General features: G+C 42.8%; 2 protein-coding genes, 1 long non-coding RNA gene and 1 pseudogene across 11 annotated transcripts; 1 reads left to right on the forward strand and 3 right to left on the reverse strand.

The window, feature by feature from the left end:
* Window positions 1–7,039: 7,039 nt before the first annotated feature.
* CRYGA (crystallin gamma A) lies at window positions 7,040–9,754 on the reverse strand (the record flags this gene model as incomplete). Its single annotated transcript, XM_003776064.4, has 2 exons — window positions 7,040–7,329; window positions 9,500–9,754. Coding segments are annotated over 2 exons (528 nt in total), but the record flags the coding sequence as incomplete, so codon positions are not given.
* Window positions 9,755–11,649: 1,895 nt separating this feature from the next.
* On the reverse strand, window positions 11,650–36,402 carry C11H2orf80 (chromosome 11 C2orf80 homolog). 9 transcript variants are annotated; one of them, XM_054548572.1, is made up of 10 exons: window positions 36,106–36,188; window positions 34,060–34,195; window positions 33,113–33,227; window positions 31,141–31,222; window positions 29,131–29,213; window positions 27,398–27,485; window positions 26,924–26,995; window positions 18,287–18,374; window positions 17,238–17,356; window positions 11,650–12,107 (listed from the first exon to the last, which is right to left on the reverse strand). In XM_054548572.1, the coding sequence occupies exons 3-10, from the start codon at window positions 33,151–33,153 to the stop codon at window positions 12,099–12,101; spliced, it is 582 nt and encodes a 193-aa protein (XP_054404547.1). In that variant the 5' UTR covers window positions 33,154–33,227; window positions 34,060–34,195; window positions 36,106–36,188; the 3' UTR covers window positions 11,650–12,098.
* Window positions 26,917–30,459, forward strand: LOC129058109 (uncharacterized). The gene is made up of 3 exons (XR_008522970.1): window positions 26,917–27,022; window positions 29,390–29,579; window positions 30,192–30,459. It is a non-coding gene; the product is annotated as an uncharacterized LOC129058109 (long non-coding RNA).
* Window positions 36,403–60,831: 24,429 nt separating the features above from the next.
* Window positions 60,832–68,731, reverse strand: LOC112132346 (translationally-controlled tumor protein-like; annotated as a pseudogene).
* Window positions 68,732–71,714: the final 2,983 nt, after the last annotated feature.

Here is a 71,714-nt window from a genome sequence, read left to right on the forward strand (position 1 = left end):
GGTGGTTGATGTATCTGCTCCAGCAGAGCATGCAGCCCTTGCTGTCCACCTGTATACACCAGGTTGCCGCAGCTGAAGCAGGACTGCAGATCACAGTGGTCACTGTTGCACTCACAAGTGGTCATTTACAACGGAATATGCCAATAGTAGGGAAATCTTCCCCAGAACATGTTACCATGAGTTCATGACAAGCCCCTGTTCTAAACTCAGCTCACTGTGGCCAGAGGACTGAGGATGCAAAAGCCAGGGTTGTTCATCAGCTGTAACAGAGACTTGGGAGAGAGAGAGAGAGAGAGCTTGTGCATATTTTAACTTTTATCCTTCATTGTGTTATAGCTGTGTATCCTTTCTATAATAGCGCTTTGGAAGTCTTTGAAGCATTGGAAAAGGAAGGCCAATATATAAAGAACAAGTTAGAAAAAAATGTCCTCATCCTCACTGTTTTATTGAACTCTTATGGTTAAGTACAGAAGCAGTGAGAGTAGATAAAATTCACTCTGAAAACTGTAGGTTTATCTGATTTAAATTTTGGCAGCCAAGAAGGGCAAACCAGGGAGAACGTTTTTCTTATTTTGCCTTCTAGATTCAGAATGTCCATGAAAATTTGGGCCTACGGATGGGAGTTTTTCCCTAAGCCTAGAACACCTTCCCTTCCCCTAAAGCTTGCCAAATCCTGCCCAATATTCAAGGCCGCCCAGGGTCCTCTTCTTAGGAAATCGCTTCTGAGATCCAGCCCTTACTCCTCTCTCCCTTCTCTGAACTCCAACATCACTTCATTATTGCCCAGCTTCTTTTAAATATTGTCTTCCTCATGCAGTTTCTCCTTTTCCAGGTTTATTCTCTTCAAAAGTTTTTTAAGCTCAAGGATAAGGATTATGCCACACTTCTCTATTCCCGATAATGGCTTATTAATTAATTGGACAGATAAATAGAGCCCTGGTGATTCCTATTCTATTCTGGAAAACAATTACTCTCCCATATGAGGTCACCCCATTCAAGTTCAAAGACACAGAAGCCACATGTGTTCAGATATGGGCTTTCTCCTGCTCACTCCTCTACCACATCCACTGCTTCTGATACTCTTCTTTCAGTTCTCTCCAGTCTCTGGTGATCTGGGAAGCCTGAAGGTAAATAAAAATGACACAGAAGCCTGGCCAGCTGGTGTAGATAGATCATGGGGCGACGTCCCTGGGAGGTGGAAGCAGGTACCTAGGATGGGTAAGCACACAACCAGGGCCGTCAGAGTAAGGCCTCAGAACTTACCTCGCATGGTTAATGTAGAGGGACAAGAGAGGTGGGCTGACCAAGAGTGAGAAAATGAAAAAGAAAAGGTGATAAGCAGCATTTTTGTGGAGGGAAATAATGAAAGAGATTCCCAGCCACTTCCTTGTATTTTAGAAGATGGATGGGTCCATGGAATGAGACATTGGGTCTTGAATGCAGCAAAACGTGCTTTATTGGCTGATAACATCTCTTTGTGTTTTCAGAATGGGGAGTGAAGACAATGCGGGAGCCTTTTATCACAAGGATTTGAATACTGAGTGTAACTCTAAAGTTATACACAAGCTTTTTTCCTTTAAAAATAAGTGCAAAACTTTTCCTTAAAAAATACAGGCCTTATTTAAATCAGAAAAATTCACCCATTTAAGGCCCTCTAGAATGGTTAATATAAGCTTGTATATCAAAATATTTGAGTGGATCTAACAAAACCCTGACTTTTTCCAAAAACAGTCATTCATTTAGAAGCCATTAAAGTTAACTGAGGTCTTTTAGAGGCCTCAGTGGGAAAGTTCATTACCCTCTCTCCCCTCCCCACACACAAATATTATAGTTTATAATCTGATTTTTCCTGTAGCTTTTGCAGACTTCTTTTCCTGGCTCTCTGATAACCAGCTACATATCTTCCACATGAAGCCTCCTGAGTTCATCAGTACATCATTGCATCATTGACACGACCCTGCTGAACTATGCCACGTCTGCCTTTGCTTAAGTGGGTAGGACTGAACCTGCAGCAAACTTTGGAGCACTCATTTGGCTCACAATGATAAAAATAATAATACTTAATAATAGCCTACTGTATCATGAGTGTGTAGTATGTTCCAGACATCATATCAGGAATCTTATACAAGCTGTATCATGTAGCCAACTCAGTCCAATTAACACCAGGACTACCCCTAATATTTGAGAGATATTATGCTTAGAGCATAAATAGAGTCCCCCCCCACCACTCCATGAAGTATCCTCCTTTTTTCCCACTCTCTCACATGTCCAAGTTCTATCCATATGCCCCCTCCTCAAACAGCAGCCCGTGGCTATCAGCGTGTCTGGGAGGTTAGGCCTGGGGAAGACTCCCTCTTAAGTCTCGGAAGTGATCTTGGGTCTAAGTGGAGGGAATTTTGAAGATCCAGGTATAAAGAGTGTGGTCTAGAAGGAGAGGTGTGGGAATGTCCCATGGCCGCACAGGTTCCTGCCCCACTGGGAAGAGTTCAGCTACAGGAAACCAGAGGGAAGTTCTCTGAAGCACCCAGTCCAGTCTGGGGGGCCTGGTCCACCAAGTCTAATCACAGTACTGATCACTAGGGAGAAACGAATGCGAAAGGTACACATAGCTAGTGAGTGAAAGAACTGGGAATAGAACTCAAGTCCATCTGCCTCAAGGCCTAAGCTAATTGTCTCTTCATACACTGATGGTTTGTTTTAGATGTTATCTCTTCAGGTGTGCATATCTTATATCTTCTCTAAATTATACACTTGTCATAGTAGGTCCATTGTCATGCTTTTTTTTTTTGAATTTCCACAAGGTCTGCACCCAAATAACCTGTTCAATCCCTATAAATTCTGTGCATCTTGGGCTTTAACAGGAATTCCAATATATTCTAGTGGATTGGCCAATTTATTAATTGGTGGAAGGCTGATTTCTTTTCTCTTCCTTTTCTTTTGTTTTTTGTTTTGTTTTATTTTGTTTTTTGAGACAGGGTCTTGCTCTGTCATTCAGGCTAGAGTACAGTGGCATGACCACAGCTCACTGCAACCTCTACTTCCTGGGCTCAAGCAGTCCTCCCACCTCAGCCTCCTGGGTAGCTGGGACTACAGGTGTGTGCCACCACACTCGACTAATTTTTTGTATTTTTTGTTAGAGACAGGGTTTTGCCATGTTCCCCAGGCTGGTCTCAAATTCCTGGGCTCAAGCAATCTACCAGCCTCAGCCTCCCAAAGTGTTAGGATTACAGGCATCAGCCACTGCATCTGGCCCGGAGTTAATTTTTATGTATGGTGTGAGATTGGGGTCCAGCTTCATTTTGCATGTGGATATCCAGTAGTCCCAGCACTATTTATTAAAAAGATTATTTATTCCCCATTGAATGGTCTTAGCATCTTTGTCAAAGATCAGTTGATAAATCTCCACCCAGGGGTATGTAAAATAAAAAAAAAATCAGTTGAACATAGACATATAGGTTTACTTCTAAACTCGCAATTCTATTCCATCTGTCTATATGTCTATCCTTATACTAGTACCCCACTATCTTGATTACCATTGTTTTGTGGTAAATTTTGAAATTGGGAACTGTGAATGTTCCTGCTTTTTGTTCTTTCTCAAGGCTGTTTTTTCTATTCTGGGTCCCTTGCAACTCCATATGGATTTTAAAATCAGCTTATCAATTTTTACAAAGAAGTCAACTGGGACAGAGCATTATTTTTGCTTATATAAATTTGGGAAAAAAACTAACATTCTGGAATTGCAGCTCAATATTTTTTATTTGAGATATAATTTACATACCATACAAATCACCAATTAAAAGTGTACAATTTAGTGGCTATTTGTGTATTTACAGAGTTGTTCAACCAATGCCACAATCAATTTCAGAACATTATCATCACCCCCCCAAAAAAATCTTTTACCCATTAGCAGTCATTCCCTATTTCTCCCCAGTTACCACTCCCTTTTTCCACCCCAGCGCTAGGCAACCACTAATCTTCATTGTCTATTTGCTTATTTTGGAAATCTGATAAAAATGGAATTATAAAATATGCACTCTCCAATGGGTTTCTTTTTCAGATAGCATGTTTTAAAAGTTCACCATATTGTAACATGAGTTGACACTTAATCCCTTTTTTTTTTGAGACAGAGTTTCACACTGTCTCCCAGGCTGGAGTGCAGTGGCACGATCTTGGCTCACTGCCACCTCCACCTCCCAGGTTCAAGCAACTCTCCTGCTTCAGCTTCTGGAGTAGCTGGGATTACAGGCACCCGCCACCACGCCCAGCTAATTTTTTGTATTTTTAGTAGAGACGGGGTTTTACCATGTTGGCCATGGCTGGTCTTGAACTCCTGACCTCATGACTCCCCCTCCTCAGCCTCTCAAAGTGTTGGGATTACAGGCGTGAGCACCACACCGACAGATACTTAATTCCGAGTCTCGCTCTGTAGCCCAGGCTGGAGTGCAGTGGCACTATCTCTGCTCACTGCAAGCTCCGCCTCCTGGGTTCACGTCATTCTCCTGCCTCAGCCTCCCAAGTAGCTGGGACTACAGGTGCCCACCACCACGCTCGGCTAACTTTTTTGTATTTTTAGTAGAGACAGGGTTTCACCGTATTACCCAGGATGGTCTCCATCTCCTGACCTCGTGATCCACCTGCCTCAGCCCCCCAAAGTGCTGGGATTACAGGCGTGAGCCACCGCGCCCAGCTATGTTTAACCTTCTGAGAAACTGCCAGACTACTTTCCAAAGCAGCACATCATTTTACTTTGTTTTTTGTTACATTTTTTCCCACCAACAATGTATGGGACTTTCCACTTTTCACATCCTCACCAACACATTATTAGCTTTCTTTTTGATTATGGCCATCCTAGTAAATATGAAGTAGTATCTCATCTTGCTTTTTATTTCATAAAGAACTCCACTAACGTAAAATTCATATGCAAAGAACGTGCAGCTCTATTATAGTGGAAAAATATCCCAGAGATATGTAGGATAGCAAACATTAATCACTCACTCTGCATATAGTTGAGTCCTTTTTTTTTTTTTTAAAGAGAGGGTCTCACGTTGTCGCCCAGGCTGGTAGTGTTGATCTCCTGGGCTAAAGCAATCCATCCACTGTGGCCTCCCAAAATGCTGGGATTATAGGCGTAAGCCACTGCGCCCAGCCAGAGTCTTCAGTAATTTAGTCTTGATAAAAATTCATATTGGAGTCTAACACGAAGATGACCACATTGTGATACTGAATTTGAGAAGACACTGTGGATATATTAAATTCTTACATTTGTATAATAATTTAACGGTAACAAAATTTGCTCACAATCTTTTCCCATCATTTCATTGTGATTATCCTGGGATTTAGTGAAGCAGGAATTTATTATCACTTACAGTTTTCAGTAAGGTAATTTAGGCACAGAAATGGTAAGAGGTGATGTGCTCAAAGAGATAAGCTAGGAAGTGGGGTGACCAACCATTTGGGTTCACCTGACACTGAGGGGCTTTCTGGGATGGAAGAATTTAAGTGCTAAAATTGGGAGAGTTCCTGGAAAATTGGGCTGGGTTGGTTACTCTACTAGTAAGTGGCAGAGGTAGGCTGTTTAACTCTTGGTTTAACACTTTTGCTACCAGATTGCCTAGTGAAGCAGGCTTGCCCTTCTCTACGTGGAAGCTCTCTTTAGAACTCCTCTCTTCAGCTGGGCATGGTGGCTCACGCCTGTGTGGGAGGCCGAGGCAGGTGAATCACCTGAGGTCAGGAGTTTGAGACTAGCCTGGCCAATATGGTGAAACCCCGTCTCTACTAAAAATACAAAAATTAGCAGGGCATGGTGGCACACACCCGTAATCCCAGCTACTCAGGAGGCTGAGGCAGGAGAATCGCTTGAGCCCTGGCGGTGGAGGTTGCAGTGAGCCGAGATCATGCCACCGAACTCCAGCCTGGGCGACAGAGTGAGACCCTGTCTCAAAAAACAAAACAAAAAATTCTTCTCTTCATTCTTCATGCATTTTTTTTCTCTCTCTCTGTTTTTTTTTTTTTTTTTTTTTGAGACGAAGTCACTCTATCGCCCAGGCTGGAGTGCAATGGCACGATCCCAGCTCATAGCAAGCAGGCTCCGCCTCCCAGGTTCAAGCAATTCTCCTGCCTCAGCCTCCCGAATGGCAGGGACTACAGGCATGCACCATCACGCCAGGCTAATTTTTTTGCTTTTTTTTTTTTTTTTTTACAGAGACGGAGTTTCACCATATTAACCAGGCTGGTCTTGAAATCCTGAGCACAAATGAGCCGCCCGCCTCGGCCTCCGAAAGTGCTGGGATTACAGGCTTGAGCCACTGCGCCCAGCCCGCATTTTCTCTTGACTAAAACCTTACCTGAGACTTCAGCTTCCCTAATCCTTCCAGCAATCCCTTCTGTTTGGCATTCCAGCCACAGCCACAATGGGTCCTGTATTTTTTCCTTTCTGTGAGTTCTAAAGTATTTTTTGTTATGCTCATTTTTCTTCTTTCCTTCAGATTGTAGGTCATGAAAGGTAGAAATTGTCGCTTCTCTCTCCTTTCCATGATAGGAATGGATATTCTGTAAATACCGTTGCCTGACTAGGAAATGAGTGGACATCCAAAACATCTTTCAGGGTCAGGTAAGTTGCCAGGGGTCGCCATCTATTAGAATTCAGTTATTATTTAAAGATAAGGGCCGGGCGCGGTGGCTCACGCCTGTAATCCCAGCACTTTGGGAGGCCGAGGCGGGCGAATCACCTGAGGTCGGGAGTTTGAGACCAGCCTGACCAACATGGTGAAACCCCGTCTCTACTAAAACTACAAACTTAGCCGGGTGTGGTGGTGCATGCCTGTAATCCCAGCTACTTGGGAGGCTGAGGCAGGAGGATCAATTGAACCTGGGAGGCAGAGGTTGCAGTGAGCTGAGATACCGCCATTGCACTCCGGCCTGGTGACAGAGCAAGACTCCATAACAAAACAAATTATAAAATAAATAAATAAAGATAAACAAGAGCCACTTAGTGCAGGGAACACAATTTGTATATTTATTGTGTTTCTATGGGGATCATAACAAGGCAGGCACAGCTTAGTACAAATTGGTGACCCGTCTCAAAGAGCCGACTTTGGCATCTGCACCGCCCCAGTCGTGGTACCTCCTGTAGTCCCCAGGCCTCAGCAGATACTGCCGCCCCCGGTAGTTGGGCATTTCATAGAGGACCCAGCAGCCCTCCAGTACGTGGAGGGAATAGATCTCAGGGAGACGGAAGAGTTCTGGGACACAGGCGCAGTCATCAGTGAGCTCAGACATAAGGCCTCGGTAGTCATCTCTCTCGTACAGCCTCAACTTGTGCGAGCTGGTCTGTCATGGCAATAAACAAAAGAAGAAAAATAAACAGCGTGCATCCTTGGGTGTCAATGAAAGTGACACAATCAGTCTGCATCTTCATGAAACATGGCTTTTATTTTATTTTTGAGATAAAGGTCTTGCTGTGTTGCCCAGGCTGGAGTACAGTGGCAGGATCACTGCTCACTGCAACTTTCACCTCCTGGGCTTAAGTAATCCTCCCACCTCAGTATCCCAAGTAGCTAGGATCACAGGTGTGCACCATGACATCCGGCTAATTTATTTTTAAAAATTTTTTTGTAGAGAGGGAGTCTCACTATGTTGCCCAGGCTGGTCTTGAATCCCTGGGCTCAAGTGATTCCCTCACCTTGGCCTCCCAAAATGTTGGGATGACAGGTGTGAGCCACTGCACCTTGTTGAAACATGGTTTTTTAAACCAGATGATAAAGTGTTTCTCCCCTGAACCCACTTTCAGTGTTGTTATTCTAACAAATTAGGAAAAATATTCAAATAAATCTGACCTGATCAATGAACTGGAGATGTTGTGGAAGAAACAAACATTAAAATACAGGGAATACAAGTGTGTTCTTTGTAAGCAACCATCAATACAATTGTAATCAGTGAGTCTGTAGTGAGGATTTCAACTCTCATTTCCATTTTGACTCCATATAATTGAGTCTTAGCAAGCTTGTTTTTCAGTTTTTGCACTTGTAATTTATAGTGATTTATATTTACACTGAGTCCACATGTCTTTTCAAGTGACATTTTGCCAAGTCATTTGTGCCATTTGAGTTTCTTGCCCCAAAGAAATGCCTATTTTATTTATACCTCTTTGTGCATCTGCAAATTTTTCTGGCCTAAATTTGTTTTTTTTTTTTTTTTTTTTTTGAGATGAAGTCTCACTCTGTCACCCAGGCTGGAGTGCAGCGGCATGATCTCAGCTCACTGCAACCTCCGACTCCTGGGTTCAAGCAATTCTCCTGTCTTAGCCTCCTGCTTAGCTAGGACTACAGGCATGTACCACCATGCCTGGCTAATGTTTTGTATTTTGGTAGAGACAGGGTTTCACCATGTTGGGCAGGCTGGTCTTGAACTCTTGACCTCAAGTGATCCGCCCAGCTCAGCCTCCCAAAGTGCTAGGATTATGGGTGTGAGCCACTGAGCCTGGCAGTGATTTCAATTCTTGAATCTCCTTGTCACACCACATAATTTGGTGCCATCAAGAAGTGTAAACACGTGCTGCACGTGATTAAAAAAGATTAAGCAGCATTTTGGTGAGGACCATGTTCTATGAAATCCTAATCAATTGTGTGTCTCTGATATTTGTAAGAAACTAGTTGATAACAACTCCTGGAAATTATAAATCCACACAAGTTGAAACATATTTTCCTAGGTTCTAGTAAGTCCTAGAATGTAGTGAAAAAAATTTCCAATGCAGTCAGAATACATTATACCTATATTGTTATCACATAGTCTGTTAACTTTTCATCATTAAAAAATAATTATCATAGCCGGGCGCAGTGGCTCATGCCTGTAATCCTAGCACTTTGGGAGGCCGAGGTGGGTGGATCACCTGAGGTCGGGAGTTCGAGATCAGCCTGACCAACATGGAGAAACCCTGTCTCTACTAAAAACACAAAATTAGCTGGGCATGGTGGCACATGCCCGTAATCCCAGCTACAAGGGAGGCTAAGGCAGGAGAATCGCTTGAACCTGGGAGGCAGGAGTTGTGGTGAGCTGAGATTGCGCCATCGCACTCCAGCCTGGGCAACAAGAGCGAAAGCGAAACTCTGTCTCAAAAAAAAAAAAAAAAAAAATCTAGATAAACTAGATAGACTTTTCTTTTTTTTTCTTTCTTTCTTTCTTTTTTTTTTTTTTTTTTTACTACTGAATAAGGTGACTTTTATGTAGAAATCAGGGATCACCTAGATGCTACCAAGTTTAATTGAAAGGCTATGTTGTGATTTCCCATGCCCTAAAACAATTATTGATGTCCTTAAGTAAGAAAAATAGAGATTATTATTACTTTTTTTTTTTTTTTTTTTTTTAATGTTTGAGGGTCAGGCCTTGCTATTCTTACTGTGAACACTCATCCTAAGTTGGAACAAACTGACTTTTATAAACAGGAATTGATGGCCATGGATCATTGATGCTTTCACATCAGTCAAGTTGAAGCAAGACTCACATGAGGAATTACACGGCAGGATTGGACCGAGTCGCTGAGGCCCATCCAGTGCTGATAGTCGGGGTACTTGCCTCGGCGCAGGAAGTACTGGTGGCCCTGATAATTGGGACGCTCATAGAGCATCCAGCAGCCGCTGTCTACTCGGATGGAGTTGCAGCGGCTGAAGTAGACCCGCAGGTTGGGGCAGTCACTGATGCAATTGTAGCAGCGACCCTGAAAGTCTCGGTCCTCGTAGAAGGTGATCTGAGGTAGAAATAAGGTGACAGTAGACAGTCAGCTGGAAGGAACATCCCCACACACCACAGACCCCCAATAGACATGGCACAGCACCTCCACAGGCTCACCTTCCCCATGGTTGTTGACAGAGGGTGATTAGCATCTAGTATGATGGGGACAAAGGGGCAACTGGTATATATAGCAGGGAAGCTGCTGTGATGGCAAAAACAACACAAAAGGGACCTGGGGGTGGTGCATAGGGGGATTTCTGTATTCTCTTTTTTTTTCATTTGAGATCATGGGGCAGTGGGCTCTCTCTCTTTCTGGCATTTTCGAGTTGTCCTCACTAGCTCCAGTGAAAGGTATTAAAGTCAGCAGAGCCATTATGACCTTGGAGACAAAGGGCGCACTTCTCATCCTATGCAGCTCACTAGAAATACATTACATGCCCAGCATTCTGCAATGTTTGCCTATGGAAACTGCTGAGATGGAGGTTGGTGGTTCCATCTGAGGTCACTTATGAGAAGCATATGCGTTCCAGAAGGACTTGAAGTGTGAAGAGGCAACAAAAAAAATCCCAGACAGAAAATCCTCTAATTGAAAGACAATTATATTTCTTAAATGGCTTCATCAGTATGATATGGTTTTGATAAAAATACTTTGCATATATTTATGTAGGGAAAACATAAGATTAGAAGTGTGTACTATACCAACATATCAATCATGGTAATCAATGAATGGCAAGATTATAGATCTTAGCTTTATGTTTTTATATTTTGTTTTTTGCTGCTATTTTCTTAATTTTCTATTATATCTGCCATCTTCAGCCAGACAGAAAAAAAAAATTCGATTATAAATATAACAATTTCATGGGATGAAAAAATAATAAAATCAATCTTTAAATGTATGACTTTGAGGTGCTGGTGAAAAGCAGTAAATACTGGAAGCAGGTATATTTTGCCTGGAGATTAAACACTTCTTGAGCTAAAAATGAAAAGATACCCTGAGAGTCTGTGAGAGGCTCAAAGAGCAGAAAAATACACAGGATCTTTTCACTCCCTTCCCCCTGCCACCCTCCTTCTAGCATTGCTTTTGTTTTTTTAAATTAGCGTGATGATTTGCCTGTGTTTTTCCTTTCAATAGTATCACTGTTTCACTGAACTCAAGTGACTGCCTAAGAGCCTTCTCCATTGCTGCCAACCTATTGATTTAGAAGCACTCCTCAGATGTGCAAGGGTGGAGGAAGACTCCAAACCCCAGACTGTCTTTTGTCATTCCACATGTATGTAGGAAGATGAAATCAAACACCTTTGTGCTTTAGACCCACGGAGGGATTCTAAAAGAGTATTTGACCACAGCTAGCAACACATTCACAATGTCATTTGTGAAAATCCTCAGGCAGCATGTAAGGCAAATGCGCAGGTGGTAAAAGGAGAGACAGCAGTAGCTACCGAGAAAAAAATGTTTCCTCATAACTAGCAGAGCTAGGCAAAAGAAAACTGGGTGAAGTCCTATGAAGCTAAACACCTAGCAGTGCATGCAGGGACCACAAGTCGCTGATTCCCTCCTTTGCCTTCCCCTAATTAGCTGCAGGCCTACTGGTAAATCTTACAACCATAATCAAACCCAGTGTGGAAAATGTTGCATTGGTCTCCCAGCCCTGCATGAGAATACACCACCATTTTCAGAAAAAGTCTACAATCTCCATCTGTGTTTTTGTACATGCTGATGCAAACTGTTCTGTAGACAGATGGCACACCAAAACCTTAAGAAATGTATTATGTGTACTGACATTCATGTGATCAAGTTGTTATTACATACATTGATAGGCTATGTGCCTAATCAGCATTTTGGAAAGGTACTAAAAGACCAGAACATTTTCCCTTCTAGTAGTCATTATACTCTACCAAGAGAAAGCCTGTATTCATTTTTCTTTTAATGCTTTATTGAAATGATTTAAATTTTTTTGTCATATGAGAACACAGTAAAGGCAATCAATGACAGATTAATTTTATTTTGGATTAACTCTTTGGAAATCTGCCTCCCACTCCATCACTGTGCAATATTCAATGCCACACATTTGTAAAATGTGCTACAAAGCCAGCTTGCTCTAACACAGAAATACTATATACTCTCTGAATTCTCCAGCAGTCTTCCAGTCACAATGAAGTAGCATAAGATCATAGTTTTTTTAACAAAATATAGCCATGCAATATGCTTCTAAAAGAAGAAAGCTCAACATCAAAAATAACACTTCAGTGCAGTTGTATCAAAAACTAGTTGTAAAGAAAAATGTACTGGCAAGAGCTGTGGTTTTAAGATGATGCTTCTCGTCTGCTCCCAGAGAATCTATTATGAAGTTCCATGGTACAATTCCAATTTTCTAAGTGACCTGCAGAATAAAAGATGATTTTGGTATCAAGCACATCAATTTAACATGGACACTGACATTAGCTTTAAGTCTATAGGAAGTTAAGGTCAAATATCAGATACTAACTTACTGACAAAGATAAATTAGATTAATGTAATTACAAAGGAATTTTCATGGAATTATTCTGATATATTTGGAAATTGAGTTATATTTTCCAACTAAATGCAATGTGTGATCCCATACTGGATCTTATACAGAAGGAAAAAAATGCTTAAAAAGAACATCATTGGGTCAATTAACAAAATTGGTGTATAGAGAGTACATTAAATAAAAGTACCAACAATAGATATTCTGAAGTTGATAACTATTCTGTGTTTATTTAAGAGAATGACTTTGTTCTTAAGAAATACACATAGAGGTACATAGGGTAAAGTGGTAGAGTATGTATAACTTCTAATGGCTCAGAAAAAAATTATATATCTTTGTCTATATAGAGACAAAGACAGAATATAATAAAGCTAACAGAACAAAACATTAACCATTTGTGACTGTATAAAAGGAATATGTGGGTTCTTTGTATATTATTCTTGCAAATTTTCTCTAAGTTTGAAATTATTTTTACATTAAAAAGTTACACTTCTCTTAACCAATCCTACCCAAAGCAAATCAGTTTTTGGCCTTTTAGCAGTTATGTATTATGCTTGTAGGATATTATTTTGAATTTCTGATGTATTGCTTTGGATTTAAATTTAAATTGTCCTCTCTCTATGTCTCATTTCCTTTCACGATAGCATGAATTTCTCATGAGTGGTGATAAACAGAGCGATTATATTATTGCTTGCCACTGTCCTGACACTTTTCTTTTCTTTTTTTTTTTTGAGACGGAGTCTTACTCTGTCACCCAGGCTGGAGTGCAGTGGCGGGATCTTGGCTCACTGCAAGCTCTGCCTCCTGGGTTCACGCCATTCTCCTGCCTCAGCCTCCCAAGTAGCTGGGACTACAGGCGCCACCACGCCTGGCTAATTTTTTCTATTTTTTAGTAGAGACGGGGTTTCACCGTATTAGCCAGGATGGTCTCGATCTCCTGACCTCGTGATCCACCCACCTCGGCTTCCCAAAGTGCTGGGATTACAGGCGTGAGCCACCACGTCCGGCCTGTCCTCACATTTTTCTAAGCCTTTACACGTGTAACTTATTTAGTGCTTGTAACAACCCTATGAGGTAAGTACTATTATGACTTTTTAAAGGGATGAAAAACTAAAGCACAGAGAGATTAGGTAACTCACTCAAGTTATTAAGTGGGTAGCCTGGATTCAAGAAGTATGCTGTATTCTAGCTCTTTAGTATGGTCCTGTTCATTCCAAATTTACTTCCTAGTAATGTGCCCACTACTGACGCTTTCCTAGGACAATGCAATTAAAAAGAAAAATCTTTAAAACTGTTTCCTAGCCAGGCGTAGTGGCTCACGCCTGTAATTCGAGCACTTTGGGAGGCTAAGGTGGGTGGATCACGAGGTCAGGAGTTCGAGACCAGCCTGACTAACGTGGTGAAACCCCATCTTTACTAAAAATACAAAAATTAGCCAGGCGTGGTGGTGCACCCCTGTAATCCCAGCTACTCAGGAGACCGAGACAGGAGAATCGCTTAAACCTGGGAAGTGGAGGTTGCAGTGAGCCGAGATCACACCACTGCACTCCAGCCTGGGCAACAGAGCAAGAGTCTGTCGCAAAAAAACCAAAAAACCAAAAACAAAAAAACAAAAAGACTGTTTCCCAGAACACTGAGGGTTTTGTTTGTTTGTTTTGAGAGAGTCTCGCTCTGCTGCCCAGGCTGGAGTGCACTGGTGCAATCTTGGCTTATTACAACCTCTGCCTCCTGGGTTCAAGCAATTCTCATGCCTCAGTCTCCCTAGTAGCTGGGATTATAGGCGTGCACCACCACACCCAGCTAATTTTTGTATTTTTAGTAGAGATGGTGTTTGCCATGTTGTTCAGGCTGGTCTTGAATGCCTGACCTCAAGTAATCTGCCCGCCTTGGCCTCCCAAAGTGCTGGAATTACAGGCATGAGCCATTGTGTCTGGCCATGATTTTTTTTTTTTTAATAATTTCCTCTTTTCTCTTACTCTATGAAGAAATTTGGTGGCTGGAAATAAATAAAAAATTCTGAATAAGGCATTGTTTTATCCTGAGGTTAAAAAAATTGTTCTTCAGCTAAAAGACATATAATATCTACAAGCCAAAAAGGAAAAACATTAAGCTCAAATATTTTAAATGAAAATCTTCTTCAAATATCAAGCTGTGAAGACATGTTTTTCATCCATTTAATAAAATACTTATTCCTTTAATATAGAAAGAATTCTAACAAACCAGTGAGACATACATATATGTATATTTATATGTATATGTGTAGCAAATATTTAAATATCACAAGAAATATTAACAGTGGTTATTTCTGAAAAGTGGGAAAGGGGTGTGAAGAAGAGGGAGTTCTTTTGCTTTTCGTTTCATATTTTTTGTCTGGCTTGAAAATTTTGCTTATAAGCATGTACACTATTAAAATTTTTAAAACTAGTTTAAAAGATACATTACCCAAGAGTTGGGCCAGGTGTAGTGGCTCAAGCCTGTAATCCCAGCACTTTGGGAGGCCAAGGCGGGCGGATCACAAGGTCAGGAGATCAAGACCACGGTGAAACCCTGTCTCTACTAAAAATACAAAAAATTAGCCGGGTGCGGTGGTGGGCACCTGTAATCCCAGCTACTCGGGAGGCTAGAGGCAGGAGAATGGCATGAACCCGGGAGGCGGAGCTTGCAGTGAGCCAAGATTGCGCCATTGCACTCCAGCCTGGGCGACAGAGTGAGACTCCGTCTCAAAAAAAAAAGAGTTGGAAAAAAATGCCTAAAGTGCACAAATAATAAAGTGTGAAAGAAAAAACACAAATGAGTTTTCTGTCGCTTGATTGTTAAGAAAGGGCCTTTCTGGAAGGGATTCATCTCAGGACCTGGGGCCTTACTAAAACATGGGCATTTGTTCTTTTGACACTCCTGGGCTCGCAAGCATCAATCAGCCTATAGAAAGGTCTGGTCCCCAGAACTGAGCCTTTGATCACTATAGACAGGGCACAGAGATTTGAGAACTGTCACCTAAGGACTATTCGCTTACTACCTACTGCCAACTCGCTAAATAAAAATTGTTACTGAATCTCTGCTGCCTGCAAAGTACTTTATATACTTGTGAGAAATACTAAGGAAATAAAAGATATGCTTCCATCAAGAATCCAACAATCTTCATTGGTTGTGGAAGAAAACATATATGGAACAAAATTATATTTCAAAATAAGATACCAATGAGTAATCTTTAGAGGTAGGTTTTCCTTACATAGGGTCCATTGATGAGGCTTGTGGGGCGTGTCTACAAACTCCTGTTTCAGAGATCTTTTTGTGCGTGTCTGATTAAGTTTAAAGTCTAGATTGTGTCTGTGTGTGTGTGTGTGTGTGTGTGATTTCTGGAGTTGTTATTGTTTTTTCATTGTTTTGTTTTGCTCTCTAAAACTTGCTGCTTCCAAACACGTATAAAAAATGACCTCATTTTTCAAATTCTTCAAAAAATTCTTCAGAAACAAAGATATGGTTCTAGAAAGTCTAATACCTTCGGCCGGGCACAGTGGCTCACGCCTGTAATCCCAGCACTTTGTGGGGCTGAGGCAGGAGTTTGAGACCAGCCTGGACAACATGGTGAAACCCCACCTCTACTGAAAATACAAAAATTAGCCAGGTGTGGTGGTGCATGCCTGTAATCCCAGCTACTCGGGAGGCTGAGGCAGGAGAATCGCTTGAACTCGGGAAGCGGAGGTTGCAGTGAGCTGAGATTGTGCCATTGCACTCGAGTGTGGGTGATGAGCGAGACTCTGTCTAAAAAAAAAAAAAAAAGGAAAAGAAAAAAAAGAAAAGAAAAAAAGAAAATCTAATACCTTCAAATCTTATTATAGCAAATACGTTTGAAGGAAAATTGAATATGCTGATAATTTCCCCAAATAGTGCAGTTGTTCTGTTATCAGAATAACATTTATTAAAACCCTGATATGACCAAAGAATTCAGTCAGTTCCTAAAGCAGTTGCTATGATAAGGTTACATTTCTAATTAATCAGATATAAGGGACAGAGAAGACAGTTTGCCTCTGAAATCTGAATAAATCCTAAGCCTCATGTAGTCCAGTCTATTCAGAGATTCAACTTAAAAATGCATGGTACAACAGCCAAACTAAATAAAAATAAATTTAAATTGTCACTTGTTTCCTGATGCAAACCCAATCATAAGTCAGTATATCAGTTCTCAAAGTTCTCTTCCCCGTTTTCTACCTTCCAGCCTTCCAGCATATCTAACATCTCTCATTCAACAAAACTCTAAAATATCCCAGAATCCCAGACACCCACCCTGTACCACTTTTCTGATTCCCTCTCCGCTCAGCTTTTATTCTATTGATCAGAGAAGTCTCTCTGACTTCTTAAATTTTCTCTTCACTTTGCACATTACAGCTGAGAGCCCAGAGCTGAAAGAACAAAGAGCCCTCCTCCCTTTCTCCTTTCTTTCCAACCCTGTCCATCTCTGACCATTCTCTGAATTCCGCCACAAATAAATCAGGAATCAGATGGACAGGGCAGGAGCAGGGGAGACATTAAGCAGGAAAAAAGAAAATTATTATTACTGAGAGAGGGATCAAGGATAGAAACATTTGGGATACAGATATTAATACAAACTTTCTCCTCAACATGCTTATTTGCATCAACAGAGTAACAGCCAATTAACTTGTGGATAGTATTTTTCAAATGCTGAAAAGATAATAATGGTTAGTATTTATTTGGGGTTTACTTCATGCTAAGCACTGTCTTAACCTTTTAACATGAATAATCTCAGTTAATCATCCCAACAAGCTTAAGAGGTAGGTATCATTATTCTTCCTATTTTGCAGAGGAGGAAACTAAGGCACAGAGAGTTTAAGTAGCTTGCCTGATGTCCCACAGCTGGTAAGCAGTCGGCTGTAGATTCAAACCCAGAGCATCTGACTCCAAAGGCTAGACTTTTAACCATGCTATCAGGAAAGTACTCCCAAAATAGCTGTATCAGTTTGGTCCAATTTACAATTTCACACCTACTTTGTGCTTCGGCTGTGTGTTTGAAAACCTTTGTGATGATTTCCATTCCGTGGCATTTGCTTCCTTTGCAGAGATGCTGGTGGCATTTTTATTTGTTGTTCCCTTTCTTGACTTGACACCTACAGACAGATGCAGTAACCATATCTGTATATAAAACTTTTTAAAAAATGTGTCCATCCACAGTTTTATTTAATTTCATTTCACTAATTAATTATTTTTGAGACAGGGTCTCACTCTGTCACTCAGGCTGGAGTGCAGTGGTTCCATCACGGTTCATTGCAGCCTCCACTTCCTGGGCTCTTAACAATCCTCCCACCTCAGCCTCCTGAGTAGGTGGGACTAGAGGAGGATGCCACCATGGCCAGCTATTTTATTTATTTATTTATTTATTTTATTTATTTATTTTTGAGATGGAGTTTCACTCTTGTTGCCCGGGCTGGAGTGCAGTGGCACAATCTCAGCTCACTGCAACCTCTGCCTCCCAGGTTCAAGCGATTATCTCTCCTCAGCCTCCTGAGTAGCTGGGATTACAGGCGCCCGCCACCATGCCCAGCTAATTTTTGTATTTTTAGTAGAGATGGGGTTTCACCGTGTTGGCCAGGCTGGTCTCAAACTCCTGACCTCGGGTGATCTGCCCACCTCGGCCTCCCAAAGTGCTGGGATTACAGGCATGAGCCACTGTGCCCGGCTTTTTTTTGTAGGGATGAAGTTTCACTAAGTTTCCCTGGCTGGTCTCAAACTTCTGGGCACACAAGAGATCCTTCCAGCCCGGCCTCCCAAAGTGCTGGGATTACCAGTGTGAGCCACCCTGTCCAGCCCACTCACAGTTTTAGATCCTTTGCTTCTGGAGTGCTTTGCTCCCATCACCAAAGCATCTGAGAAATAAGACTTCCTTGATTTCAGTAACTAAGAGCCCCTGGTTCTTTTAAATTCAACCGGACACAGAAATCTAATTCCCATTACAATTTTGACCTTACCTGGTGAGCCTACTTCCTAATTTCCTAGTTTGACTTACATTCCTCTAAGCAGGTGAAAGTAACCAGGCTTACTCTGTTTGCGGGCGTATGCTGCTGCTTTGGGTGCTGTTAACATGGCAAAGGGGTGCAAGGAGAGGCGGAGGGACGAAACTCGGGGAACCTGAAAGGAAAACAGTCCTACTTTTAAAATCTGTCCATCCTCTGTGGCATGAACACCTGCTAGTTACAGCATTTGGCCTGTTTAATCAACTCAGAATTCTTGAGTCCGACGGACAGTACTCACAGTCCATTGATGGGGCGCGTGAAGCATATGAAGGTGAACTTGCACACATGGCCTTTTGTTCCTGTACTTGGTTCCCATTGCCTAGAATGCCCTGTCATGCACAGACGCTCGTCACATAGTTCCCTTTATAGCCATTTCCTCCTTTTCTGCCTAGAGGCACCTACCTCTCTTTTATCATGTAGCTCAAATACCACCCCTTCTGAGAAATGTATCCTGATGTCCTCCCACGCCCACTCTCCCTTGCTGGCCTACCCAATGCAGGATTGTTAGTTCACTCATCTGGCCCAAAGTCTTTAACAGGCACTTTACAGAAGAAGAAATATATCAATAGTTGTCCATTGGTAATCAGGGGAATGCAAATTTAAACCACAGTGAAATACCATAATACACTTAACAGACTGACAAAACTGAAAAAGCCGGTATAGATAACCTGCATTGCTGGTAGAAATAGAATTGGTACAACCATTTTGGAAAGCAATTTAGCTTTATGTAGCGAGTTGAAGATGCTTATACCCATGGCTTAGCAATTTCATTCCTAGGCATATACCATACAGAAACTTTTTTGCTGTACAATGCTTCTTGCTTTTGCAAGAAATAACTTGGCCAGGCGCAGTGGGTCATGCTTGCAATCCCAGCTCTTTGGGAGGCTGAGGTGGGTGAATCATCTGAGGTCGGGAGTTCAAGACCAGCCTGGCCAACATGGCAAAACCCCACCTCTACTAAAAATACAAAAAAATTAAGCTAGTGTGGTGGATGCCTGTAATCCTAGCTACTCGGGAGGCTGAGGCAGGAGAATTGCTTGAACCCAGGAGGCAGAGGTTGCAGTGAGCCGAGATTGTGTCACTGCACTCCAGCCTGGGCAACAAGAGTAAAACTTCATCTCAAAAAAACCAAAACCAAAAACAAAAAAACTCAAGTGCCTGAAATGGAAAAATAGATGACAACATTGTGGTATATTCCTAGAGTGGAATAGTGTATGTAGTGAAAAGAAACTATAGCTATGTTAGTTATGTGCAGCAGTATTAATAAGTTTCTGAAACATAGTGTTGAATGAAAAAAGAAAGCCATTAAATGACACATTTGCTAATATCCTATTTATAAAAACTCAAGGCTGGGAGAGGTGGCTTAAGCCTGTAATCCCAGCACTTTGGGAGGCCAAGGCGGGCAGATCACAAGGTCAGGAGATTGAGACTATCCTGGCTAACATGATGAAATCCTGTCTCTACTAAAAAAATTAGCCTGGCGTGGCGGTGGGCGCCTGTAGTCCTAGCTACTCAGGAGGCTGAGGCAGGAGAATGGCATGAACCCGGGAGGCGGAGCTTGCAGTGAGCCAAGATCCTGCCACTGCACTCCAGCCTGGGTGACAGAGCGAGACTCCATCTCAAAAAAAAAAAAAAAAAAAAATCAAAAAATGTGCAAAATTAAACAATATATAGATTAGAGATGCATATGTGGTAAAACTATAAAGAAGTAAAAGATAGTAATCAACACATAATTCAAACTAGTGGTAACCTAGGGCGAAAGGAAGGGTATGAGACAGGAGACGGTATACAGAGAGCTTTAAAGCTGTTGATACTGTTCCATTTTACACACTTGGATTTGTTTATTTGCTTGGTCTTTGTCCTTTAAATATATATTGGTAAGTGTTCATTTGGACACAATTAATATTGAAAGTGTGTTTTTAATCCCTCGTTTACTATTATTATTATTAATTATTGAGACAGGGTCTCACCCTGTCACCCAGGCTGGAGTACAGTGGCAAGATCTTGGCTCCCGGCAGCCTCCACCTCCCAGGCTCAAATGATCCTCCCATCTCAACCTCCCAAGAAGCAGGGACTGTAGACATACAACACGATGCCTGGCGAATTTTTGTATTTTTTGGTAGAGACAGGTTTTTGCCACGTTTCCTAGGTTGGTCTCGAATTCCTGGGCTCAAGTGATTCTCCTGCCTCAGCCTCTTAAAGGGCTGGGATTACAGGTACTGCGCCCGGCCAATTCCTCATGATTAAGATCTATCAATATTGAACTTTTGTTTAAAACATAGGTCCCTCCCCTTATCATGAAAACATTTTAAAATTTCTGCACAATTCAGTCTGAGTCAGCATCCTCCAAAAAGAGAAGACGCTTGGCAAATTACTGGAGTAAGTGTGAGAGGGTGGAAGCCAGGCCTATCACGAAGGGACCAGGTTGCTATCAGGAGGAAGGAGGCTGGTCATCCCGAGTGGGGGTGAACTTGGAAATAACAGCACTAATATGGAAGGTCCCCTGGTGCCACCATCGTGTGCTCGATACGTGCGGTCTCACTGAGTCCTCAGAGTGATCAGGTGTGTTTGGGTAAGTGTAATCATGCCTGTTTAGACATACCTATTTACATATGCGGAAATTGGGAATCAGAGAGAAATAACTTATCCGAAGACACACAGCTAGCAAGTGACAAAGTTGGGACTGGACACCAGTCTGTTTGCCTGTGACATGCACTGGACTTGGATGTCAGTTAGGATGGACTCGAATGATAGCCAGTCAGACGCCGGGGTCCGGCTGCATGAAGAAAGAAGGAAAGCAGAGGTTCTAGTGCTGTCTGACCACCTGCCTTTGTCTGTTTCCTCTCTCTGATGTGCTCATTTCCACTCTCTCTGTCTCCCTCTTTCTCCACCAAATGGAACTGAAGAATATTTTTATTTTTGTTCGATTTGTTGAAGGAAGATTTATGTTCTCTTTTCTTCAGGTTAAAATCGAATAAGACACCGTCGGGCGCGGTAGCTTAGCCTGCAATCCCAGCTCTTTTGGAGGCCGAGGGGGGTGGGTGGATTAGTTGAGGTCAGGAGTTCAAAATCAGCCCTGCCAACGTGGCAAAACCCGTCTCTATTAAAAATTCAAAAAAATTAGCCGTGCGCAGTGGTGCGCACCTGTAATTCCAGCTACTCGGGAGACTGAGGCGAGAGAATCACTTGAACCCGGGGGGCGGAGGTTGCAGTGAGCCAAGATCGCACCACTGCACTCCAGCCTGTGTGACAGTGAGACTCTGTCTTAAAAAAAAAAAAAAATGAGTAAGACATTTTATATTTATCCGGGGCTAGTTGTCAATAACTCTCACGTGCGTAAGGTCTTTAGTTGAATTTTTTCTATGAGTCCAGAATCCTCAGCAGAAAAAAGCTCCCTATCAGCAAAAAGCAGTTCCCTCTCAGGAGGTAGAACCTGAGGCTAACAGAATTGGTGAGCAATCCCGCGCCTATGACGCCTTTCTACCATCAGGTGGCAGCACATAGTCCCGGAGAAAGCCATCCAGCCTAGCACAGCACCCATATTGTGTCATGCGGCCAACTCCAGTTGCAGGAAATTCTGCATAATCTGATTAGTATTCAACAGAGTTTTAAGCTTTTGCTTGGGAAGGATTTTAGCTGTTGCTTAGGAGACATTTTATCGGAAGGAATCATTCAGATATATGTAGCAATTAAAGAAGAATCTCTGGCAATATCTTTTTTTTAAAAAAACTCTTTCTAGTTAAAACCATTTTTTGAAATTATGTTAAATTCCAAAAGACTCTTTTAAAATAGCTTTAGCGTTCAGTCTTTGAAGTGCTATATTTCTATCGAGAGGTCCTGCTAATTCCTAATTCAAGATGTGGCAAAAGTCCCTGTGTGCAGCTGATGTGTAGCTCCAAGAGTAAGGCCTGAACTGGCGTTCTGGAGGCGGGGAGCTTGTGAGGCTCACGGGGCAGATCCTCAGGCTCTTAGGCTTTTGTATTGGTAACTCAAATTACGCCCTCTGTGATCACTGGTTGTCCAAAAGAGGCAGTTTACATTGTGTTAATAATACACGTGGATGCTTGATTAGCTATTTAATTTTTGAATATTTAGAGCAGTGGTTCTCAATCTCATATGATTTTGCCTCCCTGGGGACATTTGGCAAAGTCTAGAGACTTTTTTTTTTTTTTGAGACGGAGTCTCCCTCTGTTGCCCAAGCTGGAGTGCAGTGGCACTATCTCCACTCACTGCAACCTCTGCCCCCTGGGTTCAAGCAATTCTCCTGCCTCAGCCTCTTGAGTAGCTGGGATTACAGGAGACCACCACCACACCCAGCTAATTTTTGTATTTTTAGTAGAGACGGGGTTTCACCATGTTGGCCAGGCTGGTCTCGAACTCCTGACCTCAAGTGGTCCGTCCGCCTCGGCCTCCCAAAGTGCTGGGATTACACACGTGAGCCATGGCACCCGGCCGACATTTTTGTCACAACTGGCGAGAAGCTCCTTGCATCTAATGGGCAGAGGCCAAGGATGCTGTGAAACATCCCACAATGCACAGGACAGCCCCAGACCTCCATTCCCTGAGTACCAGAACTTTAATTAAAGCTATTATTTGGAGGTTACCATGGGCCAAACACTAAGGGCTTCATTGATTCTAACTTACTTCATTCCCACGACAACCCCATCTTTGCGTCCTTGTTTTTACAAATGAAATTGAGAATTATAGAGGTTAGAACGTTTGCCCAGGATTATTCTGCTTGTAACTGTGGAGCTGGGATTCAAACCCAGGAGGCCAGGCTTTGGAATCCTAGTGCTTAACATTACACAACCTGCCTCTCAGATAATATATCTATATATATACTATATATACACATGTATACATATGTGTATATATATACATATCTGTGTATACATATATTATCTATATACATATATGTATACACATGTATATAGCATATGTATGTGTACTATATCTGTATATATGTGTATACATATACATTTCTGTATACATGTATCTGTATATATGTATACATATGTATACAGATATGTATACATATATTGTAGTGTAGTAATCAATGGCTCGATTTTATATATATACACACATATATATTATATATAGTGTGTGTGTATGTATGTGTTATATAATATACATTATATTATATATTATAATATATATAATCAAGCCATCATTCACATCACATAGCAATAAACAAAATACAAGTGGCCAGACGTGGTGGCTCACGCCTGTAATCCCAGCACTTTGGGAGGCTGAGGTGGGTGGATCACCTGAGATAGGAGTTCGAGAACAGCTTGACCAACATGGCGAAACCCCATCTCTACTAAAAATACAAAATTAGCCAGGCGTGGTAACACATGCCTGTAATTCCAGCTACTCAGGAGGCTGAGGCAGGAGAATCACTTGAACCCGGGAGGCGTAGGTTGCAGTGAGCCGAGATTGCACCACTGCACTCCAGCCTGGGCAACAATAGGGAAACTCCGTCTCAAGAAAAAAACAAACAAACAAAAACTAAAACACAAAACAAATACAAGCCTTTAAAGAAAAGTCAGCCTCTGTGATAATATTATCTCTTTCTGTTTAGAGCTGGTTATTGTCACTGATTGTGAGAATGGGGACTATGTGTCACTGAACAGAGAAGGTGCTGAACAAAGGCTCTTTAATGAATAAATGAGTGATCAGATGGATAGGTAGAGATTGGTTGGTCCACTTCTACATGGCCTGTCTTCCCCTTCTAGCACCTTTATTTATTTATTTATTTTATTTTTATTTTTTTTGAGACAGAGTTTTGCTCTGTTGCTCAGGCTGGAGTGCAGTGGCACAATCTGGGCTCACTGCAACCTCTGCCTCCCAGGATCTCCTGCCTCAGCCTCCCAAGTAGCTGAGATTACAGGCATGCACCACCACGCCCCGCTAATTTTTTGTGTTTTTAGTAGAGATAGGATTTCACCATGTTGGCCAGGCTGGTCTCAAACTCCTGACCTCAGGTGATCCACCCATCTCTGCCTCCTAAAGTGCTGGGATTACAGGCATGAGCTACCACACCTGGCCTTTTAGCAACTTTAAATGAACCTGATTTATCTGAGCTACTCAGACACCCATGTTTGCAAACCTTCTTGACTGATAACCCAGCCAAGCCTGGAGGGGTCCACAGTGCCATCCTCTCCAGGATGTGTTTTTCCATATTAGTTTTTTCGCCATGTGAGTTGGGACTAACTAGTCAGATGTGCTGATGCCTTTCTAGACCTCTCCCAGGTACCAGAAAATGACAGGGAGAAAACAGTGACTGAAGCAGAAGGGTTTGGGGCTCAGGCTTGTATGTATATGTGCTGAGGGGTAGGAGAAAGGGCAGCCTAGAAGGGAGAAAGCTGCAGAAAAAGACAAGCAGGAATAAAGCAGTATGATTTGCTTGGCTATCCAAGGAACACAGAGAGCTGAGCTTTCTTTGAAAACCAAGAACAGCTTGATCTCTGAGGAGCATCAGGCCTGGGGTGGCTTATATCTCAAACAAGGTAAGCTCCAATATAGGATATAAGATCTATAAGAAAAGTAATCTTGGCTGGGTGTGGTGGTGCATGCCTGTAATCCCAGCATTAGGGGAGGTCAAGGCGGGAGGATCGCTTGAGCCCAGGAGTTCAAGACCAGCCTGTGGAACATAGGAAGACCCCCATCCCCCCAATTTTTTTTTTTTAATTGTTTTTTGAGATGGAGTTTCTGCTTTTGTTGCCCAGGCTGGAGTGCAGTGGCATGATCTCAGCTCACTGTAACCTCCGTCTTCTGGGTTCAAGAGATTCTCCTGCCTCAGCCTCCCTGGTAGTTGGGATTACAGGCGACCACCACCACACCCGGCGAATTTTTTGTATTTTTATTAGAGCTGGGGTTTCACCATGTTGGCCAGGCTAGTCTCAAACTCCTGACCTCAGGTGATCCACCCACCTTGGCCTCCCAAAGTGCTGGGATTACAGGCATGAACCACTGTACCTGGCCTACAAAAAAGTTTTTAAAAAGTTATCTTGTCTGACTTGCTCACCACTGTATCCCCTGCACCTATAATTATACTGAATGAACAGATGAATGAATGAATGAGTGAATGAATGAAGTGAGTTGAAACTAGAGGGATCAGAGAGAAAGTTCTGATTTTCACAATGATCAAGGGCATTTGAGTTTCAGGACTACAGTCAGGTTACATATGGATTAAGGTGATAGGAAAGTTGGTTTCGATGTAAACACTTGACTCCTAAGGTGGACCTGGTGGGCTCTTGAACTCTACATGACCCCACTGCTTGCACAATGATCTGCAGTAAAGGAACAAGGGAGGCAGGCTGTGGCCACAGCCCTGCCCCTGCGCGGCCCTCCCTTCTGAATCCAGGTGGGGGCAGGGAAAGCCACAGTGTGAGCAGAAGACCTGGGTGTGAGGGCGCTGGTTCCCCCTTCCCCCCTCCCACTGCATGGCACTCGCCACCTCACCTTCCCTTTCCTCTTTCCTCTTCCCTCTTCTGGAGGTATCCAAAGGTGAAGGGATCAGTAGTTCACCTCTAAATAGCAGTTCATATTTAAATGTTTACTTAGTGTTCATACATTTACACGTGGCAAAAATGGAAGTGGTCTTAAAAATTATTCAGAACACCCATTTATTTATTTTTTTAAAGATCAGTCACATGGAGGCCCAAAGGGGGAAAGGGATGCATCTAGGGTTTCATGGTAGTGGAGTCAGAACTCAAACCCAGGTCTCTGAACTGCCAGGTCATTGCTGCTTCTACTGTTAATGATTTCAAAGTAGTTTCATGGGAGGAGCTGAGAGTGGAGCTCACACCTGTAGTCCAGCTACTTAGGAAGCTGAGGCCAGGATTTCGAGGATTACTGGGTCCCAGAAATTTGAGACCAATAGTGAGACCCGTCTTTTAAAACAGTAGTGTTGTGGGAAAGGAAGATGTATCAGCAGTAAACTAGGGAATTTGTCATGAGAATGAGCCTTGTGGATCTTGTCCTAGTTCTAGAAGATATAGTACATCATAGAAGGGAACAGTGTGGACCTACCAGATCTACATTACAAAAAGTGTAAGTGAGAAATTACATTTATTAGAAACAGAGCAGAGGTCGGCATGGTGGCTCCACCTGTACTCCAGTACTTTAGGAGGCCAAGGCAAGCAGATCACTTGAGGCCAAGAGTTTGAGACCAGCCTGGTCAACATGGCAAAACCCCATCTCTACCAAAAAATACAAAAATTAGCCGGGTGTGGTGGTGCATGCCTGTAGTCCCAGCTACTTGGGAGGCTGACGCACAAGAATTCCTTGAACCCAGGAGGCAGAGGTGCAGTGAGCCAAGATCGCACCACTACACTCCAGCCAGGGTGACAGAGTGAGACTCTGTCTCAAAAAAACCGAAACCACAACAGAGTAAAGTTTGGTCCCCAAGCCTGGTACTCACTGCTGCCCCTTCTCAGCCGTACACAAGATACATTTGTTATTACTGCATGGTCTTATATATATGAAAGGCATTTCACAAACATGTTATTCAAGTAAGAAATGGTTATGTCTGGTTTTGTACATTTTGATGTAAAACTGTTATTTCATAATTGATGTCTGAAAATACAACATTATACATTTATACACTAAATAAATTCTCTCTAAAAATCCCTTCTATTGACAATCCCAGGTCACCCTTACCTTGATGGTACCAGAATCGGCAGAAGAATCAGCCCCATAAATTTTAAAGACTTCCTCAATCGGGATACTGTTCTGTTAAACAACAACAGCAATAACAAAGTATGATCATACCATGGCTTTTCTTTTATTACAAAACAAAGCTAATATAGCTCCAGTATGTCTAAAACTGTGCTTGGGTATCGTAAGTACTAAATACAGTAAATAACTTCTGATCAATGGATAAATCAGTTTTCCAGATACCAATTAGTTATGCCTCTCATTCTTTTCTTTTTTCTTTGCCTCTTAAATAAATGTTTTCACATACAGTGTAGAAGTTAGTCTTTTTATTACTTTAAAAAATGAAACATTTACTACTAGTAACTCCTAAACATTTAGAAAGCATTGGTTGAAAAATAATGTAAATATTCATTACTGTAAAAATGCTCAGAATAGATATGAAATATTCATATAGGCAGATAGTATTCTTTTCCTTACCATTAAGATTCCAGCATAAGATGATAAAATCATAGCTTCTCGTTCTCTACGATTTGGATATATGGGTCTGCCATGGAATGGCATTTTCCTAATGGGGAATAGGAAATACAAGTGGAGGATTTATTCTTGTTCTTTCTGATGCCTGCTAAGGTTGTGATGATAATCGATAAGTAATCTGCAATGGCTGTGTGCTATCTGCTTATTTATATTAAGAAAATTGATGTGATTGTTCCTGCATCGGTGAAACCCACACTTTGAATTTTTAATCTTCCAATAATGATGAGGAATTTGGCCTCATCTATCCATGTTTTCACAGCAATCAAAGATTGGCAGACTGGCCACTGTGGTGGATGTTTATGGTTTTGCAAACCATTATCCTTTCCCCTTCTTGTGACAATTTGCTTTGGGGGAACTACCTAACCCCACTGTAAGCCTATATGCTTCCAGGGAAGCTGACTACACCCCTAGATTCCAAAGATGAAAAACACACTGTGGACTGAGCTGTCAGTGTATTCCACCTCCCCTGCGCTGCCACTGTCCAACCCTAGACAAGCCAGGTAACAGCCACTGAGACACAATTATGTGATTAAAAAAAATATATCCACCCTTCTCCGATAATGAAATAGGTTGAAACTAGGAATGGTGTTCACCCTGAGAAAATGGAATCAAGAGGTAGATCCAGATGACATTGTTTGAGTTTTGAATTAAGCCATGTCTAACACAGTCCTACCCATGGCCTTTTCAGATACAAGGGCAATAAAATCTACTCCCCACCTTTTTTTGCTTAAGGCTGTTCAAATTGGATTTTCTGCTCATTACAGCTAAACCCTAACTGTTACAACTCTCTAGGTTCAGGTGTGTAGTCCAGAGCCATTGAGTAGAAAAAATAATAATAATGGGCCTCCAGAATAAGCTATTTGATCCAGTCCTCATTATTCTTGTGTTCTTACCAATGGAGTGAGTCTGTCTGAACACTCCCTATACATGACAGAAAATGCCGGTAATCCCAGAAAGAAAATTATTCTGCGCTTCAAACAGCTCAGCTCAGATATATGTCTGCCTAAATGCTTAAGAATTTGTTTGGTAGTCCTTAGGAAAAGGTTACAGCCTTTACCCATAGAACTGACTATTTTAAATCACGGCATGTACACAGTAAAGCAGTCATGTTTCTAAGACAGAGCATTCTTTATTTTTGAGATGGAGTCTCACTCTGTTGCCCAGGCTGGAGTGCAGTGGCACAATCTTGGCTCACTGCAACCTCCACCTCCCGGGTTCAAGTGATTCTCCTCTCCTGCCTCAGCCTCCTGAGTACAGGTGTGTGCCACCACGCTGGGCAAATTTTTGTATTTTTAATAGAGGCGAGGTTTTACCATATTGTCCAGGCTGGTCTTGAACTCCTGGCCTCAAGTAACCAGTCTGCCTCGGCCTCCCACAGTGCTGGGATTACGAGTGTGAGCCACCGCGCCCGGCCCCTTAAGACACAACGTTCTGTGTGAGAAAGTCTTTTATCTCACAGAAGTCAATTAGTAGAGATGCAAAACATGGAAACATGTAACTTCTTCAAGTTGGCAACTGTTCAGGTTCCTCAGGTGTCTCATTGAAGAGGGATATTCACCCAGTAGTGTTTTCAAATCAGAGTGCCTCATGATGGAAGATGTTAGGGCTGGAACTTCCTCTATCGTTAATCATAGGCACAAATTAAAGAGGAAAGCAACAAACCTATTTCAACTTACAGTTCCTCCCACTCCAGCCAAGTTAAGTCTTCTGAGGGATCCAGCCATTGCAAAGCAACACTGATGGCCAAGTCATAGTGTGCCTGGGAGCAGGAAGCACAGAGAGCAAAGAAACAGGCTTAGACATTGGCCAAAGTACTCCCTGGACCCAATGACAATGGCACTGCTAAGCCTGTTCTAGTCTGTCATGTCCAAAATGGGAAGGATCATTAGCTTTAATAACCTGATGCTCAGCCAGATTTTTTTTTTTTTTTCTCAGACCTCACAGGGATGAATCAGCCAGAAATATTTTGGGATCTTCAGAAGTTAAATTTATTTCCCACTAGAGCAGTTATCTGATTTCTGTGATTTGGAAAAGAAAGGAGAGAGCAGTGAAGAATAATAAACTTGGAATCAGAAAATCTGGGCCCAAATCTAGGTATTGCCAACAACTCACGGAATATCCTTAGGTGAGTAACTGATGCTTTCTGAGCCTCAGTTTCCCTGAATTTTAAAATAGTAAAAGGTAAGGGTGGGGGAATAGGGCTGCAGGGAACAATTTCTGATTCTGTGAGTAGAATGTCAGAAATGTGCTTCCAGGAGTACAGGGGCAGTGTGGTGGGAATTTGGAGGGATGGGCCGTTTTGTGTCTACCTGGGGAGATAGTAGAATCCTAAGAAGCTTCAGAGAGGGAAGCTTCATTGGAGCTAGAGCTTGTGGGATGAGAATGTCTACAGATGGGGAAGGAAATCACAGGTAGAGGAACTAGCATGAGGCAAGGACAGGGCAGGCGGGGAGGGGGTAGACCTGAGTAAGTGACTTGCCGAGAGTTTCACACGCACACACAGTAAAAAGCTGAGAACTAATGCGGAGGCTCATTTTTATCATAGTGACCACCTTTTCCTAGATAATTCCTAAGAGTTCTTGTTCAGTAAGCATATTTACCATTTGTCTATATCAAAGTATTCCTTTTCTCCTTTCAGTCCCCACACACAGAAAAGGGAAGATTGGTTTTGTTTTTAATTATTGTAGAGGCGTTCTGAAGTTTTAACATTTTTAAACAGTGGAGTTATTTCTTCCAGGGACTGAACCAAACTGAACAGTGAACCTAAATGAATAAATAAACAGGAAGAATGGGACCATGACCAATTGTTGCAACCTGATCCAAAGTTTGATGCCTTGGCATCACTTGTTTGCTCATTTGAAATGCAAATTCCTAGGCCCGCTGTGGGTGGGGGGGCCCGCCCCCGCCCCCGCCCCCGCCCCCGCCCATCCCGCTTCACCTCCTGAATCAAAACAGTCTTGTAATACGACCTCATTAAAGTTTGAGAAGCACTGCTCTAATCTACTTAATTTCTCTGTTTAATATGTGTACAGAGAGAATAAGGCTTAACTATTTCCTTAGCTCCAGGGTAGTTTTGAAAGCCAGTGAGCCTGGCTCTACTTTAGTCAGAGAAGAAGAGGAGAGGGGAGTGGAGAGAGAGAGTCTTTTTTATTAGTGCAAGGATAGCAAATGGGCAGTGAAAAAACTGAGGGTTTGCTAATTTCTTTTGAGTTAGATCTTTATATGGTTTCTTCCTTAATTTCTGTGATACGAACTTTCAGATCCTGAGTCTGGGCTTCAAAATAAATAACACCAAGGATTTTTAGGGTTACTTAATTTATTTGGTTTTCTCCCACTAATGCAAATGGTAAAGAAATTATTTTGAGGACTTCATGATAGCTAATTTTGTCAAACTCTTAACTCCATGGATGTAACATTTTGCCTTGCATTAATTTTGCTTTTTAATCTTCTTTCCTAATAGCAAATAACTCTCATGATTTTTATTTTCTCATTCTCTTTTTGCTTTCTGGTTAGTGGGTTGAAATGACCATATGAACAATCTCAGGGTGAGGGGAAGATGAGGAAGAGGACATTTGGGGGATGGGTGTCAATATTAGCCTTGTTTGTTGTATAAATTAGATCCTTTTTCTGTCTCTTTAATACACATATAACACAAATATGACTCGCATCAGCGTGCCTTTCTTTACCATATCATCTAGAAAGGTGAGTTGCCTTCTTCCTTTTGGGTCAAATTCATTTTCCCGAAGTCTGATGCCAATATAATCTCCCCTTAAAAGCAAGAGAGCAGCATTGAACCATTGGAGTGACACGGGCTCAGTCTGCAGAAAAAGGCTTTTTTTTCCCCATCCCTCCCTCCCCCACCAAAATACAAGAGAATTTGCTGATGCTCTGGTAGCTGAGTTAATATTCAGTTTTGGTTTACATGATAATTCTACAATGCTGCAGTTTAAAATGTCTAACCATAATTAACTGAAATAACATTTATCTAAAAATTAAACTCAATTGGAACATATTTACAGGAAAGCAAGGAATATGCCAGATACCCACACATAGAAATGGTTTTACAAGACCAAAAGGATTGAGACACACTATTTAAAATAATCATTTGCTTCCCGTGTTAAATTCAAGCAGCATGTCCAAAGTTGATAAATTCCAGATATATAAAATTCTGTAGGTAAGTATTCTTTTGCCATAAGGCTTTTTCTCTTTAGAATGGAAATACCCTTAGGAGGAGGAATGCATAAAAACTTATTAGTGATTCCACTTTAAGTTATCCTTAGTGGATCCTTTCCTAACAGTGACTTTTAATAAAAGAAGGTAAAATAAGCACCATGAGGAGAGAAGAGAGAAAGGTGCTACCCTGGGAATGTGAGAGAGAAAAAATAGGTGCAGGAAAAGAAGGACTATGGCATCTCCCAGGTTGATTTCGGCACATCTCACAATTTTATGTAAGGTGGTGAATAAGTTTATTTCTGACTTCTAAAAGCTTTTCTTCTGAGTCATTAAGCTTAACTAGATTGATAAAAATTCTTAAATTTCTGCCGAAATTTCAGGATACTTTAAAGTAGCCTAAATGTATTCTTTGGATATAAACTTGTATTTATATCACTTTTGAAATTCCAATTCTTTGGATGAGATATGTGGAAGAGTTGGCATTCCTGATCATGGTTTGTTCTTTACTATTCTATTGGCCTCTAACATAACACAAATATGACTCGCATCAGCGTGGCTTTCTTTACCATACCATCTAGAAAGGTAAGTTCCCTTCTTCCTTTTGGGTCAAATTCATTTTCCTGAAGTCTGATGCCAATATAATATCTGCTTAAAAGCAAGAGATGAATATGAATTCACATATATGTGTACACGTGTACTATATATGAATTCACATATATGTGTATACATGTATATATATACATATATGTATATTCATAGTTTCTTCTAGTAAGGGCTTGTTAAAATAAAATTATCTTAGAAGGCCAAGAAAAGATATTTGATGGGGATGGTCATAAGCTCTTTGATGAAAAGGCTATTACTGTTGTCTATAACACATATGAGATAGAACACAATCTTTCTTTTTTCTTTTTATATGGTTTGTGATCTTTCACCAACATTTGTTAAGTACAAGTCAAAGAAACACTACCATGGGAGGAAAACATTTCTTTCAAAGGAAACTTGATGTTTTCTGTGTTCGTTTTAGAAATGTTCAGATGTCAATAAAAAGGAGATGAATTTCTTAGTTGATAAGGCTGACAATAAAAGAGGCAGAGCAGAGGCTGCAATTTAGATTCTAGGCCCTTTCAGGAATCTCTCCTATACCTTTTACCAGCAGGGCCAACCCCTTTCAACGGTATATCTTGCCTACACAGGCTGACTGGGACATAGGCTCAGCTCTCAGGCTCTAGAATGTGGATGCCTCGGATGTGCAGGCTGCCGGCAGAAACATCCTCCCAAGTGTTTCAGCATCCTGCCTCGCACCACATGTGAGGCCTCCCTGGCAGGAAACCGAGAGAGGCCAGATCATCCTCTGGTTTTCTCCTACCATGCAGAAATAGATTCTTCCTTAGATTTTTACCCGCTGCTAATACCCAAGCCATCTATGACATGAAATCCACCGAATGCCAAGTGTCATAAAAGAAAGTTATTCTCAGTCATACTTACAAGAGCTTTTTCATTTCCTTCTTTATGAGCCTTCTTTCCATGTTAAAGGCTTAGCCAGCTGAGCAGTTATCCTTAGCTAGCACTACACTTGACCCAGCTTCTCTGAGCCTAGAGGCTACAGCAGCAAATCAGAGAGAATTTCAGTTAGGGATGCTATCACTCCAAATACCAGTCATGGAGTCCTAGGCTCTGGAAGGGATCCGAGGGAGCACCTCATTCAGGCCTCTTACTCAGCCGGTTCAGGGTCAAAAAGCTGCCTGGAGGCTCAGGCACTGTACTTTTGTGTTTATTTGACACCTTTTATTCCTTCCAAATTTTTCCAACACTTATTTACTTAATTTACTCTTCCTTGCAATAACCTAGCAAGTAAAACCAAAATGGTTTGTGTAATAACTGATGAGACTATTCGGGCAGAACCATCCAAACTAGATGGATGTGATCCATCTAGATCTGAATGTGTTTGGGTTTTTCTGTGAGCATTCAATTTCCAGTGAGTTCACCCTGGCTCAGTGGCTCATAATGGAGTTTTCCATAGAATCCATCTCTCCTATTGCCAGGAGATCCTTGAAAGAAAATATGGTTATGGGAAATATGTCTTCAATTCCCACCCCCACATTGAACCAGAAATTGAAGATCAGGTGATGGGGTCAAAAGGAGTCTGAAGTCACCAAAAAGGAGTCTATAGAAAATCATCACTGTTGAATGGGGTACTCAGGGAGAGGTATAAATAGGGTATCAACTCTATCTGTGATGTTTCATTTATTTTTAAATTTATTTTATGGTTGGGCCACTATAATCAAATAGTTGTTCAAACATTATCCCGGATGTTTCTGGGTTTTTTTTAATGAGATTATCATTTAAATCAGTGGACTTTGAAAGCAGATTGCCCTCTATCTGAGTGAGCCTTGTCCAATCAGTCGAAAGCCTTGATAGAACAAAAGACTGACCTCCTCCATGCAAGAAGGAATCTGCCAGTAGGCAGCCTTTGGATTCAAACTGCAACTCTTCCCTGAGTCTGCGGGCAGCTGGCCTCCTCTATCAGATTTTGGACTGGCCAAGACTCCACAACCATGTGAGCCAATTCTGTAAAATCAAAATATTTTAGTGAAAGAGATGGTTAAGCCTATACTGCACTCTGTGTGTGTGTGTGTATGTGTGTATCCACACACATCCTGTCAGTTCAATTTCTCTGAGGAACCCTAATACTCAAATATAACAAAATGTTAATAGTTGTTGACTCTGGAATTCTAAGTCCATGGATGTTCATTATACTACCCTTTGTACTTTTAAAATTGTACGTATATTTAAATCACTACTCTAAAGATGATTGGAAAATAAACTTTAGAAATTTTTTTTGAAAATGGTACCATATAAACACTAAGCTTCACTTGATTCAGCTCTACTAACAGTAAGCAGAGAGCCAACAGGATGGCGCTGATCTAAATGAATTCTTCCCTAGGCCACCTTCATTATTGTGGATAATTTTTTTTTTTTTTTTGAGACAGAGTCTCGCTCTGTCGCCAGGCTGGAGTGCAGTGGCACAATTTCAGTTCACTGCAACCTCTGCCTCCTGGGTTCAAGCGATTTTCCTGCCTCAGCCTCCCAAGTAGCTGGCATTACAGTGCACGCCACCACACCCAACTAATTGTTTTGTATTTTTAGTAGAGACAGGGTGGTGTCACCATATTGGCCAGGATGGTCTCCATCTCTTGACCTTGTGATCCACCCACCTCAGCCTCCCAAAGTGCTGGGATTACAGGCGTGAGCCACCGCGCCCGGCCATTTTGGATCATTCTTGCTGCTGCTACATCTGCTTTAGTTTTTGGGGAGTGGACGGGATGTGGATAAGATGAAAGTGGGGAAGAAAGTAAGAGCATTTCACAGGAAATTGATTAAGTATGAAGACAATAATATTGCTCCCTACAGAGTCAATGGGGAGAGGATGCAGCAAGCCATAGAGGTGGCCCTATTGCCTAGAGAAGAAAGAGCACTGGACCCAGGAAAGCCACACTCGTTGATGTGGCTGTGCGTCTTCTGCTTCCCAGCCTCAGGTGTTACCCAAAAAAGATGGGCCTGGTTAACATTGCCAAGAGCACTTGTTACCCTAACATTCTGTAACTCTATAAAGTCTGGCATGCATTAAAATTCTTCTGATTCAATAATTTGGAAAAACATTTGTTGCTAGACTATTTGGCCTATCTCGATTCCGTGGCAGGTAGTAAGGCACACTTAGCATGTGCTTTAATCCATTCTTGTCTTGCAATTCTGAGAAAGCCCTTTGAGTTTCAGATTTACAAGTTATAATATTTGCATTGCTTGGTTGTTATGACAGCTTCGTCTTAGATCATCCCTCATCCTCCCCATCCCCTGCCCCCACCACCGCCATTCAATGTAGTATAATATGCAAAGGTTTCAGTCTTTAAAATATGAGTATGTCCCACTCCCAAACCACTAAACTGTAGGTCAGAAGACCTTGTGAGGCCACCAACTAGCTGTGCACCTTGAATAGATTAATTTGTCTCTCTACGTTTTTTCATTTTTTCCTCTGTAAAACAAGCGTTGAATGATTGGAGAGGTTCCGTACAGCTGTAGAAGTCAGTGATTTATATGCATTTAGTAGCTACGCCTGGTCTAAAGAAGGCCATTTGCACAGACTCTAATTCGGCTAGATTTGAATTCTGCCAGTTATCTCTCTTCTCTGTCTATAGAGATCTAAAGAAAACAAGACCGCTGTGTGTTTTGTGTGTGGCTGCAAGCACACACAAAAGAGATACTGGAAAGATGTCAGCTGTCTCAGGCTTTAGCTGTTTCATAGAAACAATTCCCTAGAAGTCAAAGCCCCCAAATTCTACAGGAATGTCATTTCCTGGAGAATATCTGCACATTCCATGCAGGTTCCCTGCTTCACACCTGCAATCGTGGCGCAGGCCTCTTGGGCTGTTCTATTAAGTGCCTGTTTTTAACAAATTCCCCTTTGAGAATCGCTCACCAACCTGAGACCGATTCCAGTGCTTTTGTTCTTTCTCTGCTTCTGGAGGCATGCTGGAGCATCCGCGCGTCTCAGACTGGTGCTCACAGACATCAGGAACACATGCTTTTTCCTGGTTGCTAGGAAACAGTGAATGAATTAAAATCATTTGTTTTAAAAATACACTCCCCCACGCCCACCCCCATTAAGGGTTGAGGGAGGGCGGAAAGTCATATATTTGGGACAGGATTGTGATCCTGGCCTGAAGTTCATGTGTCTTTTTACCTGAGTAAGCTTATGTTTCCTATCTAAATGATTAATTGAAAAACCAAGAGGATGGGAGGAGTTTACCTCCCCCAGAGTTTTTTTATAGCATTTGGTTGCAGACATAGGAATCAATTGACTAAGCAAGGATTGCTGGGGAAGGTAGTGAAACTCTGTCTCCTACATACTTAGGGTGCCCCAAAGTACCCAATGACCCAAAGATCATTCTCCTCAATGAATGTCAACACAAAACAGTGGCAATCCTGAAGAAACATCACCTGGGTTCAAGCTATCACCATCTTTCTAATTATAGATGAGATCCCTGCCCACACACCTGCCTCCTAGTCTTAAACACTTGCTCCCTTGCTTAAAGCTTGCTAATGGTTTCTGTCTATGTCTCCTCTATACCACTAGACTGGGGGCAGAGTTTGTTCTTCTGTCCGATCTACGGCTGGGTGTCTGTTGTTGATACCTCTTAATCTTTATTTCCACTCCTTTCCACTGGCCAAGTAAGTCACTTGATTACCTGAGGTCACATTATGAAAGACACTAACAAAACCCTAGATTTAGAATTTTCTAAACTAGTTGTTCACTCCATATTGAGTTTATATTGTACCTAGACACTTCCGGGTTTGGTGAGCCTGAAGTTTATACATTATGGGGACCCTCTTTAATAAAAAGACTGCAGAATTGTAAATATGAAACTAATACAAAATTGTATGTTTATTTAGAATATTAATTACAAGTTACAAATTTTAAAGAGCTGAAAAATACCACAAACAAAAAATCAGTATTAATATTTTCATGATTACTAACTGCTTAACATACACTAAAATTCCTTTTTTTCTTACATACTCTTTGATTATCTCTTAATAGGGCCAAGATTTCATAGTATTTTCTATAGAGAGAATTAAAAAATAATTCAGTCTCTCCTCTACTGTGACTGTTTACTTTTATTTATTTATTTATTTATTCACTTGTTTGAGATGGAGTTTTGCTCCTGTTGCCCAGGCTGGAGTGCAATGGTGCGATCTTGGCTCACCACAACCTCCGCCTCCTGGGTTCAAGCAATTCTCCTGCCTCAGCCTCCGGAGTAGCTGGGACTACAGGCATGTGCCACCACGCCTGGCTAATTTTGTATTTTTAGTAGAGACAGGGTTTCTCCATGTTGATGAGGCTGGTCTTGAACTCCCGACCTCAAGTGATCTGCCCGCCTCGGCCTCCCAAAGTGCTGGGATTACAGGCGTGAGCCACCGCACCCGGACAATTTTTTATTTTTTAATTAATTTTTTTTTTTTGTAGCAATGAGGTCTCACTATGTTGCCCTGGCTGGTCTCAAACTCCTGGGCTCAAATGATCCTTCTGCCGTGGCCTCCCAAAGTGCTGGGATGACAGGCATAAGCCACCATGCCCAGCCGTTTTCAATTTATTCTAATATTTTGTTTATAATTAAAACTAAACTGTAGGCTGGGTGTGGTAGCTCATGCCTGTCATCCCAGCACTTTAGCAGGCTGAGGTGGGTAGATTGCTTGAGCCTAAGAGTTCAAGATCAGACTGAGCAACATGGCAAAACCCTGTCTCTACAAAAAATGATAAAAACTAGCTGGGCATTGTGGTGTGTCCCTACAGTCCAAGCCACTCAGCAGGCTGAGGTGGGGGGATTGCTTGAACCCAGGAGGCTGAGGCTGTCGTAAGCCTCCACTTACACCCCTCCACTCCAGCCTGGGTGAAAGAGTGAGACTCTGTCTCAAAAACAAACAAACAAACAAACAAAAAGAATAAATAGAAAATAAACTGAGTTATTTTTCAGCTTTTTGACTCCCTATTGTTGATGCCTCATTATAAGGTATTCCACAATTTCTTGATCAAGAGAGCTTTTCACCCAAAGTCAACCTTGGAGAACTTCAACCTTGACCTTGCTAGGCTTGTTCATCCCTGTTAACTCCCTTACCCCTGCCCCCAGCTGAGGCTGCTGCAGCTGGTCCAACTCAGCCAAGTGTTCATTGATCCCAATAGTCACCTTCCCAGCTTCAGTCCTTGAAGGCAAATAGAAGGTCCACGTGTGCAGTGGTCTATCAGGGGCTGGTCATTGCTAAGACTCACATTGATGGAGGTAGTGATGGCAGTGTGCCTACCCTGCTGCCATGCCAGTGAGTCAGGAGTTGGGCAGGACTGGTTTTACAAGGTACAGGTCACAAAGACCCGGCTGATAAAATGATATGTAGTAAAGAAGCCAGTCAAAACCCGCCAAAACCAGATGGCGATGAAAATGACCTCTAGTTGTCCTCACTGCTCATTATATGCTCATTGTAATATATTAGCATGCTAAAAGATACTCCCACCAGCACCGTGAAAGTTTACAGATGTCATGACAACGCCTGGAAGTTACCCTATATGGTCTGAAAGCAGGAGGAATTCCCTCAGTTCCAGGAATTGCCCACCCCTTTCCCAAAAAACTGATGAATAATCCATCCCTTGTTTAGCATATGATTTTTAAAACACATAAAAATAAACATTAAAAACCCACAAAAACATAAAACATAAAAAAACATAAAAATAGCCAACCAGCAGCTCTGCCTATGGAGTAGCCACCCTTTTATTCGTTTACTTTCACTTTACTCTGTTGGCTTGCTCTTGAATTCCTTCCTGTTTCGTGAAGGCAAATACCTCATGGACTTTGGTGTTCAGCCTGTGACATCCTTCCTGACAACCAATGAAGGGACAATGGAGACCTCCCCCTGGAACCCAAACTAAAACCAATTGGCATCATTCAGACCTGATGGGCGGGTGAGTCTCCCTTTGTCCAATCTCAACTTGCTACTTTTTTTTCCCCTTTGATTTTTGGCTCCTCTGTCCTTTCCTATGTTCGTTATTTTAGACAGATGGGGAAGTGGCTGTGAGACCTCTGGCTTGGTAGCCTGATTGCAGTCTTCTGTTGTCTAGGTGCCCCAGACATGCAGCATGCCTGGCAAGTCATGTCCTTTGTAACCCACCTTGTCATCCCTTCTCTTGAACCCAAAAGTCAAAGAGATCAGATAATGCAATGCAAAACAGAGCAAAGCCTTAGACTTTGAGAGGAATCTATCCGCTTAGAATTCCTGGGGTTCCGGCTGGGTGTGGTGGCTCAAGCCTGTAATCCCAGCACTTTGGAAGTCCGAGGCGGGCGGATCACAAGGTCAGGAGATCCTGACCATCCTGGCTGACACGGTGAAACCCCCGTCTCTACTAAAAATACAAAAAATTAGCCAGGCATGGTGGCGGGCGCCTGTAGTCCCAGCTACTCTGGAGGCTGAGGCAGGAGAATGGTGTGAACCTTGGGAGGCGGAGCTTGCAGTGAGCCAAGATTCCGCGGAGATTGCGCCACTGCACTCCAGCCTTGGTGACAGAGCGAGACTCTGTCTCAAGGAAAAAAAAAAAAAGAATTCCTGGGGTTCCATGAGGAAAACAGAAGTTTTCCCCAAAACGGGGTCTGTAGCATGCTTTCAAATATAAACAGACTGCTTTAAGGAATCAAAGTTGACTTATAGAGCCAATAAAAGCCCCTTGGGAAAACTGGCCTCACACCTTGTCTATGCAGTCCCTGTACAGGGTTCTTGACTTGTGGTAAGTGAAAATGTCACTTTCTGACAGGCCCAGGATCCCCAAGTTATCTTGGGACCTCGAGAGGAGAGGAATGCACCCAACTCATAAAGGCATTTTTTGGCACAGATAAATCTGTGGCTGGGCTCAAGACCTTAAAAAACCTAATCTGAGATTATTTATGTAACAAAGTTCCATCAAAGCCTATTTAAAAAGAGCCTATATGGCAAATAATTATTCTTGCTGCACTTTATGCAAATAATCAGGCAAAATATAATAAGACTAAAACATTTTGCAAACAAATTGGTCCTACCACGATTTATCTTTTATAAAAATGAGGGACTTCAGAGAGAAAGAATTATACTACAGAAAACTATATTACACGTGTTGTTAGATTCTAGTTTTGACCATTGTTTTTTGGGTTTTTATTATTGTTCAAAATTTGGACTGACTCCTAAATTCTTTCTGGGTTACAAGTCCCCAAACTGTTTTCAAATTTTTCTTCCATTTTCCTGATTAAATTCAAAATCACTACTACCTTCTTTCTGAGGCCCTGCAAGCTAAAGCTTATTCCTTGTGATATAGATGAGAAAAATGTGTGAGGTTGCCACTGCCTCCCTGCTCTATAACTAAAGATGCTTTCAGTCTAACCCCTGGATAGACTGTGCCCAACATTAACCTTTGTTTTTCTTCTGTTCTCATAAAAATGCCTCTTACTAAAAATCTGTTTTGTTTTTGTTTGATATTTAGAAATAATTATTATTTGTTATATTCAACAGGGGTTCAGCCTGTTAAAGTTTATGTCTTCCAAGTTATAACAGTTCCAGACAAAAATAGCTGGCCCGAGGGTTCCAGCCTGTGCCACTGCAGAAGAGATTGAGTTCCTATAAATCGTTAGATCGGATAGTGAGAGATTTCTATGCCTCCAGAAGCAGGGTAGGTAGGGACGATGGCCCCTGTTCAGCATGAAGCAGTTATGGAAGATGAGACCTTTACCTTCCTACAACCCTTTAAGATTAAAAAGGAGTATATGATCTCTGAATGGGGGAGGAGATGGGAGTTTGGCAGGACTGGTTTTGCAAAGTACAGGTCACAAAGACTCCACTTATGAAACGAGATGTGGTAAAGAAGCTGGTTAAAACCTGCCAAAACCATACAAAAATTATTAACCGAGTGTGGTGGCCTGTAGTCCCACCTACTCGGGAGGCTGAGGCAGGAGAATTGCTTGAACCCGGGAGGCAGAGGTTGCAGAGAGCCAACATCATGCCACTGCACTCCAGCATGGATAACAGAACAAGACTCCATCTCCATCTCAAAAAAAAAAAAAAAAAAACAACCAAAACTGCAAAAATGATCTCTGGTCATCCTCACTTCTCCTTATACACTAATTATAATATATTAGCATGCTAAAAGACACTCCCACCAGTGCCATGACAGTTAACAAATGCCATGGCAACATCTGGAAGTCATCCTATATGGCCTGAAAGTGGGAGGAGCCCTCAGTTCCAGAAATTGCCCACCCCATTCCTGGAAAACTCATGAATAATCCATCCCTTGTTTAGCATATGATCAAGAAATAACTATAAAAATAGCCATCAGGGCTGCTCTGCCTATGGAGTAGCCACCCCTTTATTACTTTGCTGTCTTCATAAACTTGCTTTTGTTTTACTCTGTTCGTTCACTCTTGAATTCCTTCCTATGCAAAACCAAGGACCTACGTGGCCTCACCGGCTGAACCAGGACCACCATCAGGACATGGAGAATGGCCCTCAGGCTGGGGCCATGCTGCTTTCTCTTCGCATTCCCCATGGAGGACACGTCAAGGGTTGGAAGAGCCCAGGAAAACGAGGGCCCTCCAGCTAGGCTGCTTTAGCTTTGGGGGAAATTCACCTCTTCTCATACCTTTTATTCTCAAGACATTAAAATCAAAACAAATAACACAACAGCAAAGAACACTTTTATGCTATAGTTAGGAAATTCTCAGTTCTCATAGCATATCCTTGAGGCAGGTATAAAAATAATATCCATGTTTTATACAGATGGGACAGAGGAGGAATACCTAGCCAGAGAAAGACCATTTCTGCAATTCTGACTTCCCAAGTACTGCATCTTCATCAGACTTCAATATCCCTTTCAAAGTCTTTAAAATTCTTACAATATTATATCTACATATAATATATTACCTTGATATTGTGGAAATGTCGCAGAACATTGCCACTTCCACAGAACATTGATAGGAATTTTTCATCTTCGTCAAAATTTATATTTAAATTACTGAAAAGTAGCAGTAGTACATGGTAAGTTAATGGAATGATAACTATGTGATTTTGGGTAAGTTACTTCTGCACTTTATTTCTCTCTTCTGTAAAGTGTTGTTAATGAAAATATACCTTATGGGTTCTCCCAAATATTAGAAATATCATATATATAATGTTGGCTTGGAACATTATAATAAGTCTTTTGCAAATGGTAGTTATTACTATTATAAAGTAGTTTGCCTCTTCTTTCATTGTATTTATCCAGCCCTTTTAAATTGTTCTACTAGTGAATTTCTTTTGAACCTCCTATTTTGATAGTAAGCTCCTGAAGTATAAACATCATATTTTCTATTTTTTATTATTTAAAAATTTTTTTTTTTGGTAGAGACAAGGTCCCACTATGTTGTCCAGGCTGGCCTCAAACTTCTGGGCTCAAGTGATGCAACCACCTTGGCGTCCCAAAGTACTGGGATTACAGGTGTGAGCCACTGTGCCTGGCCCAAATTTTCTATTTCTTTGTGACCCCCAAATAAGATGTATTAAAATGTTTTATACATATCATGCATTCACTAAACATTATCTGACATGGAAAATTTTTTTATGTCCTGAATGTAATAAGAACTCTGAACACATTGCACATTGTAAAGGAGAAAAAGAAATATATATATATATACTATATTTTCCTCACCCATAGCAAGGCTGATGGCTGAGACCTCTCTAACAATGACATATTAACAAAAAAAAAAAAAGGAAACAAATTTATTTAATATAAGTTTTATGTGACATGGGAGTTTTGATAAATGAAGACCCAAAGAAACAGAAAAAATCTGTGTATTTTTATGGATAGTTGTGCAGAAGTATGATTTGAGGACAAAAGGGTATGATCTAATGGTAAAAAACTGGGGGGACTTTAGGAAAGCCTGTTTGTTCTGATTCTTCTTGGCTTCTTTGTGCCTTTATCCCTTTCCTCCAGGGAGAAGGTCATTGAGTGACCTTCCTAGGTTTCATGACCTGCTTCAAGGGAGAAGGGTAGGAGAAGGCCAGAGAGAACTTCCTGCTTCTGCTATTTTCTCAGATTCCGTAGTTCCATATTTTGGGTGAGCATGTCGTGTCCTGAGCGTCAACAGACAACATTTCTGCCTTCTCATTTGTAGAAACTTTCTAGCCCTTATTGGTTGAATAATTGGAGTCTGCAGGAGTTTATCACAATGGGGTTTAGAATTCTCTACCCCAAAATATGGTACCTTGACATATTGAATATTTTAAGAGAAAGGAATTTGAGAAAATAGCGGAAGCAGGAAGGTCACTCTCATCTTCCCGCCACCTCTCCTCCCCTGAAGCAGGTCATAAAACCTAGGAAACATTTTTCTGACTTACTTCTGAAGCAGGTCAAAAGGCCCTCAAGTGAGAGGTGCCCTCTCTATATGTGGAGGAAAGGAACATCCTTTTCTCTGAAGACAACGGGTCACAGAAAAGAATCTGAACAAACAGGCCTTGCTAAATTCCCCCCAGTTTTTTGCCATTAGGTTATACCCCCTTTGCCCAATTATATTTCTCTATGACTGTCTATTCGTTAAACATACCATAAAAATATACAAATTTAACTCTTTATTGGGTCATTTCCTTATTAAGACTCCCATGTCATGTAAACTTATATTAAATACATTTGTATGCTTTTCTCTTGTTAATCTGCTTTTTGTTAGAGGGGCCTCAGCCATGAACCTATATTGTGCAAAAGAAAAAAAAAAGATAGCTCTCCTCTTCTATAACTGGATGGTAGTATCTTTAGCATTTGCATTTGTTGTAGGGGGATGAAACTTTATGCACATATAGTGTACAGTAAACCGGCATATATAAATATAGCATTTTTGCATGAAAAAAAGATGTGATTTAGTAAATTTCTCTGTGAAACCAGAGACCAGACATTCTAGGGTAATGAGGTTATGGCTGTGCTCAAGCTAGGATTTAAGTATGTCTGGGCACCTGTAGGCAAGTCTGCAGGACCAGGGGTTGTGAGATTATCAGAATTCTATTTGCATCAGTGGTTCTCAACATTGGCTGTACTTTAGAATCACTGGAGAAATGTTAAAAACTCCCTGGAACAATTAGAATATCTGGAAGCAGAACCCAGGCAGCCATAGCCTTTAAATTTCTCCAGGTGCTCTAATACACAGATAAGGCTGATAACCACGGACACATGTGAAAAGCTGAAGGCCGCCCAGGTGGTGCTCCATTATTGCAGTTGCACTGACATCTAGCTTGGGGAAAAGTTTTCTTCACTTTTTGTTTTTCTTTGAGTCAGGGTCTTGCTCTGTAGCTCAGGCTGGAGTGCAGTGGTGCGATCATGGCTCACTGTAGCCTTGACCTCTGGCTCAAGGGATCCTCCCACCTCAGCCTCCTAAGTAGCTGGAACTACAGGTGTGCACCACCATGCCCGGCTAATATTTATTTTATTTTATTGTAAAGACAGGGTCTTGCTATGCTGCCCAGGCTGGTCTTGAACTTCTGGTCTCAAGCAATCCTCCCACCTGGGCCTCCCAAAATGTGAGCCACAGCACCAGCCCCTTCCTTCCTTCCTTCCCTCCCTCCCTCCTTCCTTCCTTCCTTTTGAAATGGAGTCTTGCCCTCTTGCCCAGCCTGGAGTACAATGGTGCGATCTCGGCTCACTGCACCCTCTGCCTCCTGGGTTCTCCTGCCTCAGCCTCCTGAGTAGCTGGGATTACAGGCACATGCCACCATGCTGGCTAATTTTTTGTATTTTTAGTAGAGATGGCTGCGGGGAAAAGAAAGAGAGGTCAGATTGTTACTGTGTCTGTGTAGAAATAAGTAGACATAGGAGACTCCATTTTGTTCTGTACTAAGAAAAATTCTTCTGCCTTGAGATGCTGTTAATCTGTAACCTTATCCCCAACTCCATGCTCTCTGAAACATATGCTGTGTCAACTCAGGGTTAAATGGATTAAGGACTGTGCAAGATGTGCTTTGTTAAACAGATGCTTGAAGGCAGCATGCTTGCTAAGAGTCATCACCACTCGCTAATCTCAAGTACCCAGGGACACGAACGCTGCGGAAGGCCGCAGGGACCTCTGCCTAGGAAAGCCAGGTATTGTCCAAGGTTTCTCCCCATGTCATAGTCTGAAATATGGCCTTGTGGGAAGGGAAAGACCTGACCGTCCCCCAGACCGACACCACCTGTAAAGAGTGTGCTGAGGAGGATTAGTATAAGAGGAAGGAACGCCTCTTTGCAGTTGAGACAAGAGAAAGGCATCTGTCTCCTGCCCATCCCTGGGCAATGGAATGCCTCGGTATAAAACCCGATTGTATGTTCCATCTATTGAGATAGGGGAAAACCGCCTTAGGGCTGGAGGTGGGACAGGCGGGCAGCAATACTGCTCTATAAGGCATTGAGATGTTATGTGTATGCATATCTAAAGCACAGCACTTAACTCTTTACCTTGTTCATGATGTAGAGACCTTTGTTCACGTGTTTATCTGCTGACCTTCTCTCCACTATTATCCTATGACCCTGCCACATCTCCCTCTCCGAGAAACACCCAAGAACGATCAATAAATACTAAGGGAACTCAGAGGCCGGCGGGATCCTCCATATGCTGAACGCTGGTGCCCTGGGCCTCCTTATTTCTTTCTCTATACTTTGTCTCTGTGTCTTTTTTTTTTCCAAGTCTCTCGTTCCACCTAATGAGAAACACCCACAGGTGTGGAGGGGCAACCCACCCCTTCAGACGGCTTTTCCCATGTTGGCCAGGCTGGTCTTGAATTCCTGACCTCGGTGATTCACCCACCTTGGCCTCCCATAGTGCTGGGATTATAGGCTTGAGCCACTGCGCCCAGCCCTTTCCTCACTTTCTAAAAAAGACATGAGGAAGAGGTGGACCACTTTTTTCCTCTGGCCATTGTCACACTAGATATGATGCCCAGCACTGTTGAGAGGTGACAGCGTGCTGGCAGTCCTCACAGCCCTCGCTCACTCTCAGCACCTCCTCTGTCTGGGCTACCACTTTGGCGGCACTTGAGGAGCCCTTCAGCCCACCGCTGCACTGTGGGAGCCCCTTTCTGGGCTGGCCAAGGCTGGAACCCACTCCCTCAGCTTGCAGGGAGGTGTGGAGGGAGAGGCGCGAGCGGGAACTGGGGTTGCATGTGGCGCTTGCGGGCCAGCTGGAGTTCCAGGTGGGCATGAGCTTGGTGGGCCCTGCACTCGGAGCAGCCTGCCGGCCCTGCCGGCCCCAGGCAATGAGGGACTTAGCACCCGGGCCAGCGGCTGCAGAGGGTGTACTGGGTCCCCCAGCAGTGCCAGCCCACCGGCGCTGCGCTCGATTTCTCGCCGGGCCCTAGCTGCCTTCCCGCGGAACAGGCCTCGGGACTGCAGCCTGCCATGCCTGAGCCTTCCCCCACTTCCGTGGGTTCCTGTGCAGCCCAAGCCTCCCCGACGAGCGCCGCCCCCTGCTCCATGGTGCCCAGTCCCATCGACCACCCAAGGGCTGAGGAGTGTGAGCGCATGGCGCGGGACTGGCAGGCAGCTCCACCTGCAGCCCCAGTGCGGGATCCACTAGGTGAAGCCAGCTGGGCTCCTGAGTCTGGTGAGGACATGGAGAGTCTTTATATCTAGCTCAGGGATTGTAAACACACCAATCGGCACTCTGTATCTAGCTCAGGGTTTGTGAGTACACCAATCGACACTCTGTATCTAGCTGCTCTGGTGGGGCCTTGGAGAACTTTTATGTCTAGCTCAGGGATTGTAAACACACCAATCAGCACTCTGTATCTAGCTCAAGGTTTGTAAACACACCAATCAGCACCCTGTGTTTAGCTCAAGGTTTGTGAATGCACCAATCGACACTGTATCTAGCTGCTCTGGTGGGGCCTTGAAGAACCTGTGTGTCAAAACTCTGTATCTAACTAATCTGATGGGGACGTGGAGAACCTTTGTATCTAGCTCAGGGATTGTAAATGCACCAATCAGTGCCCTGTCAAAACAGGCCACTCGGCTCTACCAATCAGCAGGATGTGGGTGAGGCCAGATAAGAGAATAAAAGCAGGCTGCCCGAGCCAGCATTGGCAACCCGCTCGGGTCCCCTTCCACACTGTGGAAGCTTTGTTCTTTTGCTCTTTGCAATAAATCTTGCTACTGCTCACTCTTTGGGTCCACACTGCTTTTATGAGCTATAACACTCACCGCGAAGATCTGCAGCTTCATTCCTGAAGCCAACGAGACCACAAGCCCACCGGGAGGAACGAACAACTCCAGACGCACTGCCTTAAGAGCTGTAACACTCACCTCGAAGGTCTGCAGATTCACTCCTGAGCCAGCAAGACCACGAACCCACCAGAAGGAAGACACTCTGAACACATCCGAACATCAGAAGGAACAAACTCCAGACGTGCCACCTTAAGAGCTGTAACACTCACCGCGAGGGTCCATGGCTTCATTCTTGAAGTCAGTGAGACCAAGAGCCCACCAATTCCGGACACACTGTGATAGCCAACTTATTGTCAATCTGAAGATGAAACTACTATATAGATGAGAGCAGAGTCCAAGGAATTCCAGATGTGTTTTTTTTTTTTTTTTCTAGATGGAGTCTCGCTCTTGTCACCCAGGCTGGAGTGCAGTGGTGTGATCTCGGCTCACTGCAACCTCTGCCTTCTGGGTTCAAGCAATTCTCCTGTCTCAGCCTCCCGGGTAGCTGGGATTATAGATGCCCACTACCACACCCGGCTAATTTTTGTACTTTTAGTAGAGACGGGGTTTTGCCATGTTGGCCAGCAGTCTCAAACTCCTGACCTCAGGTGATCCTCCCACCTCAGCCTCCCAAAGTGCTGGGATTACAGGCATGAGCCACCATGCCCAGCTCAGATATATGTTTTTATAAATTTGATTACTTTAAAATATATACATATATATTTATTTTTAAAGCCAGTTGTAGCTGCAGATGGATGGTAACTTTAGCCAAAGACACCCTAAGTGATACACTCTTCTAAATCCAACCTCAAAACTCATCCCAGGATTCTTGGTAGAAGGGACTACAATAGAAGAGTGAATAAAAACAAAAAGTAATCACCAAGGGACTCTGAGTGGACAATTTGTCCACAGAGTCTTTCTCTGTCACCCAGGCTGGAGTGCAGTGGGGAGATCTCGGCTCAGTGCAAGCTCCGCCTCCCAGGTTCCTGTTATTCTCCTGCCTCAGCCTCCCAAGTAGCAGGGACTACAGGCACCTGCCACCACGCCCGGCTAATTTTTTGTATTTTTATTAGAGACAGGGTTTCACCATGTTAGCCAGGATGGTCTTGATCTCCCGACCTCGTGGTCCACCCACCTTGGCCTCCCAAAGTGCTGGGATTACAGGCGTGAGCCACTGTGCCCGGCCTCTGGGTGGACAATTTGGCAGCAGTAGTGGTACCACAGTTTCTGCCATGATGGTGAACAATTCCACCAGCTGCAGAGGCAGAAGAGAAAGGCAGACATCAGCAGCTTGGCACCTGGCATCACCAATAGGTGTGATAACAAGCAGACCCTGAGAGGTGCCAGTAGGAGCTTTCTTTGTGATATTCTCTTGGTGGATGCCAGTGCCATCTTCCCTGACTCACCATTTTTGGCTCAGGCTGCAACAAAAGACATTATTATAAGATGCTTGGCAACATGTAACTAGCCATTTGCTAGCCATGGGGTATTAAAGCAATGTGCTAAACATTTCTAAGGTAATCTACACATTGTGTGTAATATTAATAACAGGTTTGTGAAGGATGCAGATCAACTTAGACAATGGGTAGGAAACGTATCCCCGTGCTTGCAACAAAATCTTTATTCAATAACTTTAATTCAGGCAGTTCAGCTAATATTAATGTATGAAAAGGTGCTTCCTCTGGGAAAGAGCTTCCAGAACAAAGAATGTGTACTGAAGATAAAGAAAAAAGTCTTTAATTTCCTAGAGTGCTCTGATGCAAAGCTTCCAGTATTTGCACTAAGAAGACTCTGCCTCCCTCACTCACAGAGGGTCCTGGTGAGCCACTGGGAAACAGGCTGCTGTTGAAATATCTTAATTAGGAGTGACTTTCCCCCTCAATGCTTATCCTAAGTTCTTGAAAGCAGGATTGTCCTTTTAAAAAAATTAATTTTTATTTATTTATTTATTTATTTATTTATTTATTTATTTATAGACTGAGTCTCCCTCCGTTGCCCAGGCTGGAGTGCGGTGATGCAATCTCAGCTCATAGCAACCTCCGTCTCCAGGATTCAAGTGATTCTCATGCCTCAGCCTCTCGAGTAGCTGGGATTACAGGTGTATGCCACCACATCCAGGTAATTTTTGTATTTTTAGTAGAGACAGGGTTTCGCCATGTTGGCCAGGCTGGTCTTAAACTCCTGACCTCAAGCGATCCACTTGCCTTGGCCTCCCAAAGTGCTGGGATTATAGGCATGAGGCACCGTGCCTGGCCTGTCCTTTTATTTTTAAAGTAAAACTTGTTCTTAGACAAAAGAAAATGGTAATTTTTGAAGCATGACCTTTTATTCTCTCCAATTGGGTTAGTAAATAATTTTCTTAGTTGTTTTGTTACTATTATCATTGTTTTAAGGAAGGTATTTCCAAGGGTAGCACTTCAGGATGATTTGTCTCCTTGAGTTTGTTGAGAAATAAAAGGTCTGGGTAAGGCCAATCATGTCATGTTTCCAAAACATCTCTTGGAAAAAAATTAAGGTGGCCATATTAACTGTCTTTTCTTCACTGTGTTCTTCTTGAAGACAGAGTCTTTGTCCTATTGGTTTTTGTCCTTTATGAGGGCAGTGAATAGAAGAGATTCTCCCAGTTTCCTGCCAGCAACGCTTCTCACACTGATGCTGAGCAGCATTTCTATCTTTACAGAATTGCAGTATAATAAGAAAAATGAAAATAAAAAGTCAAAATTGGTTTGTAAAAACTGTCATATATTTTAAATGGTGAATTAAATATAAAAATATTTGAATTATAATGTAATATAAATGTGCTGTTTACAAAATAATAGGAAGAAAAGGATAGGAATCCATGGTGATCTGGAATTAAGATATAAGTTTAAAGTTGACCCATGATTTTCGTGTTTGTTTTCTTCAACTCCAAGTGTAGATACAATTAGAGTGGTGTCAAGGGTGGAGTGAATATGAGGTGGAGACATAATAGACTCCCTGGCCTGTCACTTCATCCTCATCCACACTCTAAGATAAGTCTACTTATTAGGTCCAGATGTGGTGGCTCATGCCTGTAATCCCAGCACTTTGGGAGGCCAAGTGGGTGAATTGCTTGAGCCAAGGAGTTCCAGACCAGCCTGGGCAACTTGGCCAAACCCCGTCTCTACAGAATTTAAAAAAAAAAAAAAAAGCTGGCTATAGTGTCACGTGACTGTAGTCCAAGCTACTTGGGAAGCTGAGGCAGGAGGATCACCTAAGTCCAGGGAGATCGAGGCTGCAATGAACCATGGTCACGCCACTGCATTCCAGTCTGGGCAACAGAGTGAGACTGTTTCAAAAAAAAAAAAAAGTCTACTTATTAGATACACAAGCTATTAAAGATATCTTAAGATAGAGACTGTATATTACAGAACTTGTATGTTTAAAATATTACCTATTAGGCCAGGTGTGGTGGCTCATGCCTGTAATCCCAGCACTTTGGAAGACCAAGGCAGGCAGATCACTTGAGGTCAGGAGTTAGAGACCAGCCTGGCCAACATGGAGAAACCCCATCTCTACTAATAACACAAAAATTACCCAGGCGTGGTGGTACATGCCTGTAATCCCAGCTACTCAGGTGGCTGAGGCACGAGAATCACCTGAACCTGGGGAGGCTGCAGCGAGCCCAGATCGTGCCAATGCACTCAAGTCTGGGTGAAAGAGAAAGACTCTGTCTAAAAAAAAAAAAAAAAGAACGAACAGAGAAGAAAAAAAGGAAAGTTAACTTGTAAAATTAGACTGATTTTATTACTTCTAACTTAAAACTGTGGCTTTTCTCTGTACCAGCTGGTTTGGATGCAGGCGGGATCGCTGTGTGGATAGATGGTTAAGGGATTTGAGTTGGAAACACGGAATCATAGGCTGTAAGAACTAGAATGGTAATATTGAGTAAAATTTTCTGTCTCAGAGGACAACAAATATCCCTAAGGCCACAGATAAGCTGAGGCCAGAAGCCAGGCCTCATAATTAAGAGCCCAAGTGACCTTGTTGTTACAAATTCACTTTAGAAGGCTTCAAATATGAAACAGAAGCTTCAGGTTGTTCGAAACAGCACTCCTTTATCCATCTCCCTCCTTGTTGAAATAAATTATAGTTAGCTTTGCCATTTGTCCTAGGATATTTGATACTGTGATAAGCCATGCCTTATTGATCCTAAAGTGAAGAAGTGAATTGCCTGTGTTAATCATGTGAAACCTTGTTTCATTCCATTCCTTAAATTCTCAAAAGCAAACTTGCCTCAAAAAACTGTAAACTATACTCAAGTAAAGACTCATCCCACTAACACAGTAGAATGAAAGAAGCCAGTCACAGAACACACATGATCTGATTCATGTATATAAAGTACAAAAAATGGTAAAATGACTCTAGGCTTTTGGAAGTCAGGGGAACGGTTACTAAATCTTTGTTGCCATGTGGAAGGGGCACATCTGGGGACTTCCTGGGTTCTCTAACATTCTGGGTCTTGATCTGGGGCTAACAAGGAAATGTTCAGCTTGTAAAAATTCACTGAGCTATATACTCATGACATGTGCTCTTTTCTATATATTTAAATGTATTTCCATTAAAAGTTCTACAAATGGACATAGGAATTAGTAATTATCATGGGTCCATCTTTATGTGCCTGGGATGAGCAAAATTTAGAAACAGAGTTATTTATAATCTGTTCTTTTAGATTAGATCCCATTTCTAGAGCCACATCTAGAAGCATGAAGTTGAATTTTACTAGCTTTTCTGCAAGAATAAAATGGTTCTTTTTTAATTTGTTTGGTGCCAGCTCAGAAAAAGTTATCTTTGTATTGCTGTTGGAGAGAGGTAGTTGTTTATTTGTTTGTTTGTTTGTTTAAGATGGAGTATCACCCTGTCACCCAGGCTGGAGTGCAATGGTGCAATCTCAACTCACTGCAACCTCCACCTCCCAGGTTCAAACGATTCTCCTGCTTCAGCCTCCTGAGTAGCTGGGATTACAGGTGCACACCACCACATCTGACTAATTTTTATATTTTTAGTAGAGACAGGGTTTCACCACGTTGGCCAGGCTGGTCTCGAGCTCCTGATCTCATGATCCACCCACTTCGGCCTCCCAGAGTGCTGGGATTACTGGCGTGAGCCACCGTGCCCAGCCGAGAGGCAGTTTTAATTGCCCTTGCTGCCTCCAAAATCCTGTGGTTTGTGAGATACGAACGTTCATTTCATCAGTTATTGCATGATAATCTGGAAAAAAGGGTTCATACCAGAAGAGATGAAGACAGCGAGGCCAGATTCTCAGAAACAGTGAGTAAAAATAACTTGCAGATTCTCTACAGTGAAATTCCTTTGTGTCCACTCTACTCTGGGCATAATATACCTAATTGGTATATTCTTTTTTTTTTTGAGATGGAGTTTCGCTCTTGTCACCCAGGCTGGAGCACAGTGGCGTGATCTCAGCTCACTGCAACCTCTGCCTCCCAGGTTCAAGCAATTCTCCTGCCTCAGCCTCCTGAGTAGCTAGGATGACAGGCACATGCCACCACGCCCAGCTAATTTTTATATTTTTAGTAGAGATGGGGTTTCACCATGTTGGTCAGGCTGGTTCCAAACTCTTGATCTCAAGTGATCCACCTGCCTTGGCCTCCCAAAGTGTTGGGATTACATGCATGAGCCATTGTGCCAGGCCCCAATTGCTATATTCTTGATGACAAGTATCAGAAAATTATTTGATTTAAGCTCTTTAATTAAAGCTCATTTGATTTAAACTCATTTTCTTCTTTCAAAAATTGATTATCATTCAAAGTCATCTTCTTGGGAAACATTACTGTTTGTGGGTTGTAATACAAAATAATTACAATTCCTCTTGGTTGGTTGTCACTGCTATTTCATGTATTCATCCATACGGCCATTTATTCATTTTTACAGACATCTTCCTGTACATATTCATGAAGCTTAGAAGAACACATCCCCCGCTGACTTATCTGGATCATAAATTTGGAAGTACCTTTAGTTTACTCCTCTGTGACAGGATCAGGCCCTATGGGGGAGGTAGGCCTGTGGTATGTAGCAATGCAGTGACTTGAGGGGTGAGACAGCCCCAATAAGGGCATTAGCAGGTATTAGCAAGGGCGCTTGGCTAGATCCAAGCCATTCCTTCAACATCAGCTTCATCAGTAATTAAATTGACATTTTCTTTGCCTGGTTTCTGTGTCTAGATCTCAATGGCTCCAAATCTGAGCAAAAACAAAAAGTAAATTTTATCTATTAGCCCCCTACCATCCCAAATTTATATGGATGGTGGCGAGTAGGGCTTATGGAATCCTGTCTTGGCTACTGATGGCTTTGCGACCCGAGTCGTTTAACCTTTTTGTGCCTCAATTTCCCATTTGCAAAAGGAGAATCTTAATAGTATCAACCTCATGAAACTGTTACAAAAACTACATGGGTTTATTCATGTGTACAACTTAAAACAGTACCTAGGTTTGCAGTGGCAGGGTCTGGGAAAGGGGCAGCAGTTGCCACATCCATCCATGAAGGTGGCAAATAGAAGCCCCTGAAACAGCCCAAGAAGCAGGCCAAGGAGATGGATGAGGAAGATGGGGCTCTCCAGCAGACACACAAAGAGGGCAGCTGAAACTGGAGGAGGTGAAAGCGAGGCCATGGCGAAGGGCCTCTGGACACAGTGGAGTTAGGAATCCTGACACAAAGCAAGCTGCTCCTTGTGCCTGAGGTAAGGGTGGCCCTTGATCCATTCCTAGTTAAACATTTGGATTCCCTGTCATAGCACATTTTGCCACCTATAGCTGGAATGAGGTGTTGTCTTGAAGCTTGTTGTACATTTAGAAATAATCTTTCATAAAAAATAAAAATAAAAAATACTGTGCCTCATTGCATCTTTGTTTTTCTTCAGCCTTAGCTGTGAATTTAAAGTTAACCCAGCCCAGCATCCTGCCAGAGCTTGCTCTTTGGTTTTAGTCTGACTGAATTCTGTATCATCTGGAATTAAACTAACTCATTTGAAAGACAAAAAAAAAAAAAACAAACGTGGCACATCAGAAGTACTCATTAAGTGCCCTTTTTTTTTTTTTTTTTGAGACACAGCAAGACTCTGTCACCCAGGTTGAAGTGCAGTGGTGCAATTTCAGCTCACTGCACCTTCGACTTCCTTGGCTCAAGCGATCCTCTCACCTCAGCCCTCCTGAGTAGCTGGGATTATAGGAAAGTCCCACCATGCCCGGCTAATTTTGTTTATTTTTTGTAGAGGCAAGGTCTCACTATGTTGCCCACGCTGGTCTTGAACTCCTGGACTCAAGCAATCCTCTTGCCTCAGCCTCCCAAAATGCTGGGATTACAGGCATTAACCACCACACCCAGTCAATGGATGTTATTCATAATATTTTAACCAAAGTAATATTATGCTGTTCTGTAGCCCCTTCTCCATGCTTTCTTCAGTCAACCACACATCATGAGTATCTTTCCATGTCTGCAAATACACTCCTATCCCATTACAATTAAAGCCTGGCAAGCATTTCACTGTGTAAAGGTTCTGCAATGAATCTGCCAATCCCTTATTGCCCCCTCTTTAAACAGGTATCTTGGAATTCAGGGAAAGAAGGTGGAATATGTACAAGCTTATTAACTTCTTCCAAGTATTGATTAAAAAAACTAAAAAATAAATAAAAATAGGGTAAGTTTTATGAGCCGTGAAACCAGGAAATAGTGCCAGCCCCGTTTCATAAACTCAGAACAATATTTCCCAGTACAGCTTGACTCAAATGAGAGAAAGTGTCTATAATTCCCTTTAACACACTGTTCTCAGTACTTGATAAAAAATAACATCGAAGTTTTTCCACGCTACCCAAGAGGGATCTATATGGTGCTATTCCGGATTCTCGTCATAACTTAAAGGGAAACTTTCACAATGTCCAGAGCCCTTTATGTCCTGCAAATGAAAGAGAAGGATGTCCTCAAATTTCTTGCAGCAGGAACCCACTAAGGTGGCACCAACCTTGACTTCCAAATGGAACAGTACATTACAAAAGGAAAAGTGACCATCATCAATCTGAAGAGGACCTGGGAGAAGCTTCTGCTGGCAGCTCGTGCCATTGAAAACCCCTCTGAAGTCAGTGTCATGTCCTCTAGAAACACTGGCCAGAGGGCCATGCTGAAGTTTGCTGCTGTCATGGGAGCCACTCTTATTGCTGGTGGCTTCACTCCTAGAACCTTCACTCACCAGATCCGGTCAGCCTTTTGGGAGTGTCTGCTGGTGGTTACCGATCCCAGGGCTGACCACCAGCCTCTCGCAAAGGCATCTTGTGTTAACCTGCCCACCATTGCCTTGTGTCCTCTGCACTGTGTGGACATGGCCATCCCATACAACAACAAGAGAGCTTGCTAGTGGGTCCAAAATGGTGGACCTTGGCCTGGGAATTTCTTTGCACACATAGCACTTTCTCCCGTGAACACCCATAGGAGGTCATGCCTGATCTCTGTTTCTAGAGATCCTGGAGAGATTGAAAAAGAAGAGCAGGCCACAGCTGGAAAAGCTGAGACCCAGGAGGAATTTCACGGTGAATGGACTGCTTGCTCCAGCTCCTGAGTTCGCTGCTTCTGAGCCTGAGGTTGCAGACTGGCCTGAAGTTGTGTAGGTGCCCTCTGGGCCTATTCAGCAGGTCCCCACTGAGGACTGGAGCACTCAGCCTGCCACTGAAACTGGTCTGCAGCTCCCGTGCTCAGGCCAGTGAATGGGTAGGAACAACCACCAAGTGATGTTAAACTGTTCTTCCACAGGCTCTTAAGCAACATGGAAATAAGGCTGATGGAAAATAAACATCGATTTCTTAAAAAAAAAAGTTGAAGAAAGGCCCTAAAAGAATCTGAGCAGTGAAATAAATTAGGTTGACCTCAGTGCTCTCATAACTTTTTATAACATCCTCCATCTTGGTAAACTCAACCATCTTATTTTAAAAAAAATATTTACATTATGGAAACAAGGTTTTTACAGTGCTCCCCCAAATAAAATTACAATATAACATAGAATATGTTGTTATCAAACAATACATCTCACCTCTCTCTCACTGCTGCCATGCTCTCTTTACTCTGTACTTTTAGTTGAGAATCACAATCTTTTTTTTATTTTTTTTGAGATGGAGTCTCACTCTGTCACCAGGCTGGAGTGCAGTGGCGCAATCTCGGCTCACTGCAACCTCCACCTCCCGGGTTCACACCATTCTCCTGCCTCAGCCTCCCGAGTAGCTGGGACTACAGGCGCCTGTACCACACCCAGCTAATTTTTGTATTTTTGGTAGTGACGGGGTTTCACCATGTTGGCCAGGATGGTGTCTATCTCTTGACCTCGTGATCCACGCGTCTCCACTCCCCAAAGTGCTGGGATTACAGGCGTGAGCCACCGCGCCCAGCACAATCTTATTAACAGTTGTGTACGGAGCCCTGCAAGCAGAGCGCACACCTCCTTCACCAACTCCGTGAAACATTTCATGAAATTAATCTCAGAATCATGGTGTCAGAAAGAAGAGTCTTATTTTCTTTGTCACTTCAGTTAGATCATTAGTCACTAGGCACTTCCCTCTCCCCTTCCTGCTCAGGATCTAGTTTAACTGTTAGCTGTAAGTAGACTAGATAGAAGGTTTCAGAAACATACTAAAACTTCTGAGTCGGGCTTCATATTTAAGTGTTTCCTCTGCCACAGCAGGCTGGGGACAGAGTTTCAGTAATAATGATGAGAAATATTAATTTTCTGGTTCTTTTTATTAATATGAAATTCTTTATTTGATCAACAGATAAATGATTATCAACAAAACAGTTTTCATTATGAGTGTAATTTTACTTCCACGAACAAGCTATAGACCTTTGGAACCATTCTAATGTAGAAAATGTATAGGTGTGATATAGAAAATACATTATCTATGTTGGTGTTAAAAAAGGTGGTCTGTTACTTATTCTCATTATGTTTTCCATATGTTCTTTTGCAAGCATAAACATAAAATGTATGTAATTTTATGTTATGTAATTTCAGAATCATTTAAATATACAATTTTTATTTCTCCATGCAACCTCCAATTTCAGGTGTTGTTTTTCAATTTATTTATTTGTTTATTTATTTAGAAACAGAGTCTTACTCTGTCGCCCAGGCTGGAGAGCAATGGTGCGACCTCAGCTCACTGCAACTTCCACCTCCTGGGTTCAAGCAATTCTCCTGCCTCAGCCTCCCAAGTAGCTGGGATTATAGGCACCCGCCACCATGCCCAGCTAATTTTTTGTATTTTTAGTAGAGACTATAGAATCTCATCTTTACCACTTTCCATCTGTGGCAGATTATATTTTCCGAGATGACACAATATTTCTCCTCAGGCTTTTCTTACAAAGTGACATTGGCACAACTCTCATCAAGGTTTGGGCAAGGGATTGGTCCCCTCTCCTTGAATCTGGACAAGCCAGTAATTACAGTAGAAGTGAAACTGTGTGACCTTCCAGGCTAGGTCTTAGAAGGCAATATATAAAATATTACTCAGCAATAAAAGGAACAAACTACTGATACATGTATAGTTGGATCTCAATGTGCTTAGTGAAAAAAGCCAGTCTCAAAAGATCACATTCTGTGTGATTGCATTATGTAACATTCTGGAAATGACAAAATGACAGAGATGGTTGCCAGGGGACAGGTATGAGGGTGGGAAGGAGTGAATGTGACTACAAAGAGACAGCATTGTGGGCTTCACACATGCACATACAAATGAGTGTGCGTAAAAACTGGCAAAACAATTCCAAAACGACACTGAATGACTTTTTGCCACTTATCCCCAGAGACTGAGACTAAGCCACTGGAACTTGGCAATTGAATGGCTTCTATCTTGGACACGTCCTGAGATTACCTCTATTCTCTGATTTGCCTGTGGGGTAAACATACATTCTAAATAGAAGTAAGTGATGGTTCTGTTAAGTTGTCCCCCACTGAAACTTCGACTCCAGAGAAAGTAACTTTTTTCTTCTATATGGATAAAAGCCTTCAGAGCCAAAGGTATTTGTGGGTGCTAATCTGCCCCCATGGGTCAAAAAACATTCTTTCATGGAAAATATCTATTGCATGAACAACACTTGAACTATTTTGGAAGTCCATTATTATAATACACAGCCTTATAAAAGGCCTTGCTGCTTTGTTTTTTTCCAATTTGAGCACAAAGCATGCTAAATCAAAGTATCTTTAAGGACCCCCTTTCACTACATCATTTATTGAAAAAAATTATCTGAAGCAGGTTATAAAAAGCAATAATTGCCCTATACTCTATAATAATAATACCCTATAATTCCCAATGGATGGGTGCGGTGGCTCACACCTGTAATCCTAGCACTTTGGGAGGCTGAGGCAGGTGGATCACCTGAGGTTGGGAGTTCAAGACCAGCCTGACCAATATAGAGAAACCCCATCTCTACTAAAAATACAAAATTAGCTGGGCATGGTGGTGCATGCCTGTAATCCCAGCTACTCGGGAGGCTGAGGCAGGAGAATCACTTGAACCCGGGAGCCAGAGGTTGTGGTTAGCTGAGATTGCACCATCGCACTCCAGCCTGGGAAACAAGAGCGAGACTCCATCTCAAAAAAAAAAAAAAAAGGGAAAGAAAAAAGAAAGAAAGAAAGAAATTCCCACCATACTCTTGCCTCCTGAAAGCATGGTTATTGTCAGTGTCCTAATGGATAAGGGCAGCAGACAATTTGGAAGAAAGATTAGGCAGAAGCGGAGGCAGAATTGATTAGAAGGAGTGTGGGGTTGTGAGACCACCTTCAGGGAGTCTGAATTCTCCTCAAGGGTTAGTGCCTGGCCGGAAACCAAGTGGGGGTCAGAAACCAAGTCAACCCAAAGATGCTGACTGCAGCTGTCTGGCAGGGCAGCAATGCACAGTTGCAATAGAAATCCTTAGGTAGCATCTAGGTACCTAGAACTTCAGACTTTGGAAAATATCAAATCATTAAACCTTAGGTTCCAGTCCTTGCCCTGATCTGCTTGTTTTTTGAGGTTACCTTAGAATCTGGATTCACTATAGCTGACTCAGCCTAGTTCATCTTGTCAGTAATACTTAATCCCTGGACAGAAATAAATGAGAGAGGCCGGGCACGGTGGCTCATGCCTATAATCTTAGCACTTTGGGAGGCCGAGGCAGGCAGATCACTTGAGGTCAGGAGTTCAAGACCAGCCTGACCAACATGGTGAAACTCCGTCTCTACTAACAATATAAATAAATAAATAAATAAATGAAATGAATGAGAGAGAAAACTGATGTGTTGAATGGGAGGGGAATTAGAGCGGGATGCTGGGGAAAGAAGAGGTCTAGACACACACACACACACACACACACACACACACACACACACACACACAGAGATGATGAAACAGTTTCTTCATTATCAATTTGAACTCTGTTTATTTATCACAAAAAAATTAAATGATAACCAGGAAGGCTCACCACGACTTCCTGCTGCAGCTGTGACAATATTGTTGTAGTATATTTGATGATGTATCTGTGATTAATGGCCTTTTTCATTAAGGTTTTCCCATTCAAAGTGACTTGGAATGCAAATGTGCATTTCAGCCAGGAGATTGTGGGGAAAATATTGTAGAAATGCCTGAAAAGTAGGGCAAATGTTCTGGCAGCTACAGAACCAAGAATTCCTGACTTAACAAATAACTGTGCTTTACAAAGAGCCACAGGTGACCTTGCCACTCTCCTGACACCCCTACTGAAAGTTCTTTTTCTTTCTGTCCCAGCTAAGTTAGTCTCTTTTTACTCTCTTGGTAGTCTCTTTCAGAGTTAACTACTTCCATTATAAGTGATGAAATTTATAAGGCTCTACTTCAGATGCTGGCATTGCTGTGAGCATTGTCTTTCCCTTTACTGCAATCCAGAGTTAACACTTTTGATTCTTGGGGTTTTTTTAATTATATATATCTGTTTTTAGAGATGAGGTCTCACTATGTTGCCCAGGTTGGTCTCAAACTCCTAAGCTGAAGCAATCCTCCTGCCTCAGCCTGCCAAAGTGCCAGGATTACAGGCATGAGCCACCAGGTCCAGCCTGATTCTTGCTTTTTATATTCCAGTCTCAGAAGTAGTTTCCACTGTAGAAGTTATCTGATGACAGTCTTATTCTTTCTAGTAGTGGCTTACAATCAGGATTAGCTTCTCCAGGAACACTACAAGATGGACTTAGTTTAAATATGTTTTAAACTAAAAGGCATTCTCTCAAATGAGTTTAAATGCATTTAATTTTTAGACAACCTACCTGACATATTTTTCTTAAAGACAATGTCTCCACTCCAAATAAATTATGGTCAAAATAAATGAAGAGCTCAAGATGATATCAATCCCATTAGTGTGAAGTCCTGGTGTTATGCGGATGACAAGCAGAAGCCAGTTATGACAACAGGTGAGAGGTCCAAAGTAATTGCCAAATTTGTTAACATTTTTCCATTTCTAAACCATCCTTAAAAACAATCACTGGGCACGGTGGCTCACACCTATAATCCCAGCAGACAGGCCAAGGCAGACAGATCGCTTAAGCTCAGGAATTCGAGACCAGTCTGGGCAACACAGCAAAACCTCATCTCCACAAAAAATACAAAAATTAGTTGGGCTTGGTGGCATGTGCCTGTAGTCCCAGCTACTTGGGAGGCTGAGGAAAGAGGATCACTTGATCCTGGAAGGTGGAGGTTGCAGTGAGCTGAGATTGTGCCACTGCACTCCAGCCTGGGTGGCAGAGGGAGACCCTGTCTCAAAAAAAATACATAAGTAGACTAAACAAAATAACAATTGAGTCAAAAGGTTTTGAAAAGTATTAAAAAAAAGAAAAAGAAAGAAAATTATATATGGGGTCACATTGTTACCAGTGGCAAATCTGAATGTGTTTGCAGCAACCTCAGTTCTGGCCTTCTCAGAAGAAAGAATTCAATCAAGGAGGCTGAGGCAAGAGTTAAAGCAGGAGTGAAAGTTTATTAAAAAGCTTTAGAGCAGGAATGAAAGGAAGTAAAGTACCCTTGGAAGAGGGCTAAGTGGGCAACTTGAGAGATCAACTGCACCGTTTGACCTTTGACTTGGGGTTTTATATGTTGGCATGCTTCTGGGGTCTTGCATCCCTTCTCCCCGGATTCTTCCCTTGGGTGGGCTGTCTGCATGTACGGTGGCCTGCTGGCTTTGGGGAAGGGAGCATGTGTAGTGTGTTTACTGGACTTGTACACATGCTCACTTGAGGCATTCTTCCCTTACCAGCTGAATCTTCCTAGGTGGTTATATACCAGTTAAATTCCGCTATTTTGCCTCTTAGTGTGCAAGTTTGAGCCCACTCACTCAATTCCTGAGATCTTATTGGGAAGCTCCTTATCACCAGTTTCAGGTTTTTTTCTATCTATTGGGAGACTGCCTTTCCCTGGAGCTGGCTGCGACCAATTATTATTATTATTATTATTATTATTATTATGAGATGGGGTCCCACTCTGTCTCCCAGGTTGGAGTGCAGTGGCACAATCTAGGCTCACTGCAACTTCCGCCTCCTGGTTTCAAGTGATTCTCTTACCTCAGCCTTCGGAGTAGCTGAGATTACAGGCGTATGCCACCACACCTGGTTAATTTTTTTGTATTTTTAGTAGAGACAGGGTTTCACCTTGTAGGCTTTTCATGCATGTCTGTGTGAAGAGACCACCAAACTAGGCTTTGTGTGAGCAACATGGCTGTTTATTTCACCTGGGTGCAGTCGGGCTGAGTCTGAAAAGAGAGTCAGTGAAAGGAGATAGGGGTGGGGCCGTTTTATAGGATTTGGGTAGATAAAGGAAAATTACGTCAAAGGGGGGTTGTTCTCTGGCGGGCAGAGTGGGGGCCACAAGGGGCTCAGTGGGGAGCTTTTGAGCCAGGATGAGCCAGGAGAAGGAATTTCACAAGACAATGTCATCAGTTAAGGCAGGAACAGGCCATTTTCACTTCTTTTGTGGTGGAATGTCATCAGTTAAGGCAGGAACCGGCCATCTGGATGTGTATGTGCAGGTCACAGGGGATATGATGGCTTAGCTTGGGCTCAGAGGCCTGACATTCCTGTCTTCTTATATTAATAAGAAAAATAAAATGAAATAGTGGTAAAGTGTTGGGACGGTGAAAATTTTTGGGGGTGGTATAGAGAGATAATGGGCGATGTTTCTCAGGGCTGCTTCGAGCAGGATTAGGGGTGGCGTGGGAACCTAGAGTGGGAGAGATTAAGCTGAAGGAAGATTTTGTGGTAAGGGGTGATATTGTGGGACTGTTAGAAGAAACATTTGTCATTTAGAATTATTGGTGATGGCCTGGATACAGTTTTGTATGAATTGAAAAACTAAATGGAATAAGAGAAGGAGAAAAACAGGTATTAAAGGTCTAAGAATTGGGAGGACCTAGGACATCTAATTAGAGTGCCTAAGGAGATTCAGCATAGTCCTGTCAGCAAAGATTATTTATTTACTTCAAGAGTTAAGAGTGGCAGTTTGGGGATAGCACCAGGAGATATCAGCTGTGATGGCTTGGAGAAACAGTGTAAATCGGCAGTGTAAACAAGAGCAGGGCATGTATGAGTAGTTGAGAATGGTGAATAGGAGTATGACTAGACAGAAAATAGTAGGGATGACAAGTTTTTTGGGGCACAGTCTAAGTTGGTCTGGTGTCTGGAATGAGACTGGGGCCTAATAAAAAGGAGCGTCTATACAGGAGCTTAAATGGGCTGTACCTTGTAGCATTCTGAGGACAGGCCTGAATTCTGAGAAGCAAAAGTGGTAAAAGTATTGTCCAGTCCTTTTTAAGTTGGTGGCTGAGCTTGGTGAGGTGTGTTTTTAATAGACCATTAGTCTGTCACTGAATACTAAGAGCCTGAAAAAATGCTTGGCTGATTTGACTAATAAAGGCTGGTCCATTATCAGACTGTATAGAGGTGGGAAGGCTAAACTAAGCAATTATGTCTGACAGAAGGGAAGAAGTGACAGCGGTGGCCTTCTCAGACCCTGTAGGAAAGGCCTCTGCTTATCCAGTGAAAGTGTCTACCTAGACTAAGAGGTATTTTAGTTATCTGACTGGGGGCATGTTGAGTAAAGCTAATTTGCCAGTTCTGGGTGGGGGCAAATCCTTGAGCTTGATGTGTAGGGAAGGGAGGGGGCCTGAATAATCTCTGAGGAGTAGTAGAATAGCAGATGGAACACTGAGAAGTTATTTCCTTGAGGATAGATTTCCACGATGGAAAGGAAGTGAGCGGTTCTAAGAGGTGGGCTAGTGGCTTGTACTATAGCATAGCCTGCCTTTGCTGGTGTGTGGCAATTAGGCCTGGTGGAGCTGCCATCAATAAATCAAGCGTGATCAGGGTGAGGAACAGGAAAGAAGGAAATATGGGGAAATGGGGTGAATGTCAGGTGGATCAGAGAGATACAGTCATGGGGGTCAGGTGTGGTATCAGGAATAATGTGGGAGGCTGGACTGAAGTCAGGCCAGGAACAGTGGTAACTGTGGGAGACTCAACAAAGAGTGAGTACAGCTGAAGGAGCTGGGGAGCAGAAAGTATATGTGTCAGATGTGAGGAAGAAAATAGATTTTGGAAATTATGAGAGCTGTAGAGAGTGAGTTGAGCATAGTTTGTGATTTTAAGGGCCTCTAAAAGTATCAGGGTGGCAGCAGCCACTGCACGGAGACATAGTGGCCAGCTTAAACCAGTAAGGTCAAGTTGTTTGGACAAAAAGGCTACAGGACGTGAGCTCGTCCTTGTGTAAGAATTCTGACTGCACAGCCCTGCACTTCGGCTGTGTGTAATGAAAAGGGTTGGGATGAGTCAGGGAGAGCTAGAGTAGGGGCTGTCTCCAAAGCTGTCTTCAAGGAACAGAAAGAGGAGTGGGGAAAGGATTTAGGATCTATGGGGTCAGCTAGGTTTCTGTGAGTTTATATAATGGTCTTGTTAGGATGGTAAAACCAGTTATCCAAAGGCGAAAGTATCTAACCATGCCCAGGAAGGAAAGGAGTTGTTATTTCGTAGAAGGGGTTGAGGTTTGAGAGATTAGTTGGACATGATTGGCAGGGAGAGCATGTGTGTTTTTGTGAAGAATTATGCCGAGGTAGGTAATGGAGGGAGAAGAAATTTGAGCTTTGGAGGGGGATACCTGATATCCTTTGGAGAATAAATGCTGAAGGAGCAGGAGGGTGTGTTGTTGAGAAGATTCAAAGGAGGGACTACAAAGAAGGAGGTCATCAATATATTGAATAAGGTGAGAAGTGGAGGGGTGGAAAGAAAGTAAATCATGAGAAGGAGCTTGGCTGAAGTAATGAGGGCTGTCCCTGAAACCCTGCGGCAGCACAGCCCAGGTAAGCTGCCGGGACTGATGGGTGTCAGGGTCAGTCCAGGTGAAAGCAAAGAGAGGCTGGGATGAGGGGTGCAGGGGAATAGTGAAAAAAGCATCTTTAAGATCAAGAATGGAATAGGCAGTTGTGGAGGAAGGTATTGAGGACAAACGAGTGTACGGGTTGGGCACTACGTGGTGGATAGGCAAAACAATTTGGTTGATAAGGCATAGATTCTGAACTAACTTGTAAGGCTTGTCTGGTTTTAGGACAGGTAAAATGGGGGAATTGTAAGGAGAGTTTATAGGTTTTAGAAGTCCATGCTGTAGCAGGTGAGTGATAACAGGCTTTAATCCTTTTAAATCGTGCTGTGGGATGGGATATTGGCATTGAGTGGGGTAAGGGTGGTTAGGTTTTAATGGGATGGTAATGGGCATGTGACCGGTTGCCAGGGAAGGAGTAGAGATGTCCTATACTTGTGGGTTAAGGTCGGGGGATATAAGAGGAAGATGCAAAGGAGGCATTGGGCTGGGGAGAAGGGCAGCAATGAGATGCAGCTGTAGTCCAGGAATAGTCAAGGAAGCAGATAATTTGGTTAAAATATCTTAGCCTAATAAGGGAACTAGGAAGGTGGGGATAATTAAAAAGGAATTCTTAAAAGAGTATTGTCTAAGTTGGCACCAGAGTTAGGGAGTTTTAAGAGGTTTAGAAGCCTGGCCATCAATACGCACAACAGTTATGGAAGCAAGGGAAACAGGCCCTTAAAAATAAGGTAATGTGGAGTGAGTAGCCTCCGTATTGATTAAGAAGGGGACAGACTTACCCTCCATTGTGAGAGTTACCTAGAGCATCTGTGATGGTCCTGTAGGCTTCTGAGGCAATTGGGCGGTGTCAGTCTTCAGCTGCTAAGCCAAGAAGATCTGGGAAGGAGTCAGAGAGCTTTGGGCCAGAGTTCCAGGGGCTCTGGAAGTGGCTGCCAGGTGAGTTGAACAGTCCAATTTTCAGTGGGGTCCTCCACAGATGGGACACGGCTTAGGAGGAATCCCGGGCTGTGGGCATTCCTTGGCCCAGTGGCCAGATTTCTGGCACTTGTAGCAAGCTCCTGGGGGAGGAGGTTCTGGAGGAACCCCTGGCAGCTGTGGTTCAGGCGTTTGGAGTTCTTGTGTGCTGGAGATGTGGCTGGGGTTTGTCTCACAGTGGAGGCAAAGAATTGCAACTCAGAAATATGTTGCTACTTGGCTGCCTCTACTCTATTATTGTACACCTTGAAGGTGAGGTTAATTAAGTCCTGTTGTGGGGTTTGAGGGCCAGAACTTAATTTTTGGAGTTTTATTTAATGTCGGGAGCAGATTGGGTAATAAAATGTATATTGAGAATAAGACGGCCTTTTGACCTTTTAGGGTCTAGGGCTGTAAAGCATCTCAGAGTTGCTGCCGAATGAGCCATGAACTGGGCTGGGTTTTTCATATTTGATGAAAGAGCCTAAATGCTCACTGATTTGGGAGAGGTCTGATAAAGAAAAAGGAGCATTAACCTTGACTATGCCTTTAGCTTCAGCCACCTTTTTAAGAGGAAATTGCTGGGCAGGTTGGGGAGGGCTACTCATGGAATGAAACTGTAAACTGGACTGGGTGTGAGGAGGGGAGGTGATAAAAAGATTATAGGGTGGAGGAGCGGAGGCTTAGGAAGAATTGGGACCTAGCTCGGCCTGGGGAGGAGCAGCCTGGGGAGGAGGGGGAGAAGTCAGATGGGTCTGTAGAAAAGGAAGATTAGAAAGACTCAGCGACACTTGGGGTTGGGACTGAGGGGACAGGCGGGAGGGAAAGAAGGAAGATTTGGGATGAGTTGCATTGGGCACAGAGACTAGGGAGGTACCGATGTGTAAAAGAATGCCTGGACGTCAGGCCCCTCAGACCACTTGCCTATTTTTCGACAAAAATTATTTAGGTCTTGTAGGATGGAGAAATCAAAAGTGCCATTTTCTGGCCATTTAGAACCACTGTCGAGTTTGTATTGGGGTCAAGCGGCATCACAGAAGAAAATAAGGCATTTAGGTTTTAGGTCAGGCAAGAGTTGAAGAGGTTTTATGTTCTTAAGAACACAGGCTAAGGGAGAAGAGGAGGTATGGAGGGTGGAAGGTTGCCTATAGTGAAGGAGGCAAGTTTAAAGAAAAGGGAGAGTAGAGACATGGAGGGAAGCGGTTCAGGGGTTCTTACCCTCCAGAAAAGTGGGAAAGGGGTCAGGGCATGGAAATAAGGGATCAGGTCGCAGAGATATAAGAGGCTGGGGCATGGAAATAAGGGATTGGGGTGCAGAGATATGAGGTTGGGGTACTTGCCCCTCCCCCAGAAAAGCAGGACTTGCCGCTAAGGGTGAAGGAGAAGGGGTTGGGGGTTTCTTGCCCCCCAGAAATGCAGAGAAGGGGTAGAGACACAGAGAGAAGGGGTTGGGGTACTTGCCCCTCCCCTAGAAAAGCGGGACTTGCCGCTAAGGGTGAAGGACCAAGGCAGGCGTCCCTGCATGATCTGACACCTCTGAAACGTGGGTGAATAATCAGAGAGGTGTCCCTGCAATGATTAAACACCAAGGGAAGGCTGCCTTCCCAGTCCGTGACTGGCACCGGAGTTTTGGGTCCATGGATAAAACGTGTCTCCTTTGTCTCTACCAGAAAATGAGACGAATTGAAATTAAGAGAAGGGAGAGATTGAAGAGTGGAAAGGAGAAAGTGGTTGAGGGATAGTGAGAGAGGTTGGAGAAGAGAGTAAGAAGAGGCTGCTTACCCGATTTAAAATTGGTGAGATATTCCTTGGGCTGGTGGGTCTGAGGACCTGAGGTCGTAGGTGGATCTTTTTCATGGAGCAAACAGCAGGAGGACAAGGGATTGATCTCCAAAGGGAGGTCGCCAGATCCGAGTTACGGCACCAAATTCCATGTGCGTCCATGTGAAGAGACCACCAAACAGGCTTTGTGTGAGCAACATGGCTGTTTATTTCACCTGGGTGCAGTCGGGCTGAGTCTGAAAAGAGAGTCAGTGAAGGGAGATAAGGGTGGGGCCGTTTTATAGGATTTGGGTAGATAAAGGAAAATTATAGTCAAAGGGGGTTTGTTCTCTGGCAGGCAGAGTGGGGGTCACAAGGTGCTCAGTAGGGGAGCTTTTGAGCCAGGATGAGCCAGGAGAAGGAATTTCACAAGACAATGTCATCAGTTAAGGCAGGAACAGGCCATTTTCCCTTCTTTCGTGGTGGAATGTCATCAGTTAAGGCAGGAACCGGCCATCTGGATGTGTATGTGCAGGTCACAGGGGATATGATGGCTTAGCTTGGGCTCAGGGGCCTGACAAGGCCGGTCTCAAACTCCTGACCTCAGGTGATCTTCCTGCCTCAGCCTCCCAAAGTGCTGGAATTACAGCCGTGAGCCACCACACCTGGGCACAACCAATTATTATATTATAGAGACAGTTAACAATCACCTGACCATCACCTGATGGTTGCCTGACATTCCTGGTGGGGGTGGGTGGAGCCCTCTTTTTCCCTGCTTACGCCTAACTAGCTACCTACTGTAGTAACATCAGTCTCATGGTAGTCCAATAGAGCAACCATGCCATCTAGGTTCATGTTTTCACTAATAAAAACTGGTATTGTTTTTGAAATTAGCAAGGGTGTGCTTGATTTGTTCTGCAGCCTCTGTTGTAACAGGTTTTAGTCTTTCCTGGTCTCTGTTCTTCAAGTTTGCCTTTGATTGATTGCATGTAATCTTGGATGTACTTCTTGTATGCTTCCTTTGTAAAGCTGCTTTCTTTCAAGGGATGGTTCTCGACAGTCTTAACACCAGTGATTACAGTGCTTTCCATACATTTGCCCTTTGGGCCTTCAGTGGAGGCATTTCCACCAATGAGGGAGTCATCAATGCTACCCTCTGTCCTAGTGACCATCTTCTCCTCCACCTCCAGGCACAGCCATCTCCTGGATCTTGTAAATGTTGCAGAACATCTCATCGTGGCTGATGAGGTCCTGGTGAATAATCATAATTGCGGCTGAAGGGAGAGGCAGCGGGGCTAGCTTAGCAGGAGCCCTGAGCTTCAGCAGTGCAGCGCTGGGGGAGAGGGGAGCCAGTGGAAAAGCCCTAATAGGAGTTCTGAAAGGAGTAACAGTGACAGAAAACCCAGTTTATCCATTTGAGAGAGTTTGTGGGTTCAGGAGTAGGAGAATGGAAATTGGGAATAACAGCTTGGAATAGTGGACCTCAGAGAAAATTTCCTGCAAAAATTGCTGAAGCCAGCAAGGGGTAAGAAGTAAATAATACACCTTATATACTATCTTAAATTGTACCCATTAGAGATTACTCGCAATTAATTATCATCATCCTGTTTTTAAAATGGCTGACGTAAACCAATCAAAACTTTATGTGAATTTATTACATATGGCAGCTTTTACCTAACCTCCTTTCATGGTTCTCAAACTTTGGCATTCATAAAAATCACTTGGAGAGCTTGTAAAATTGGAAATTCCTGGAGCCCTGCCTTTAGATTCTGATTCAGTAGATGGAGCCCAAGAATCTGCATTTGAATATTCGACTGGGTGTTTCCAAATTAATTATCCATTGTGTGTTTTACCTGTCACTGGTGAGTCTCATATAGGTGACCCTTGGTTCATATTTCGAGAAACATTTTGTCTAGATGCACTGAGAAAATGATAGTTTGACCTCTCTTCTGCTACTTACTGGCTGACCCTGAGCAAGTCACTTTTATTCTCTGGGCCTCAGTTTCCTCCTGTGTAAAATGCAATGGTAGATGATGGTAAGAATGAAATGAAAATACCTATAAAGGACCACATACATAAATGTAAATTCCCTCAACTGTTATTCTGGTTAAATACTGAAGACTTACTGCATTGCTTCCCCAATAAATTGTGTTCTAATGCCAAACTGAATTATCCAAACTTTTGAAATGCAGTCTATTTGCATCCTTGCATCTTGAACCTGGTATAAGGTTGAACTTATTTACCAAATACCGTGTGTCCAGAAAGCAATTTACTTTCTTTTTTTTTGAGATGGAGTCTCGCTCTGTTGCCTAGGCTGGAGTGCAGTGGTGCCATCTCCACTCACTGCAAGCTCCGCCTCCTGGGTTCATGCCATTCTCCTGCCTCAGCCTCCTGAGTAGCTGGAACTACAGGCAACCGCCACCACGCCTGGCTAATTTTTGTATTTTTAGTAGAGACAGGGTTTCACCGTGTTAGCCAGGATGGTCTCCATCTCCTGACCTCGTGATCTGCCTGCCTCGGCCTCCCAAAGTGCTGGGATTACAGGCATGAGCCACCGCGCTGGCTGCAATTTACTTTCTAATGCTACAGACTGTCAGCATAAATGTTAAGGTCATTAATTTTGCATAGAACTTAGTCTGTACACTGCTTTTCCATAACTCTAGTTTACATGGGATAATTCCACTTATAAATCCTATACACTGTGTCATAGGCCTAAGGTTTGTCATGCTCTTACAATCTCAGGGCTCTGCAGGAATTCATTCTTCTTTTTTCTTTTTCTTTTCTTTTTTTTTTTTTTTTGAGACAGGGTCTCACTCTGTCACCCAAGCTGGAGTGTAGTGGTGCGATCTCAGCTCACTGCAACCTGCACCTCCCAGGCTTAAGTGATTCTCCTGTCTCAGCCTCCCAAGTAGCTGGCATTACAGGTGTGAACCACCACCACCTGGCTAATTTTTGTATTTTTAATAGAGATGGTTTCATCATGTTGGCCAAGCTGTCTTTTTTTTTCTCCTTTGTATTGCTTTCCTAGTCTACTCAATCCCCACTAATTTAATACTTTTAATAATTTTAATTTAATAATTTTCCATAAGGTTTATGCACAACAGATTAAGAAAACAGTGTTTAAGGAATTGATGTTTTCATAAGGTTTATATAGATTAGATTAAGAAAACAATGTTTAAGACATTGTCCATTGCGACTAATACTTCAAAAGTGCCTACTTTTGAAGGGTTTTGTTTGCTTTTGTTTTTTTTGGAGAGGGCATCTCAGTATGTTGCCCAGGTTGGACTCAAATTCCTGGGCTCAAGAGATACTTCCACCTTAGCCTTCAGAGTAGCTGGAACTCCAGGCATGCGCCACTGCACATACCTTTGCCTACCCACTTTGTATCTGAATAAACAACAAAACTGAATCTTCCATGAGCAATTCACATAATTATTGAAATAATAAATAGATTTACATTTGTTTTCAAAAAGTTGCCTGTGTAATTTGTACACATGGTCCCCAAATGCCAATGCAGAACGATGCATAAGTTCCCCTCTCTTTTTGGTAGTATATAAATGGTGTAGTATTAAGTTTCAAATCTAACTTATCACACTGTGCCCATTGTGTGTGCCCATTGGCCAGGCCAGTCCCTGGCACACAGTTCACCCTCAAAAAAAAATTTGTTGAATGAATGCATAGGTTTGGAATTTCAGTAGGAGTTGAATTTCTCTTAGAAGCTTATTCAGTTGTTTATGTGATACCCTATATTTTGTTACCTGTTGATTATTTTACTACCTTTGTTCAAAGTGATTCCTGATCAGATGGCAAAGAAAATCATTTCAGAAGACGAGGTGTGGTGGCTCATGCCTGTAATCCCAGCCCTTTTGGTGGATGATGTGGGCAGATCATTTGAGGTAAGGAGCTTGAGACCAGCTTGTTCAACAACATGGTGAAACCCAATCTCTACTGAAAGTACAAAAAGTAGCCGGGTGTATGGCCAGGCGCAGTGGCTCACACCTGTAATCCCAGCACTTTGGGAGGCCAAGACGGGTGGATCACCTGAGGTCAGGAGTTCAAGACCAGCCTGGCCAACATGGTGAAACCCCGTCTCAACTAAAAATACAAAAAAAAATTAGCTGGATGTGGTGGTGGGCATCTTTATTCCCAGCTACTTCGGGAGGGTGAGGCAGGAGAATCACTTGAACCTGGGAGGTGGAGGTTGCAGTGAGCCAAGATGGTGCCATTGTACTCCAGCCTGGGTGACAAG

Source organism: Pongo abelii, chromosome 11 (genome assembly GCF_028885655.2).
Source record: "Pongo abelii isolate AG06213 chromosome 11, NHGRI_mPonAbe1-v2.0_pri, whole genome shotgun sequence".
Lineage (NCBI taxonomy): Eukaryota > Metazoa > Chordata > Mammalia > Primates > Hominidae > Pongo > Pongo abelii.

What these genes read in the sequence shown, in the direction of transcription:
- C11H2orf80 (XM_054548567.2), bottom strand. Translation starts at nt 36,194, where the DNA reads ATGTCTGTGAGCACCAGTCTGAGACGCGCGGATGCTCCAGCATGCCTC. An exon ending in TCACCTTTCTAGATGATATG is followed by an intron (nt 29,214 to 31,140) that starts GTAAAGAAAGGC and finishes TCCTGCTCCCAG; the next exon opens with GCACACTATGACTTGGCCAT. An exon ending in ACACACAGCCGAAGCACAAA is followed by an intron (nt 15,996 to 17,237) that starts GTAGGTGTGAAA and finishes TTTTTTTTTTAG; the next exon opens with ACAGAGTCTCGCTCATCACC.